The sequence below is a fragment of the Dendrobates tinctorius genome, unplaced genomic scaffold, assembly GCF_039654945.1.
Source record: "Dendrobates tinctorius isolate UK_male_01 unplaced genomic scaffold, ASM3965494v1 ptg000028l, whole genome shotgun sequence".
In the NCBI taxonomy this organism is placed as follows: domain Eukaryota; kingdom Metazoa; phylum Chordata; class Amphibia; order Anura; family Dendrobatidae; genus Dendrobates; species Dendrobates tinctorius.
The window spans coordinates 64,896,962-64,969,050 of record NW_027361696.1 but is presented as its reverse complement, the minus strand read 5'-3'; the positions used below and the strand labels follow the sequence as shown (position 1 = coordinate 64,969,050).

The window sequence follows — 72,089 nt, the reverse complement described above, 5'->3', positions numbered from 1 at the left end:
TGTCATTTTGAGATATAGATCGCCAAATGGATATAAAAAACAATGTTCTGCTCACTTGTTGATTTGGTTTATTATCCTTACAGCAATACATGGACTTATGAGTTCAATAGATGTATTAAGGATTTAACATGTAAGGTTGTTGTTCCTTCATAGTTGTTTGGACAAATGCATGTGTATCACTTTGGCTCTATCCGTGTGTATACGTTATTTTACGGTTAATAAACAAAAAAAAAAAAAAAACCGGTAGTGCCGAGTGCTACCACCCTAAGCTTAGCTGGGTATATCATTGAGTACTGCAGGCCCAGTGTCCTCATTCTTTTTATGGCCAAAAACAGGGATCTTCTCCTCTGGACTTCTGCAGAAAAATCCAGGAAGAAAGAAATCCTCTCTCCCCCCCCAGCTTTATGTCCTGTTTCTCCCTCGCAATTCTCAGGATAATGCCCCAGTCTTTATAGTGTAATATTTTTATCAGAATGGGCCTAGGGGAACTGCCCACCAGTTTCGGTCTTGTGGGGACTCAGTTCTTTCAACAGCAAATAATGGTGTGAGGGTGTTCCTTCCAAAAGTCTCCAGCAACCATTTTTCAAAGAAGCTATCTGGCTCATTCCCCTCCGTTCTCCCAGGTTCCCCTATGAGCCTGATGTTATATTCCTTGCCTCTTCTAACAGATTCCTTGCAACTGGAGGGGGGGCAGGTGCAGGAGGAACTACCGGGGCAGGTGGAGGGGCCTGGATGCCAACCTGCACTAGAGCAAACTGGCAGGCTTGCATTACATACATCTGCTGGTCAGGAGAAAACGTGTCCATGCACTCAACTACTGCCTGGAAAAAGGAATGATTGGACAATTTACTTGCATCTGAATTAATCCTATCCAGATGCGTGCGCAGTTCAAGAATACTGTTGTGTATGAGGTTGAATCTAGCACTCACTTGCTCGGACAACAGTTTCATTGAGTTCTGCAAGGATGTATTTAGATGCAAGAACTCAGGCGCATAGATCTCTTCCGGACCCCTCTGGCGCCGCCGCCCAGAACCCAAAGGTGTTCTATAGGTGGCAGCGGTGTCAGAGGGGTGCGGTAAAGGAAAAGCTACCTCGTCACCAGCAGCTTCAAGTAACGGAGTCTGCCAAGATGCTCTACCGCTGGTGGATGGGACCGAGGGACCAGATGTGTGGGAAGGCAAGGAAGGTGCACATGGGTTGGGTCTGTCGAAGTGGTCCCCGATGGCGCACTCCTGTGGGATCACTGCAGAAGGGTTCAACTCTACAGGCTTCTGAGAGCTGCAGATGGTGCTGTGGTACAAAGAGAAAAAATATGTAGTTAATATATTGCTAGGCCCTGGCTGAAATAAAAAAAAAGCTACACATGTAAACCTTTTTACTTATGGGTGGGGAATATTTACCTTTTGCTCACCATAGTCGACTGGAGGAACGACAGGGCTCTAGCATACTTATACTTCGATCTGCGTCCTCCCGATCCACTCAGGGCCTGCTTCTCTTTGTTGAAATCCCTCTCGAAGCGATCCCTGAGTGACCGCCACCACTTGATAACTCTGCCCCCTGTACAGTGAAAGCACAAATTGGTTAGTATACAACACATTAAATCCTGCAACATAACTTACTGAACTGTGAATACTTACGCGCTTGATTCTGGGCCCGAGCACCAAGGTCCTCCCAATCTTCCACAACTTCGTGACACACTTCCCCCCACAGCCGACGGGTCACAACATCATCAGCGTGGCAGCGGTCCCCCGTGTTCCACAGCGACTCCCGCTCTCGGACTAGATCAATAAGAAGGTCAATGTCTAGACCTGCCTCCTCACCGTCAGAGTCGGAAGCACGCTGTTGAGCCTGTTAAAGACAAAAACATTACACTCAAATCATCCACATGAAATTGAAAAATACAAGGGAAAAAAAAAAAAAAAAAAAAAAAAAAGTACTTACTCTCTGCTGACCACCCCGACGCTCACGCCGACGACCCTGGGAAGCGCTTTGAGGACCTCTACGTTGAGCGCCAGAATCGGAAGACTATAAAAAGAAACGAAAAAAAAAAAAGGAAACATTATGTGCTGGGATGTAGGCTTATGTGTTGTGATGTCTGATCTTTTTAATGTGTTGGGTGGACCGAGATGTCTGTTTCTGTGATGTATGTAAGAATCTTACACTCTGCAAGCCCGCTCCGAGTCTTTCTGCACCCCGTCCGTCTCCTTCTGGAAGCACCTCTGATGCTGCGGCTTCCTGTTAAACAAGAATTAATGCATATAGGGTTAGTTGTACAAAAAAAATATTTACCTCAGTTCGCTGACGATGTGAGGGAGCGCTCCCAGAAGAAGACATGTTTACTGAGACTGGCTGGGTCGCTGGACACTTCAACTCCTGCTGGCTGGACTGCCAGGTAGGGCTTCACTCATCAATGTCCCAGCAAGCAAGCAGACAACCAGCAGGATTGTAGCCAGCCTGAGTTGCAGTGTCCAGGCAAGCAATTTTTTTTTCTCATTACTGTTCTTGTATTTTAATAAAGAGCTGTGTAGCTCCTACTTTGTTGAAAGAAAATTTAAAAAAAGCAAGTTAAAAATTTTTTTTTTATTAAAATTGTTCCAAAACCTTGCCATCCCTAGTATCATTTCACCAAGGTAACTTTAAATTTTTGTGTTATGTCTTACAGGAAAGCACCTGTGGTGGTTATTTTGGTTTATGTGCAATACTGAGGTGTTTGAGGTTGTATTTTAAAAAACCATGGTGTATACAAATGGGGAATGTAGAAATTGGGTCTTTAAAATTTTACCAAGGTTTTTAAAACATTACATCTGTGGTGAATATTCAAGTGGGGGTTTAAGAATTTAAAGTGGGAAGGAGGGTATTTACTGTGCAATGGTGTTTGCAAGGTACTACTTGGGTGGGTTGTTTTGTTTTTTTGGTAAATGCTGGAGGGGGAGGGTTATGTTTGCTTGCGCATCACGCATACCTAAAACTTTTTAATTATAGAGGGGGGTGGTTTAGCATCTTACTACAAAAGTAGCATTTTTTTTGTTTTTTTTAGGGGGGGGGGGGGGGGGGGGGAGGTTGAAATCCTAATAGCTATGGAGCAACCTTTTTTAAATTCTAAATCGGCGTACAACACACAAAAAGAAAAAATCTTAGTATAATAGCCGACCAGCGACACAGCCAGGCCAGCCAGTCTCCAATATGTCTTCTTCAGGGAGACCTCCCTCACATCATTTTTTTTTTTTATTTTAACATTTTTTGTACATATATGCATTAATTCTTCAACGGATCCTAGCGATTCTGAGATTGTTTTTTCGTGACATATTGGGCTTCACATTAGTGGTAAATTTAGGTCAATTTTTGCGTTTATTTGTGGGGGAAAAAAAAAAACCATTCGGAAATTTGGCAAAAATTTCGCAGTTTTCAAATTTTTAGTCTGTTAAACCAGAGAGCTATGTGACACAAAATAGTTAATAAATAACATTTTCCACATGTTTACTTTACATCAGCACAATTTTGGAAACATTTTTTTTGTTAGGAAGTTATAAGGGTTAAAAGTTGGCCAGCAATTTCTCATTTTTACAAAAAAAAATTACAAAACCCATTTTTTTTTTTTTTTTTTTAGGGGCCACCTCACATTTGAAGTCAGTTTGACAGGTCTATATGGCTGAAAACATCCAAAAGTGACAGCATTCTAGAAACTGCACCCCTCAAGCTGATCAAAACCACATTCAAGAAGTTTATTAACCCATCAGGTGTTCCACAGCAGCAGAAGCAACATGGAAGGAAAAAAAAATGAACATTTAACTTTTTAGTCACAAAAATGAAATTTTCGCAACAATTTTTTATTTTCCCAAGGGTAAAAGGAGAAAGTGGACCCCAAAAGTCGCTGTCCAATTTGTCCTCAGCACGCTGAAACCCGATATGTGGAGGGGAACCACTGTTTTGGCGCACAGCAGGACTTGGAAGGGAAGGAGCGCCATTTGACTTTTTGAATGGAAAATTAGCTCCAATCGTTAGCAGACACCATGTTGTGTTTGGAGATCCCTTGTGTGCCTAAACATTGGAGCTCCCCCACAAATGACCCCAATTTGGAAACTAGACCCCCCAAGGAACTTATCTAGATGTGTGGTGTGCACTTTAAATCCCCAAGTGCATCACAGTTTATAACGCAGAGCTATAAAAATCATTTTTTTTTTCACACATTTTTTTTAGCCCCAATTTATTATTTTCCCAACTGTAACAGGAGAAATTGGACTCCAAAAGTCGTTGTCCAGTTTGTCCTGAGTACACTCGTACCCCATATGTGGGGGGAACCACTGTTTGGGCACACGTCGGGGCTCGGAAGGGAAGTAGAGACGTTTTGAAATGCTGACTTGATGGAATGGTCTTTGAGCGTCATGTTACGTTTGCAGAGCCCCTGATGTGGCCGAACAGTAGAAACCCCCCCACAAGTGACCTCATTTTGGATACTAGACCCCCCCCCCCCCCCCCCAAGGAACTCATCTAGATGTGCGGTGAGCACTTTGAATCCCCAAGTGCTTCACAGAGTTTATAACGCAGAGCCGTGAAAATAAATCTTTTTTTTTCCACAAAAATAATTTTTTAACCCCAATTTTTTATTTTCCCAAGGGTAACAGGAGAAATTGGACCCCCAAAGTTGTTGTGCAATTCCCCCCCCCCCACCCCCCCCCCCCCCCCCCGAGTACACTGATACCCTATATGTTGGGGTAAACCACTGTTTGGGCACACGTCGAGGCTCGGAAGGGAGGGAGCAGTGTTTGATTTTTTTTTTTACGCAAAATTGGCTGGAATCAATGGTGGTGCCATGTCGTGTTTGGAGACCCCCTGATGTGCCAAAATAGTGGAAACCCCTCAATTCTAACTCAACCCTAACCCCAACACACCCCTAATTCCAACCCTAACGGAAAATAAATATATTTTCTTTATTTTATTATTTCTCCCTACCTATGGGGGTGATTAAGGAGGGGTTTTTACTATTTTTTTTTATTTTGATCACTGTGATAGCGTTTCACATTAAACAACGTATACCTGGAATGAATGAATGAATGAATGAATGAATGAATCTGCCGGCCAATTCGGCAGGCGCACTGCACATGCGCCCGTCATTTTGGAAGATGGCAACGCCCATGGACGCTTCAGGAGGGACACCGGGACTCAGGAGGTACCAGGTGGGAGAAAAAAAAAAAAAAAAAAAAAAGTCGCAAGGCGGGGGGGGAAGCGGAGGTAAATACTGACGACGGCGGCATATCGCCACATTGGCGTCACAGGTCGGATTGGCACTGACTTTCATGACGCCTATGTTGAGTCAAAGGTCGGGAAGGTGTTAACAGGAAGCTGCAACATCAGAGGTGCTTTCAGAAGGAGACGGACAGCGTAGAGAAAGACCCGGAGCGGGCTTGCAGAGTGTAAGATTCTTACATGCATCTCAGAAAGAGATCATCACAGTACACCCGACACATAAGCCTACATCTAAGCACATAAGGTTTCTTCTTTTTTTAAATAGTCTTCAGATTCTAGTGCTGAATGCAGAGGTCCTCAAAGCGCCTCCCAGGATCGTCGGCGTGAGCGTCGGAGCGATCAGCAGGGTATAAGGTTTTTTTTTCACCTTCATGTTGATGACTTGAGGTTAATTTTTTTTTTTTTTTTTTTTTTTTAAACAGGCTTCACAGCATGCTCCCGACTGACGGTGAGGAGGCAGATCTAGACATCGACCTAGTCCGAGAGCAGGAGCCGCTGTGGAACATAGGTGACCGCCCACACGCTGATGTTGTTGTGACCTGTCGGCTCTGGGAGGAAGTGTGTCAAGAAGTTGAAGACTGGAAGGACCTTGATGCTCGGGTCCAGAATCAAGCGTGTAAGTATTCACAGTTCAGTAAGTTTTGTTGCAGGATTTAATGTGTTGTATACTAACCAATTTGTGCTTTCACTGTACAGGGGACAGAGTTATCAAGCAGTGGCAGTAACTCAGGGATCGCTTCAAGAGGGAGTTCAACAAAAAGATGCAGGCCCTGAGTGGATCGGGAGGACGCAGATCGAAGTATAAGTATGCTAGAGCCCTGTCGTTCCTCCGGTCGACTATGGTGAGCAGAAGGTAAACAAACATTCCCCATCCATAAGTAAAAATATTTACATGTGTAATTTTTTTTTGGTTTCAGCCAGGGCCAAGCAATATATGACATTTTTTTTTTTTTACTTTGTAAAAGCACTGTCTGCAGCTCTCGGGAGCCTGCAGAGTTGAACCCTTCTGGAGCAATCCCACAGGAGTCCGCCACCGGGGACCACTTCAACAGACCCAACCCATCTGCACCTTCCCTCACATGTGGTCCCATCCACCAGCGCTGGAGCATTTCGGCAGACTGTTACATGAAGCTGCTGTTGACGAGGTAGCTTTTCCTTTACCCCACCCCTCTGACACCTTTGGGTTCTGGGCAGCAGCGCCAGAGAGGTCCGGAAAAGAACTATGCGCCCGAGGTCTTGCATGTAAATGCATCCTTCCAGAACTCGCTGAAACTGTTGTCCGAGCAAATGAGTGCTAGATTCAACCTCATACACAACAGTATTCTTGAACTGCGCACGAGTCTGGATAGGATTCATTCAGATGCAAGTAAATAGCCCAATCATTACTTTTTCCAGGCAGTAGTCAAGCGCATGGACAAGTTATCTCCTGACCAGCAGATGTATGTAATGCAAGCCTGCCAGTTTGCTCTAGTGCAGGTCGGCTCCCAAGCCCCTCCACCCGCCCTGGTAGTTCCTCCCGCACCTGCCCCCCTCCAGCCACTGTCCCTCCTCCCCCTCCTGTACAATAGCAGCTTCCTGCCCTGTTCCAGTTCCCGACCACAGCATCTGGGCCTCCATTCCCTGCCCACTACCATCAGTCTCCTTCCACACCCATCACGCCCCAAATACAACCCTCTTCTCCACCCACCACCTCTTCTGTCTCCCAATACCTCCACTTCACCCCTCAAAGCCTTACCAAATCCCATCCCTACTCACGGTTTTTCATCCACCCATCCTCTCTGTTTCTCCACCCTTTCACCTTCTGTTTTACCTTCCTATCCATCACCACCACAATCCGGTCTCCATACTCCCACTATTGAAGTGGTCCGATCTGTCAGCCCCTCCAGTACTATCTTAATTTTATAATTCTTTAATAAAAAATATTTTTACTTGATAAAAAGCTTTATTGTCTTTCATTTAATGATAAGGTACAACACTTTGGGTAACAAGTACAAAAAAATTGGTTAAAAAAGAAAATTAATGGTTTAAAAAACGGATCTGTCGAAAAACGGAAGAAACGGATGAAAACTGATGTGACAAAAAAAAAACAAAAAAAAAAAAAAACCAGATCCGTCACATCAGTTTTTCACAATCTGCGACGGATCTGTCGAACCAACGGATTGTGACTGACAACAAAAAACTGATGTGTGAAAGGGGCCTAAAACTAACAGGTGCATTTACATCACATGTCCTGTGGCCAAACTGCATGCATCCGTCAGTAGGATCAACCCTTAAAAAAAAAAAAACTAGGCAGAGTCTCAGGGAGATCTGTAAGCCACCCATAGATCTTACCTGCTCATTTACATAAAACTATGATTTCTCTGGAAGACGACATCAGATTGCAGATAATTTATTCACATTTCAATGCGTGCCCATATAGAGGGCCTGGAAGGTTGATCCTACAGAGATTTCTTTTAGTATCCCATTGCACACAAAACAATTAACAGATCATTCTTGGCATACAGGATACAATTGTTCTCAGCAGCACGTGTGCTACCAAGAAGAGCTTTTTAATGTGTGCAGTGTAAATGCACCGAAAGACTATAGATGATGAATATGCAACTTTTCACAATGGGCTTCAGGGAAGGAGACTGGCATGTGTGACCTAAGGTGAGAGAAATTGGACAAGAAATGCATCCCAACAAGTCAATAGCTGCCCCCATCTACTAAAACTTATAAAAGGTACTGCACCAAAAGCAAAGGGGGGTTAAGTGGAATCACTTTAAAGGGGCTGTCAGAGATGCGGATCATAGATGTTAATGTGCACGGGGTGTTTTAAACAAAACCCGTCACCAGGTGGGTCCCATATGAGGTAAGAACAGTACCGTGCAGCCCTTAGCTACAGTCTTCTATAATGTAGATATGCCCCCAATCTAGCCTGCAAGACAAGAGACTATTATACTCATCTGTGGGGTGGTCCAATGGGCATCGCTGGTCTTGGTCCATCACCTCTTATTGAGACGACGTCCACCTGTGTTGTGTGGATGACACATCCTACACCATCTCTTGTACAGGTGTACATCTCTGCTCTGATCAGGGTAAAGCACTGTAGTGCGCATGCGCCACGGCTCTTTTGGCCTTTTCCTGCGCACTTTGCTCTGCTCGACAGGGCACAGAAGTACGTCTGCTCAGGAGCTCAACGCCGGGGACACTGTAGATGACACTGGACGCATCTTCCACACTATGCATCCCTAGAAGAGAGGAGGCACCTGAGCAAGACAATGCCCATCAAACCAGACCACGCCATATTAGAAAGAGATATATCAGGGCTGAAAGGTACTGGCCTTACTCATATGGGGCAAACCCAGTGACAGGTTCCCTTAACTTTGCCAACGACACTGGATATCTGAGATGTTAAATCCTCACTGGAAATAAGCTGTCACAGGCTTCTACAATGCTTTATTCCCATCTTCCTTGCAAAATTGTACCCTCTTCTAGCAGAGTATGGACAGGCAATAGCTGGTGCCAGATGCACAGCACCCAGAACGCAACTATCCCATGTAGAGGGTAGGGACGAAGTTTATAGGTCAACAAAGAGTCAGTGGTGGAATAACCTGAAAACGGGGCTTTTAGGAGCTCACTGTACTTGACCATCTGCAGGGGTCCCATGGGTACTAAACAGGGGGTGGGCAACACTTTTCCTCCAGATTCAGATGAGGGTCCCATTCTCAGGGGGAGCCCAGCAGAAGCAAACCACTGTCCCCTCAATAGGAGAGACCACTGAAGGGGTTGGGGTAGCACCCTCTATACACAGGAGGGGTGATCACTTCTGGATTGGCGGGACCCTCATCTGTCACCAGAATGACGTATTTTAATACCAATTACAGAATGGAGGTTTAATCAGCCCACCACCATTCAGTAAGTCATCACCAAACCCTTTTACCTACTACAAACCCCATCAGTGTTAGGAAATATATACAACAGCCAAGAGAGGGGCTTCACAAAATAGGGATAATGTTATATATAATGTACATGTTTTAGGCATTTGTCCATTCCTACACACTACAGCTATAGTCAGAGGAGATCGCAACCTCACCCCATCTCTGTGACTAGGGCTGTAGCATGGGAGACCCCCCACTATGGGGACTAGACCCTCTGAGACTGTACCAAGTCTATAGAGGGGCCGAGCCAGACCCCCCGATCACATTCATTCCTATCCTATGGGGGCATAAGTATTTATGGAAAAAGATTTTTTTTTGAAGGGGAGAATCTTCCCAGAGTTTCCCAGTAGGTACAGAGATGACTGAAGTGACTGGTGAGGGTCCCTGATCCCATAGAAATCACTGCCCAGCGGCTGATAACAGCGAGGCCCTGCAGGGACTGAGGGAAACCCCGTCTGAGAGCGCAGCACACAGGCCGGAGCCGCACACAAGGCCGCCCTTTGTTACCGGCATGGGGGCGGGGAAAGCTGACGGAGCCGGAGGCTACAGCGACCCCCGGCCCAAATCACGATACTGGCCCCTTACTCGCGTCACGACTGCCCCGTGCCCCCATTACTACCGCGCCTATTACCGCCTATGGAGGCCTACTTTCTCGCTTCCCGCCATTGCGCTCCCGCCCTCAGCTCTTTACCTCCACACTGCAGGTGCTTGCCTCCGCCATGCTGTCCACCTCTTTCTTTCGCCTCCAAACCGTGCAAGTCTCCCGTGCGACTACTACAACGACCACCGGCGAGAGAACTGCGACACGGAGAGGGAAGCCCCACCCACCGCTGCAATCTTCTGGCGCTCGTGTCGATTTACATATCTAGGGATTGATTGGCTGAAATATGGGCGTGTAGCACAAGGAAGCACCGCCCCTTATGGTGAGACAGTGGATGGTTTCTTGGGATGCGGCCGGCGGTGGCGCCAGTAGTGCTGGGAAGGAGCAGTAATGTCAGCGGATGTGGCGCTGCAGACTCCATCAGGCTGCTGGAAATCAGCTGCGATGATCGAAGTGTCTGTGAATTCCATCCAATCTGATCTGCACTATCGATTTACTATAGGCCTTCAAATATCGCGACATTCCAGCACGTTTCATTCTATCGCCACTGTTAAGATAAACTGCTTTTATTTCTTTGCCGATAATCCAGGTGATTGGTCACAACCCAATACAATCAGTCCTTGACGTCTTTCAAGGACGAATTTGCACGATATTCATGGTTTATGTACCGCAGCGATTTCTAGACCATCTGATCCAAAATTAAAGGGAATCTGTCCCCCCCAGTTTTCGATTATCAGCTGCCGGCACCGCCATCAGGGGCTTATCTACACTATTCTGTAATGCTGTAGATAAGCCCCTGATGTATCCCGAAAGAGAAGAAAAACACGTTAGATTATACTCACCGGAGGGGGGCGGTCCGGTTTTGGTCCGATCGGTGTCGCTGTCCAGTCCGGCGCCTCCCATCTTCATATGATGCCGTCCTTTTCTTCCTGTCATGGCTGTTGAGGGCAGAGCAGAGTACTGCAATGCGCAGGCGCCTGGAGAGATCCGACACGTGCAGTATTCTGCTCTGTCCTCATCAGGGCAATGCAGTGTGCCTGCGCCATGACAGGAAGGAAAGACGTCACCGTTAGAAGATTGGAGGCGCCGAACCGCAACACCCATCGGACCAAGACCTGACCGCCCTCCCAGTGAGTATAATCTAACTCATTTTTTTTATCTTTCAGGGGCCTATCTACAGCATTGCAGAACACTAGATAAGCCCCTGATGGCGGTGCCGGCAGCTTATATTCAAAAAATGGGGTGACAGATTCCCTTTAACAGATCGTTGTAAAAAAAAATATAAAATATTGGCTTCTACGCAGAAACAGCGCCACACATGTCCACGGGTCGTGTCTGGTATCACACTCCATTCTGCAATACCAAATACGACCTGTGGGAAGGTGTGGCATTGTTTTTGGAAGGAGGTAGCTATGTTTTTTTGTTAAATCCTGGATAGCCACTCAGTGGGTATGTACACACTGAGGGCTTTGAGTAGTTTTTGGAGCAGAAATGCTCCAACAATCCTCCTCCAAGCTTGGAGTTTCTGCTTCAAAAATCCTGCAAAATTGACCAGTGTGAACGAGAGAGAGCAAGCGAGAGTGTGAGAGAGTGCGAGAGCATTTTTTTTGTCCGGCACCCAGAAAGAATTTTGGGCTAAATGAGTGTCTGGAGGATCCGCCAGAGAAAAAAACGTTGCAAGCTCCGTTTTGAAATCTTTGAGGATGGTGACGGACAGCAACTTTTGGCGGATCCGCAAAAAAAAACGGATGCAGTGGACGGCAATCCGTCACAATCCGCCATTAATGGAAGTCAATGGGGAAAAAAAAACGGATCCTCAAAAGAAAATTGAGGATCCGTTTTTTTCAAAACCTGGCGGATTGTGACTGATTGTAAAAAATTTGAAGTAATGTGCAAACAGACTTTTTCCTACGTTTTTAGAGCGAAAACGCCCAAGTTCAAAGAGAAACACTTGGCGTGAACACACAGAACTTTTTTTTTTTATTAGGAGTTTTTTGGGAGGAGAATAAAAAAACAAAACTGAAAAATGGCTTCAAAAACACTTGAAAGACTCACTATACATTTCTACGAGTAAATAATCTTTGCTCGTCATATCAAGTCTTTGGAGTGTTTTTATTTTGCTTTAGGTTTTCAAAAACTTTGGTGGGAGAAAAAGTCCATGACATTTCTAGAAAGAGGATTCTGAAGGAAAACGCTTCACTTTAGGCACTGTCCAACCAAAAATCTGCAACAACAACAAAAAAAAATTTGAAAAAAAACCCACTTAAAACACTGTCCAAAATTACTAAAGGAATCAAAAATCTTCCCCAGGGAATTATGTTTTTAAGGGGTTTCCAATTTTTGACGGCCTCAAGAAAAATAAACACCTTAGGCCTCTTTCACACTTCAGTTTTTTTACAATTAGTCACAATCCGCCAGGTTTTGAAAAAAACAGATCCTCAATTTTCTTTTGAGGATCCGTTTTTTTCCCCATTGACTTCCATTACTGGCGGATTGTGACGGATTGCCGTCCGTTGCATCCGTTTTTTTTTGCGGATCCGCCAAAAGTTTCTGTCCGTCACCATCCTCAAAGATTTCAAAACGGAGCTTGCAACGTTTTTTTTTCTGGCGGATCCTCCAGACACTCATTTAACCCGAAATTCTTTCTGGGTGCCGGACAAAAAAAATTCTCATTCTCTCTCTCTCTCTCTCCCCGGCCAGCGTTTCCTTTAAATTTCCTCATTTTCAGGATCCGTCTGAAAACGGATCCTGTGCCATCAGTTCAGAACGGATCCGCTTGTCTGCCTTTTTGGCGGATTTGAACTGATGCAAAAAACTGAAGTGTGAAAGAGGCCTTAGCTTAAAATGATTTGTTCCCCCCCTAGGAGACATAAGCAGGGCCAAGCAAGCAGCAGATTTTTTTTTTTCACATTCTTTAATAGGACTCGATTCATCATTTGTGGGGGTTTTGACTCACTATTCTTTTGTTTTTCACTGCGTTTTCTGTGATAAATTTATCAAAATTCATGAATTTTTGGTACAGTTTTGCTTAATCAAGCTCGATAAAGAACAACTGTGTTCAAAATGCATCGCTTGCTCCTGTTCCTGTCCACCATATGTTTTAATGGAATAAAGATTAGTCTGAAAATTTTACCGGAAGCTGGAGCATTTTCTCTTTTTTTTGGCAGTCGAGTTTTGCCACTTTTAAAGAAAAAAAAAAAACCAAGACATCTAGAAAAGCGACTATGACAAAAAAAAAAAAAAAATCAGAAAACTAAACCACAAAAATGGCACAATTCGCTTGATTAATTTGTCGCAAATCAAAAAGTCACTAATTTAAAGGTATTTGTGTAAAAAAAAAAAAACTAGCAGAAATACAATGATGGCTGCAAACACTTGGTTGAAGTGAGCATTGCCTGTTTATGGGGGGGTCGTTCTGTGGATTTCGTGGTTCTGTCTGACGGTTGCGTCATCTTACCACTGTCAGTTTTAGGCCGGTTTCACATTTGCGTTAAATGCCGCAGCGTCGGCCTGCGCACGGCCGCCGCTAAGCCCCACCCCCTGCCGCGTCTCCGCCGGTAGCTCCGCCTCTGGACGCATGACGCTTAATGCGTCATGCGTCCCCTATCTTTATCACTGAGGACGCAGGCCGTGCGCAGTATGCGTTTGGCGGCGCCTGCGTCCTTTTGACGGTGCGCTGAGCGCAACCAAATTGCAACAGGTTGCGTTTGGTGCACCGTCAAAAGGACACAGGCGCCGACAAAACGCATACTGCGCATGGCCTGCGTCCTCAGTGAAAAAGATAGGGGATGCATGACGCATGCAGCGTCATGCGTCCGGAGGTGGAGCTACCGGCGGCCGTGCGCAGCCCGACGCTGCGGCCGTAAACGCTAATATGAAACTAGCCTTATTTGTTTTTATGGGTAGAAAAAAGTCTGAAAAGCTTTCCTTTTTCCATGAGAAAATTGCATGGCACATTGATGCAAAAAATGTACACGGAACAAAAATGGCTGAAAATCAGATTTACTACTTTGTGGTTTTAAACTGAAGAAGTTTGATAACTTGGCAAGGCGCCTAATAAAACCGCAGTACTTCCATCTTTATGTGTCCTGAATTTTTCCTGTGGGATTCCACCAGCAGCACAGAAAAGCACCTAATATTCCTCTACTGAAAATCGGATTTGGCACACTGATGAAAAATGGTTAATTTCTCATATGCAAAAAAAAAAAAATGGTTGTCTGAAGGTCATCATTTTTTCTGACTTGGCCAGTGTATTCTTAGGCCTCCACCTAGCTTGGATGATGTCTCGACAAGTGGGCTAAAAAAGTGGACAAACCCTTTAAGGAAAGAAATTCTAAACTAGGTCATAATACAAAATACGGTAGTTATAATTGGGCGTAGGCCGAATCATTCGTAAAAAAAAAAAAGTTTTTTGGGCACGAGACAACATGGGGTATTGAGAAGATAAGGTGCGAAGCGCAGCTAGTACAAACTTTGTGGTCCGTACTTGTATAAAACCAGCCTTAGGTCTAATTTTTTTTTGCATACAAGAAAATTGGACTGATCATTCTGATTAGCCATGAGAGTTAAGCGATTTTCTTGTACGTGGAGAAAATAAAAAAGTCTCCACCTTCTTCATTCTGACAGTCCGTGAAAATCGGACCACACTCGGATGTCATCTGTGTGCAGTCCTTTTTTTCACAGACCAATTGACTTCTATTAATCCTCGGATCAAAATCAGACATCTTCTATATGTTCTGCGGACCACATGGTCTAATGGGGAAGAAAAAAAAAAAGTACATGTGAATGGCCCTATACACTATCACAGGTATGAAAAAGGGTTAGCACTTGTAGGCAAAAATCAAACGTGAATGAGATCTTAGGCATTTCAGGTCGCTTGCTCGGTCAGAACAGTAGCAGTCACTTGCGCCTTTGAGACATTTTCAGGTGCAGGAGTCTACTATCCCTCCACATTGAGACATTTTTCGACGTATGACTGGAGCATTTTTAACCCTCAAAAGGGAAGTAATGACGTTTTGGAATGCAGACTTTGATGGAATGGTCTGCGGGCATCATGTTCTGTTTGCAGAGCCCCTGATGTACCTAAACAGTGAAAACCCCCCACAAGTGACCCCATTTTGGAAACTAGACCCTATAAGGAACTCATCTAGATGTGTGGAGAGCACTTTGAACCCCCAAGTGTTGCACTAAAGCTTATAATGCCCGGGCATGAAAATATAAAATCCTATTTTGTTTCCACATAAATTACTTTTAGTCCCCAATTTTTAATTTTCCCAAGGGTAACAGGAGAAATTGGACCCCAAAAGACGTTGTCCAATTTGACCTGAGTACGCTGATACCCCACAAAAAAACTGGGAAAAAACTGTTTAGGCACATGGGGCTCGAAAGGGAAGTAGTGATGTTTTGGAATGCAGACTTTGATGGGTCTGCTGGCGTCATGTTCCGTTTGCAGAGCCCCTGATGTGCCTAAACAGGAAAAAAAAAAAACCATATGTGACATCATTTTGTATATTAGACCCCCAAAGAGCAAATCTAGATGTGCCCCCGACTAAACTAATGTAAATTAGTAGTGCATGGAGGTTTACCTTTTCTACCAGTTGGCGGGACCACCGCCGGAAAATGCTGACCTGGTACGATACGAGCACCTTCAGTTCCGGAAGTACTGGGACCCGCTCCTTCCTGAGCGCCAAACATCAGGGCCTTAACCACTACCTCCTGGAAATGAAGGTACGACGTAACGCTGGGGCATGCACATTGTGACAGCAGGAATGCGTTGAGCATTGCCATTTGTACGATGTGCACGGCCAGCTTTTTGTACCATGCCCTGGCCTTTGAGAGCATTGTACGGTTGGAGGTATTGATCGGAGAGATCAACGCCCCCCATGTTTTTGTTGTACCCCACTACACAGGTCGGTTTGCTGACCTGTGTGGAGGTACCCCGTACAGTGCAGAGGGTGCTGCCATCACCGTGTATGGTGGTCAAGAGATAGACATCCCTCTTGTGCTTGTACTTGACCACCAGTAGGTGGTCGCTACATTGGGCTCTGCTCTCACCTTTTCTGAGCATCTGCCCAAGTAACATCTTCGGAAGGCCTGATTTTTGCGGACAGTACCACAGCCTGCGGTACCTCGCGCAGAGAGGGATTTGTAGAGTGGGATGCTGGTATAAAAGTTATCAGTGTAGAGGTGATAACCTTTATCCAGCAGTGTGTGTGAACCAAATCCCACACAATTTTCCCACTCACTCCCAGGACAGGACGACACTCAGGGGGTTCAATCATGGTGTCCTTTCCTTCGTAGACTCTAAACCTGTGAGTGTACCCTGAGGTACTCTCACAAAGTTTGTAGAGTTTGATTCCGTACCTGGCCCTCTTACTGGGCAGGTATTGACGGAATCCGAGCCTTCCCTTGAAATGGACCAAGGACTCATCCATGCTGATCTCCCTTTGGGGCACGTACACTTCAGCAAACTTTTTGTTGAAGTGTTCGATGACTGGCCGAACTTTGAACAGATGGTCAAAGTTGAGGTCATCTCGTGCGGGACACTGCATTATCGGTATAATACAGAAACTTGTGGATGGCCTCAAAACGCGTCCGGACCATGACCATTCGGAACACTGGAGTGTTGTATAAAATATCAACACTCCAATATTGCCGAATTTCCGGCTTCTTCAGTATCCCCATGTGGAGGACCAGGCCCCAAAACTGCATCATTTCAACTGCGTCCACAGGAGACCAGATGGAATATGATGAACGCGGGTTTTCTGCCAAAAATTGACGAGCGTACAAATTAATTTGCTCCACCATGAGGTTAACAAAATCCTCAGAGAAAAAGACTTTTAAAAAGTCTATTTCTGTGAGGCCGGTGGTGTCAAACTTGATTCCTGATTCTGCCACAAAATCAGGAATCAGTGGCTCATAGTTTTCGGGGGGTGAAGTCCATACAGGGTCTACTGAATCAGCTTCGGGCATGGTGGGCGCTGCCTCATCTTCTGTCCTGGAGCGTCTGCGTGGCGGTTCCGCAGAACCCGAGGAGGAAGATGAGGAGGGGGAAGAGGAAGAGGATGAAGAATCAGAAAAATAAAAGTCAGATCCTCGTCCTCGCTATCAGTGTCGGAGGCAAGATAAGAATATGCCTCCTCCATTGAATAGCGCTGTTGGGACGAACGCGATGGGCGGGACATTTTTTGTGAAAGTGGTGCTTAGGTGTACTTTATTTATAACTATGTGTATGTGTGGGGGGCTAGTGATTGATGCACACTATTCTGTAAAGAAAAAGCTAAAAGAAAAAAAAGGAAATGGGGAGAAAAATACCTTTGAAAAGAAAAGTCTAAAACAGCAGGCCCTAGCTCTGATAAGTGAATGGCGTCACTTATCAAAGTTCAGTGGCGGCTGCTGGGTGTGCGTACAGGTGTGGTGCAAGGGGGGGTGAGAAAAAGGAAATCGGCAGGCACAAGCTCTGATAAGTGAACTATGTCACTTATCATAGTTTGGCAGCTGTGGGATGCGAATAAGGAGTTGGCGCAAAGGGGGCTGCTAAATGTGCGCAAAGAGGCGGCGCAAAGGGGGATGGAGGGGGTAAAAAGAGGGGGAAGGGGTGATTAAGAGAGATCGGACAGGAATAAGAGATAAGCACTTACACTTGTAGTTAGGTGGCGCAAAGGGGGGTGAAAAAAAAGGAAATCAGCAGGCACAAGCTATGATAAGTGAACTACGTCACTTATCACAGATTGGCGGCTGTGGGATGCGAATACGGAGTTAGCGCAAAGGGGGCTGCTAAATGTGCGCAGAAAGGCGGCGCAAAGGGGGATTTAGGGGGGTAAAAAGAGGGAAGGGTGGGGATGAAGAGAGATCGGACAGGGATTAGCACTTACGCTTGTAGTCAGGTGGCGCAAAGGGGGGGTGAAAAAAAGGAAATCAGCAGGCACAAGCTATGATAAGTGAACTATCTCACTTATCAAAGTTTGGCAGCTGTGGGGTGCGAATACGGAGCCGGCGCAAAGGGGGCTTAGGGGAAAAAAAGCAAGCACGAGTGTTGATTGGTGAACTGTGTCACCAATCAATGCTCGGCGGCTGCTAAATTTGCGCACGGAGGTGGCGCAAAGGGGGGGTGGAGAGGGGTAAAAAGAGGGGGTAGGGGGGATTTGGGGGGGTGAAGCTAGATTGGGGGGTGAAGCTAGATTGGGCAGGGATCGGGGATCAGGCAATACTTACAGTTGTAGGGTTTTTCTTTCTTTTCTTTAGCAGGTATTGTGATGCTACAAGCTGCTGTGGCACCACAATACCCAGCACGCCAGGAGATCCAGACGTATGACCGCTCTCTAGGGAATCCTCAGTTAGTGTGAGGACCCCCTGCAGAGCTGTCATACAGGTCACAGGCAGGTCAGGGACAGGTCAGAGAGCGGTCACATTGCTGCTGTGACCTGTCATTGGTGGGATCGAATGATAACATCGATCCACTAATCCCTGCACTGCCTGGTGACTATGGCAACCGCCTAGGATCGGAGTTCACAGCTCCGATTCAAAGTGACAGCAGCTGTGCCCTGTGGCTGGCGCAATCGCCGATCTAATCGATCGCGCCAACCAGCTCCTGCAGGCCCTGCATCAGGTCCCTGCCTAGGATCGGTACTGGCAGGGCAGAGCGGCGCAATAGCGCCGCTGTGCCCTGCAATTGGAGCGATCGACGATCGCGCCAATCCAGGGGGGTTTTGCCGGTGCCTGGCGTTGCCAGGCACCGGGTCCAGGATCGAGTACATCGGTACTCGATCCTAGCCTAGGACATCATTGTTTCAACCGCGCCGATTGGCTGAAACAATGAGAAGCGCTGTGATTGGCTGTTTCGATTTCAACAGCCAATCACAGCGCTCGGGAGGAAGGGAGGGCGGCGACAGACCCCAGGATGCCGAGGCCATCTACCATAAGGTAATATGGCGTCGGAATCTTAATGTGATCATCGCGACTTAAGTTGCGATGTCGCATTAAATGCCATGATGTACTATCCCGTCCCTGGAAATTAAGTCCCAGGGCACATGGACGGGATAGTACGTCATATGGCAGAAAGGGGTTAAATTACCTCAGTGCTGTCGAGACTTAATTTTTTGGGTGGAACATAGACATCACTTTGACAGCCCTGAGGCAATAAATGAATTTATTTTTTTTAACCTTTTTTCAAAATGTGTAACTGAGATATGAAGGTCGTGATTTATCACCCATAGCAACCAATCACACAGCAGCTTTCAATGAACCAAGCTGTTTAAAAAAAATGAAAGCTGGTCTCTGACTGGTCGCTATGGGCAACAAAGACTTGTTTTAAGCAGTTTAGGCCCGAAATTTTGACAAAAATGTGAATTATACCTTACAGCCCAGAGACTTCACACCACATGGAATATATGAAGGCTCATTTTACATATCTATGACAGAGATCATTCATTTACCAGTCTTGAGTCTGCATATTTCCCTACATCTAGATTTTATAATTGGAAAAGTGTAAAAAAAAATTGAATTTGAAATTGAAGTCAATTAAAATTCAAAATGTATATCTATTACAGAAATTTCATAAATTTATTCTCAATTCAATGGATTTGTGGTATTATTTGCACTCCTTCCCTACAGTCCGTGAGAACCACAGTATATAGCTAAGGCCAGGATCACACATGCGAGGAATACAACCAAGTCTCGCATGTTAATACCCGGCACTGCCGCTGGCACTCGGGAGCAGAGCGTGTGGCTCCATGTATTGCTATGCGGCCGCACGCTCCGATTCGAGTACCGGCGGCAGCGTCGGGTTTTAACATGCCTCGCTTGTGTGATCCCAGGCTATAGGTAGTCGTCAGGGGACATCATTTCATGGAAGGCACCCATCTATGGTGTGAACAAGCACTTGCAGATACTTCATTTGAGGCTGTGACTGATTGATTTTTAATATGGCGTTTAACTAAACCAGTGCCTAAAAGTGTCATAAAGCCTTGGAAGCAACTGTGTCCTTAAAGGAAAACTCTCTTAATAGGAGGGAGGTGATCAGTCTCTTAGACATAACTTAATGGGGCCCATAAAAATAATATAAAAAGACTTAACATTCACTTTAATGCCAGGCAAACATTACAACCAACATGGTGCAATTTACACCTTATGGGTAAATAAATATCTGCTGACAGGAAACAATAGTTTTCAATTACAAAAGTAAAAAAAAAAAAAAAAAAAAAAAAAAAAAAAAAACAAACGTCTTCCTCTTCAGATATTAGAAAACAAATTAAAAAGTGCAAGTCGGCATCTATACAGTGTTTTTCCTTAGTCCTGCCCAACATGACAGCAGAGGTGGTTAATACATGGCAGCAGGGTCACACGTCATTCAGGCGTCTCAATAATTAAATAGCTACACAACACAACTTTCAATGTTCAGAACGTATTGATTACAGTAATATTGGTACTGGCACCGACAGGCTTTTGGACCCACACATATTATAGTAGTGGGTGTGCGTCCCAATCTCAAAACATCTCAGAGAAATTTGGTATAAAAATTCCAAATGTGATTAAAACATTTTTTTATTTTTTTTTTCACCCTACGTTTTAACGCCGGCTATGAATTTGGTTACACGATAAAATAAGTCAATGGCACATGCCCGCAGATGCCAAAGTTTTAGAAAAGTCTTAATTCGAAAAAGATTTGGAAAAATAGTCACAGGAGGTATTTTGGCAGATTTCTTTCCCTGATCTATTGTAAGACGTCCGTACGTCGGGCCATAGAAGTAGTCCAGGTCGGCCACGTTGACAGTATCATGCCCAGCAATCCTTTAGAAGTGTGGAAAAGGTTTAGGCAACAGTGTAGGTCTGCCCGGGTCTGGATACAATGGAGGTGTTCTGTTGTTTTGACAAATTAGTCAATTTGCAAGTCGGAAATATCTCCATCGGAAACTAATTTTTCCTGTACGAGAAAAATGAAAAATGAAATTACTGCACGTTTACAAAATTGAAAAGTTGACATGTAATTTGCTTAAGAGAACGACTTAGCGAGGATCTACAGTTTGGGATTGGGGAGCGTCAAGCATCAATTATTGTACAGGTATAAAATAAACATTTGCTAGTCATATTGTTAAATTTGGAACCGCTTTACTGATAACACGTTTCCATTTTTTTTTTCTTATAAATGTTCATTATATTCACAAGCCACATTACTTTAGGGCTTGAGCTACATAGTGAATTTTGAGGGGATGCAGGTCGTGCAGCCAAAGATAACTAGTCTGCGGCTACATCACAGCCTAATGCAAATTATTGGGTTCTCATTGCAAAGGTACAAACGGTTGCAAGACCTTGTAGGTAGCAATGCAACCCCATTCACATGCATCACCTCTGTATATCCGTGACTATCGCCATTCTGATTGCCTCATCTATAGTTCTCAAAATGGCAAGATTAATGTGACCATGTGATCGGCTTTTTTTACTGCATCCTCTTCATGCACTGACAACGATCAGAGAATGCACAGATACAAGATGTTCTGCAGCTTATATGGCCACATGTGCTGAACAAGATGAAGAGTAGTCCGGTAGGTAAATAATTAATTATACCATTCAGATCCAATTTCCCTGCAGCACCTCCATAGAAAAAATGAAGCATTATACAGTTCCTATTAAAGTGAATGAGCTATCGGTGTAATGCATAGAAGTGTTGGGTCCTCCATGCGCTTTTTCAATCAGCTTCGGCAACTAAGTAAGGGTCCTCAATTTAAACGATACACTGATGGTCTATCCCTACGGATAGTTGACCAATATCAGATCGGTGGGGCTGCGAGGATAGGCCATTAGTATAAAAGTTCTGGACAATTCCTTAATATGGAATTCTGTGTAGTAATTAAAACAAAAAAAAAAAAAACACAGGATAGATTACCCAGCCTCCTTGCTTCTGTAGCCAGGGAACAAACATGTCCATGTATTGAAGACTGTATCCCATTAGTGTGTGAACGGCATGGCTATTAATCCCGGCTACCTTCCTGGTCAGCTCCATGGTCAGAGCAATTTTCGTAAGTTCGGGGCTCACACTTGAGCCTGCTTCATCCTTTTCAACCTCTGCATCTCTCGTGAAAACTTCTGCAAGACGGAAGAAGCTGCCGTAGGACATCCTGCTGAGGGTATTCCTGAGGAAGGGATCTTTACTGATCTAAAAGGATTAAAAAAAAATATCCATAGATCACTTTCCAGCTAATCCAGTGCTCCATTCAGTCACCTAGAAGTGACAATTAGCATTTCCTCAAGCAAATATATGTTTTGGAGAATGGACAAAGCAACAGGATGTGTTACCCTAATTTCCATTACAACAAAACAGGAGTTGCGAACCACCGCGATCAACACTTTATTTTCAGGATGAGTGGAGGTCCTAGAGTCAGTTCCCCACTGATGATAAAGTGATAGTATATCTTAGCAATATGCCATTATTGTATAAAAAATAATCATATTTGGATGCCATACAAGTAGGAGATTAGCGAATCAATTCACAGGACCTTGGTCATTGTCCTGGTCAGTACGCCATAGCTCCTGTAAAGAAGGCCCTACCATCTTCCTCCTACCTGATAGCTGCTCTATTGATTAACCGGTCTGGTGCAACATCATTGTTGGGGTGTGACGTGCACACAACATCTCTCCAGACCGGCTAGTCAGAAAAGGAGCTGGAGATGCCGGCAGGTAGATTACTGATCTGGCTGATGGACAAGGGTCTTGCGAATCGATTCACCCATCTCTATAAATACAATAAAGTTAAAAATTAACGACAATTCATAATTACATAGTACTAAGTCATATGCTCATTAAAGATGCAAACCTTGGCTGTATCCAGCATCACGTCCACAGCAAATACAGTAATTAAAATAAAAATCCGTTATTATTCTATGTTAAAAATTCAAGATCAAGAACATCCTCGGAAAAGATAAAAATATTCAGGATGAGCCTTACGTGTTTCGAACAGTTCATTTCTTATCCAAATATGTATAGAGTCCATTTTATATCCAAAGAAAGGGGAAGGGAAATTAGTATATTAAAAAATATGAAAACATATAATGAACATAGTAAATTAGTGCATTATGGAGTAAGGTACTTCCATAAATATACATAAGACCTGATCCAATATGATTCGGATTGAACTTGATCCGTTATAATATTTTCAATTTATTAGTGCTGCGGAATATGTTGGCGCTATATAAATAAAAATTATTATTATTATCATAATTATTATAATTACAGCACTATTATAATAATAGTTACTATTATTACCATAAGTCAGACACTTATCAAGTTAGCAATCAAAAATAAATCAAAATGACTTTACAGTCATAATTACATCAGTCAACATTGTGAATGTAGCTACTCAGCATTTCAACCTTTTTTTTCCAACCATGATGGATGTGAATACATTCATAAGACATCTAACAATTAAACATTTTTTGAATGATGAACCAACCTCTAATCACTGAATTCACACCTGAAAATTAATTTACCAACCTCAATTTCATGGAACAGTTTGCCTTAATTAATTTAAGAACACCATCAGATTCCATTACAGAGTCTTTCAATTTAGATGACTATAATTTTTCCAACAGGGTACCTAATCCAGAGTTTAACCCCCTACAATTATGCAGTACAGTTATGGACAGTTTTCGATACCTGGTAGAGGACGAACTGAAAAAACTACATCAAAATCCAAAAACATTCAAAAATAAAATCTTACCAGAGATGAACAAACAACAATAAAACAGTTAAAAACTAAGGCCGGGATCACACATGCCAGAAACATGGATGAGTCTCACATGTTAATACCCGGCACTGCCGCCGGCACATGGGAGTGGAGCCTGCGGCTGCATGTGTTGATATGCGGCCGCATGCTCCAATCCGAGTGCCAGGTATTAACATGCGAGACTCGGCCGTGTTTCTCGCATGTGTGATCCCGGCCTAATGGTAATGTTAGCATAAAAGCACGGACAAAGGGGTTCCATTGTCCTTATGGACAAAGGTCTATACGAGAAAGGAATCTTAAATATGTTAAAAGATTCCAAGGTTTGTCAGCCATTGGTTTCTGATCCTACTAACCAAAATCAAAAAAATCTTTAACAAAACTTCTGCATGAAAGAGTACACCTTGGGTCTTATTACAACTAAACAAGCTGAATATTTAAATCCTCCCTGTCCGAGGACTCTTATTCCATGTTCTCCCAAAAATGCACAAGGAGAAATTTCCACCACCATTTAGACCAACTCCAGGCATTGAATCCATGTTGGAAAATCTTTTGCGAGTGGTTATATGATAGACTTCAACCTTTGGTACAATTGTCCCCTAGTTACAATTGTGATTCAAAACAGATTTTAAATGCCCTGAAAGGACATTCCATGGTTGGAAAATTACACCTGGATAACGTGTGATATAAATGCACTGTACAGCTCGATACCGCATAATCTAGCACTCGTTGCTTTGACTGATCAAATGTGCAAATACACCGGTTATACTGAGGAATTTCAGCAATTTATACTGAATGTCACTCACGTTTTATTGACGAAACAATTATTTCTCTTTTCTGGATACATTTTCTTTACAATGCCAAGGATGTTCTATGTGCGCCAAATTTTCATCCTTGGTAGCCAATATCTTTATTAACTGGTGAAAGGATAAATATGTATATACACCTCATTTAACCCTTATGTGTCTGATTTTTTTTTTATACATGTACGTTTCAGTGACGACGTTCTCATCACATGGTGTGGCTGTGGGACGTCCATAGCGAATTTCATCACATACATAAGTAATAACGTTGACAATGTTTCTTTTACATTCAACAGATATCCTACTCATGTTCCTTTTTTGGGTATTTTTTATCTTGAGATTTGAAAAAAAAAATTAAAAGATTCAAACAGAAATTTATAGTAAACCAATAGCCGGTAATTCTATTCTTTATGCTACTAGTTGTCACCCAAGACATGTTATACAAAATCTACCAGTTGGAGAATACGTGAGGCTACAGAGATAATGTACTTTAAAAATAAAAAAAACAGGATTTTTGGGTTGCTTACCGTAAAATCTGTTTCTCGGAGCCTTCATTGGGGGACACAGAAACCATGGGGTGTATGCTGCTGCCACTAGGAGGCTGACACTATGCAAAAAAAGGTTAGCTCCTCCTCCGCAGTGTACACCCCACCGACCGGCAGGGATTTCCTCAGTTAGTGAGAAAGCAGTAGGAGAAGTAACAGAATAGATTGAAAACAGAACAAACAACTCAACTGTAACCATTCAACCAAAGTAAGAACAGGAGCTGTAGAACATGGGAGGGGGTGCTGTGTCCCCCAATGAAGGCTCCGAGAAACAGATTTTACGGTAAGCAACCCAAAAATCCTGTTTTCTCGTTCGCCTTATTGGGGGACACAGAAACCATGGGACGTCCAAAAGCAGTCCCTGGGGTGGGAAACAAACTTCCATCAGGCCAGCGGACTCACCACCGCGGCCTGCAGAATCCTTCTACCTAGGCTGGCGTCCGCCGAAGCGTAGGTGTGAACCGATGACCATGTTGCAGCTTTGCAAAGCTGCAGCGTGGAAGCTCTGTGGCGTACCGTCCAGGAGGCACCCACTGCCCGAGTAGAGTGGGCCCTGATCCCCGGAGGGGCTCCGCGACGCTTAACTCGGTAGGCTTCCAAAATTGCCGATCTGATCCAGCGAGCAATAGTGGCCTTTGACGCCGGGAGACCTTTCCGCACCCCATCTGGAATAATGAAAAGAGACCGTCTTTCGCAAGGAAGCCGTCCTAGACAGATAGACTCTTATTGTCCTAACCAGGTCCAGCTTGTTCAAAGACCGCTCTCGGGGATGAGTTGGACTCGGACAGAAGGACGGTAGCACGATATCCTCATTGAGGTCAAACGAGGACACCACCTTCGGAAGGAAGGAGGGCGGAGGCCACAGAACTACCTTATCCTGGTGAAGCACCAGAAAGGGAGAGCGGCAAGAAAAAGCTGCCAATTCCGACACGCGCCGGACGGAGGTGATGGCCACCAGAAAGGCCACCTTCCAAGAAAGAAGAGAAAGGGAAACTTCCCTGAGAGGTTCAAAGGGAGAACCTTGCAGAACCTCAAGAACCAGATTAAGATCCCATGGATCCACGGGCGCCCTGTACGGCGGAACCGTGTGAGCCACGCCCTGAAGAAAGGTCTTGACTTGAGGACGGGAAGCCAACGTTCTCTGAAAGAAAATGGACAGCGCCAAAACTTGCCCCTTCAAGGAACTGAGGGCAAGCCCCGCTTCCAATCCTGCCTGGAGAAAGGCTAGGACTGAAGGGAGCGAAAAGTACATGGGCGCGATGTCATTGGTCTCACACCAAGTGAAATAGGCCTTCCAAGTACGGTAGTAGATCTTGGAAGATGATGGCGTTCTGGCTCGGATCATGGTCTGAATTACTTGGTCGGCAAATCCAGCTCGTTTCAAAACCTCGGTCTCAACAGCCACTTAAAGCCGTTAAATTGAGCGGCCGAGAATTGGGGTGGCAAATCGGACCTTGGGACAGCAGATCTGCTCTGTCCGGAAGCTTCCAGGGAGCGTCCGCGAGAAGATTGACAATGTCCGCAAACCAAGACATTCTGGGCCAATTCGGGGCGATGAGAATGACTGGAATTCCTTCTGCCTTGATCTTCCTCAACAGCTTGGGAAGAAGAGGCAGAGGAGGGAACAGGTAGGGAAGATCGAACTGGGACCAAGGAACGGCCAGGGCGTCGGCGCCCACTGCCAGAGGGTCCCGAGACCTGGACACGAATTGTGGGACTTTCCTGTTGAGGCGAGACGCCATGAGATCTACATCCGGGGTTCCCCACCGAAGGCCGAGCCGATGAAACACCTCCGGATGTAGGGACCACTCTCCCGCCGCGAGACCCTCGCGGCTGAGAAAATCAGCGGCCCAGTTGTCTACGCCGGGGATGTGGACCGCGTAAATTGCCGGAACGGAAATCTCCGCCCAAAGAAGAATTTTGGACACCTCCGCCAGGGCTGAGACACTCCGTGTTCCCCCTTGGCGGTTGACATATGCCACCGCTGTGGCATTGTCTGTCTGAACCCGAACAGGCAGTCCCTTGAGAAGCCTCTCCCAGTGAACGAGAGCCAGATGGATCGCTCAAATCTCTAGAACGTTGATCGGTAGTGCTGATTCCCGATCCGACCATCGACCCTGAACAGTGTGGTTGCGGAACACTGCACCCCAGCCGAGGAGACTGGCATCTGTGGTTACTATCTGCCAGTGAATGGGAAGGAAGGATCGACCCGATAGGATGAGAGGTGACGTCAACCACCAGTTGAGAGACCGCTTGATCCGGCATGAAAGATGGACAGGGCGATCCAGGTACAGAGGCGACCTGTTCCATCTCGACAGAATGGCCTGCTGGAGAGGTCTGGCGTGAAATTAGGCAAAGGGAACCGCCTCTATCGCCGCCACCATCTTTCCCAGGACCCTCATGGCTGTATGGAGGGACGGGGATCGTGTGATCTGCAGCGATCGTACCTCCTGCTGCAGGAAAAGGATCTTCTCTTGAGGGAGAAAGACCCTTGACCGACGAGTGTCGAACAGTAGGCCTAGAAAGACCAAACGTTGGGTAGGAACCAGACAGGACTTTCTCCTGTTGACGATCCACCCGAAATTGGAAAGAGTGTCCAGGACGATTAACAAACTTTGGTGAGCCTGTTGAAATGAGGGAGCTTTGATCAGAATATCGTCGAGGTACGGAAAAAGAGCGAGACCTCTGACTCTCAACAAAGCCATCAACGCAGCCATGATCTTCGTGAAGACTCTGGGAGCGGTGGCGAGACCGAAGGGCAGTGCGACGAATTGGTAATGGTGCTGCCGAATCGCAAAACGCAGAAACTTCTGATGTCCGGAGAAGATTGGAACATGTAAATAGGCATCTTGGATGTCTATTGAGCACATGAATTCCTGCTCCTCCATGGAAGCGATGACCGAGCGAAGCGACTCCATTCGGAAGTGGCGAAGGCGGACTCTCCTGTTGAGCAGCTTGAGATCCAAGATGGGACGAACTGCGCCGTCTTTTTTCGGCACTACAAACAGGTTCGAATAAAACCCTGTGAAGCGCTCCGATTCGGGAACGGGCACAATCACTCCAGAACTGAGAAGAGAGGCGATAGCCGTAGAGAACCCCGGGATCAAGGCTGGATCTTTTGGAGGCCGGGATTCGAAGAAAAGATCCCGTGGAAGAGAGACGAACTCTATCTTGTATCCTGAGGATACGACCTCCCTGACCCAAGCGTCCTCTACGGAGGCCAGCCAAACTTCTCTGAAGAAAAGAAGTCAACCTCCCAATTGGAAGGGCCCCTCGGGTGCCCGACGATAGTCATGCTGATGTAGATCTGGACGGTCTGCCTTCGGGAAGAGTGGGATCGCCAGGAAGGAGTGGGTCTGAAAGAAACTTTCTTCCTATCCTGGCGTGCCTGCGGTCTCTGTTGATTGGAGGAGTTGTCCGCCGTATTGAAACGGCGGAAAGTCCGAAAGGGTCGAAACTGACGCCTTAGTGGAGGTCTGCGAGGCTTGGACTGAGGGAGGAGTGAACTCGTGCCTCCGGTGGCGTCCTTAATAATCTGGTCCAATTGGGACCCAAAAAGGCGCACCCCTTGAAAAGGCAGGTTAGTGAGAGACTTTTTAGAAGACAAGTCCGCTTGCCAGGCCTTTAGCCAAATAGTACGTCGAATTGCAACTACGTTGCTTGACGCCTGAACTGCGCAGGATGCTGCATCCAAGGAAGCGGAAAGAAGATAGTCCCCCGCATGGGAGATCTGATTGGCGAGATCGGTCAAACGCTCCGGTTGCGCCTTATCTAGGATGCCCTGACGGAGGTCGTCTGCCCACATCGCTATGGCTTTTGCTGCCCAGGATGAAGCAAAGATTGGACATACCGCCGCTGAAGCCGCTTCGAAAGCAGACTTTGCCAGGGATTCTATAATCCTGTCATTAGAATCTTTTAGGGACGCCACGCCTGAAAGCGGGAGAACCGTGTTATTGGAAAGCCTGGACACGGGCGGATCCACCGAGGGAGAAGCAGACCAGTTGTCCGTGAGCTCCTTCGCAAACGGATAGAGTACGCCGAGACGCTTCCCTCTTTGAAAGCGTCTGGTCGGATCTTCTCTTTCCCTGGTAAAAATCTTTCCAAACTCGGAATGGAAAGGAAATACCCTGGAGGGAGTTTCTGCCCGTCTGAATGAAACCTCCTGATCTGAGGATTTCACAGGGGATTCAGCAATATCGAAGGTATGATGGATCGCTGCAATGAGGTTCTGCACTGTGACCTTCATGTTCGCATCCTGGTCTGAATCCAGCTCTAAAATCCCCTCAGATGACCTGTCCGAAAACGCTTCACCTGACTCGGGAGAGGAGGCCCGAGAGGGAGGTTGCTGAAACGGGCTATGCGGTGAGATGGGGCTAGGAGAGGATTCCGGCTGGGGATGTCGCCTAGGTCGTTTGCGACTAACGCTGGCTGACTCAGATGGAATCTCTTGGGACCTGCTGGGCCCTGCCGAAGTGTCCAGGGGCAACTTATCCAGAACGGCAACTAGGGATTGAGACACCTTGGTGAGGTCTACCACTGATTGAGATAGAGAGGAGGCCCAGCCAGGCATGGGGGGTTCACTCTCACCTGGGGCCGTAGATGGCTCCTGGGCGGCGTCCGACTGAATTGGATTGCTACAATCCAGACAGAGGGGAGAGGACTGACCTGAGGTAAGTTTGCGATTGCACGAAGAACATGCAAAGAACTTGACTAGGGTGCAGGGGAGGGCCATAGAGTGGGTACGATCAGATTTCGAGTTAGACATAATGAAAACCTGAGGTAGTGCCGGAAGGTTGGGGGACAGAAGGCGGAGAAGGGTCAGTCTGCAGTGCAGAGCTACTCACGGACCGGTGTCCCCAAAGCACAGGCTGCTGGATATCCGGAGATGTGCGTCCGGCTGACAGGCTGTGAAGATGGTGCCTGCCTGTAGAGAAGCGAGCGTCCAGGAGAAGGGGAAGGGCGGAGCTCGCCGCGGGGTTACCCAATCGCTGCCCTCTGGCCATAACAGGCTGAGCAGGAGAAGGAAAGGCGGGGGGAGGGCCTGGGGAGAGCGGGAGAAAAGCCCGCTTAGAAGAAAGGGGCGGGGGGCGTGGCCGCGACGCTGCGGTAGGCCCGAACAGAAGCCGGGGCCTAAATTAGTTGCGGCGGCCGCCTGTCAGCAGGGGGTCGGCGCGGAGGTCGGGACAAGGACGCCGCCGCTGGAAGCCGCTTCCCAGCATGGAAGAAGGGGAGGGAGAGGCCCTGTGCTCTCTGTCCCCAGAAAGGGGGGAGGGAAGGGGAAGAGCGGAGAGCAGCAATATAAGGATGATGTGCCCGTAGGGTGGCTGCGGAGAACCGCAGCGCCCTCATCCCTGTGCCAATGAAGAGGACCCCCTGTCCGTCGGGAATGGGCAGCCAGGTAAAATAAAAAAGGCCATACTCACCCATCCCCGATCCATTACCTGGATTGAAGAGCTCCTGTGTCTCCTCAAACCGACAGGCTCTGGTAGGCGAGTGGGTGGGAGACTGGCGACAAGGACCCCTGGAGTCGCTGGCACGTCTTGGTGTCGGCGTCCGTCTGGGCTGCTGGTCCTGTCGCGGAGAACTGCAAGGATACGGGGTGGCAATACACGCCGTACTCGCAGACTCCATGTGGGAGTACAGATGTGACTGTTCACTCTGTATCCCTCCGTAGAACCTGTAAAGGAACGACGCACGACGAGGTAGATAAGGGTCTAATGAAAGACCCGTGTCCACCTCCTAATGACACTAAGCTAAACTGAGGAAATCCCTGCCGGTCGGTGGGGTGTACACTGCGGAGGAGGAGCTAACCTTTTTTTGCATAGTGTCAGCCTCCTAGTGGCAGCAGCATACACCCCATGGTTTCTGTGTCCCGCAATAAGGCGAACGAGAAAAATATTCACATGAATGCTCTTATCGACAAGATTTTTTTTAAAGAAAAAGAGGACGTTCAAAACAAACTTTAACTCGGGCAAAAAAGACAGCCAAATCCAGAGCCTGAGATCAATATCTTACGAGAAAAAAAAAAAAAAAAGATTAAAAAAAAAGGTACAGAAAATAATGCTATAGTTTTTTCCATTCAGAATAGCAATTTGTTCTATCAAATTACTATTATTAAATTAATACCTATCTTGTACACTGATAATTCTCTGAGAAATATTCTACAGACAGGTTACAAATTTGTGTGTCTAAACTTGGAACTGCTATAGGTAATATTATATATCCAAGTGATCACAGTAATAAAAACTCCTGAAAATTGGTTATCAACAAATAGTGCTTACATGGCAAAAAAAACCTCTCAGTTTATGTCCCTATATGGTAAGTAAAATATAACTTTTAATCATTTGGAAATGTCACTTCCGGGTTTGGAGTCACCAACTCTCCTGTTCGCTGCGCCTCTGGATTTGGAAGGCGGATTTGATGGGCTGGTCCAGCCTCCTACACCATGCTAAGGGACGATACAAATTAGGCAAGTATCTGCATTTCCACCACATTCAAAGTTATATTTTAATTATCCCATCAATTCCTATTTTATTCTATAGAAAAAAGTATCCACACCCAAAGAAGGAGAAGATAAATTTGCATTTTTAAAATACAGAGAGGCTTCTTGGATCATCAAATTGGATACACGCACTCCAAAAAGAATGAATATCAGATCACATCATTATGTATATTTATTGAAGTAGCATACTCCATAATGTTAATTAGATTTTTTTCATTTTCTTAACAATTCCCCTTTCTTTGGATATAAAATGGACTTTATACACATTGGGATTGTACTATGAATAAGAACTGAACTGTTCGAAATGCCCAAGGTCCATCCCAAATATTTTATTGTACAATTTTCCAAGGATGTTTTTGAGTTTTTAACATGGAATAGTAAAGAATTTTGATGTGAATTGTTTCCTGTGGATGTGATGCTGGATACACCCAAGATTTGCATCTTTAATGAACATATGTATTAGTACTATGTAACTATGAATCGTCTTTAATGATTAACATTACTTAATGTATTTATAGAGCTGAGTGCATGATTTCACAGGACCCTTGCCCAGAAACCAGGTTAGTGATCCACCTTCGATTTGAATTATTTATTGTGGCCTTGATGCAGGATACACCCAACATTTGCATCTTTACCTGCTGCTGACAAAGCTTCTATCCCTGCACCGCCCTAGAAGAAGGTCTACGAACTGCATTTAAACTAGGCAAGTTGGATTTCAACTTTTTTCTACTTATGGTCCTTCCTCTGTGGGCATCTTTGAACTTAGAAAAAAAATTGCACAAAGTTTCAGTCTACACTCTTCAGCTCATTTCCCGAACCCCTGATATTCAATTTTTACCCTAATCCAAGTTTTATATTTCTCGTCTGGGATTGTCCTTCATCGTAATATAGGCTGGATGTGAGGTCAGTGTGTAGCAAGGGCGCTGTTGTCTTCATTAGCTCATTTTCAGCACAGCTTCTATCCTGTACATGTACTTTCCTCTTTTTCTATACTCTGCCTTCTCTGCAATCTCTGCAATCTCTGAAACTGTACATGTCTTCTCACCTCTCCGCTTGAGGGAGATTTGAGGTTGGAGCAGAGAGCTATCAAGAACAGGATGTCTGATGGATTTGTAACATTTTTGCAAATGCACAGCTAGATAAACGCTTACAGATGCTCCGCAGCAGCAAAACAGTAGAAGCTTTTTAATGAAGACTATTTAGAAAGTTGCATAACTTTGCCTTTAGGAAGCAAATGAACCATAAAAATTCTGTGTGACGGTGGATGTGCTCAAAGAGATGGGGCAAGGGTAAATTTTAAAAGTAGCTAAATGTAAGTCTGCCCGCACCTTTGCATTGATAACTACTGCCTGTTCCTGAAGTAAGGCCACCAGCTTCCGAATCACTTCATCCTTGTCCTCCGCAGCCGGCCTGTCGTCAGTAGTGACATTATTGTTGTCTGTAAGGTGTAGAGAAACACACACTAATTCATATTTTTCCTACAATAAAAGCACAAAGAGTGCAACATCTACTTAATAGAAGTGCAACCATTTCTCGCAAACACCCATTTGGAATGTGGTTTTTTATTCTAAATGTACTTAAGCTAAAAAATCGTTTGCTTGCAAAAATATTAATAAAAAATAAAGTATTTATGCTTTAACTACAAGTGAAAAAGCAAAGCAAAAGGTGTTTGACAAAAAAAAAAAAAAAAAAAACCAGGGCGGTCACATAAGAAATCTGCAAAGTCTAATGAATTACGGATGATTTTTCCACATACAAGAAGAAAAAAAAATGACTTTTTTGGGATCAGAGTTTGGTCTGAGAATTATCAATTTTTCTCATAAGTGGTATATAATTAAAAAAAAAAAAAAAAGTTTTTACACCTCCTCTATTCAGAAGTTTGTAAAAAAAAAAAAAAAAAAAAAAAAAAAGATCGGCCTATTTTATCACAGACTTGTTTAAACAATGTTCCTGTTTTCATATCATGCAGCTTCATTATAAGGGAGACAGACACTACATGGCGCCAATTTAAGTAATGATCACCAAAATGTTCCAAAAACAAAACAACCTGGATATACTGTATACTAAAACACTCAGACTGACCATGGAAAAGTAGAAAATATACAAAGAAGGTAAAAGAAAAAACCTCATCATACCTCCTTGAGGACCGAGGACGAATACTTGAGGAGCAGGACCCTTCTGCGGCTCCTGAGGGCTCTTTAGTTTTTTGTGTTTGAGCAATGTCTCCAACTTTTTTGCAGCTAAAGAGTAAATCTCAGAGTCTTCAAGTCTTCCTAATAATGCATAAAGAATAAAAACCATAAGTGCCAATATGATTATAGCCATATCAAACGTCTAAGATTTTTTTTCACATTTTAGTTGTTAAAAAACATTTTAGAACTTAGTTAACTCCTTACTACCATTGGACGATATAGTAAGTCCGATGGCAGTATCCCCCGCTTTGATGTGGGCTCCGGCAGTGAGCCCACCTCAAAGCCGGGACAAGTCAGCTGTTTTGAACAGCTGACTTGTGCCTGCAACAGGCACGGGTGGAATCGCGATCCTATTAACTAGTTAAATGCCGCTGTCAAACTCTGAAAGCAGCATTTAACGTGTGCTTCCGGCCATCGCACCGCTGACCCGTCACGTGATTGGGGAGTCATCAGTTCATCAGCAAAACAACCAGAGGTCTCCTTGGAGACCTCTATGGTTGTTGATACCGAATTGCTATAAGTGCCAGCCTGTGGTCGGCGCTCATAGCAATGCAGTAATACAGTAATTCTGCTACATAGAGGTGATCTGAGCATCGCCTCTATGTAGCGGAGCCGATTGAGCTATGGCACCTTCTAGCCTCCCATGGAGTCTAATGGAAGCATGCCAAGAGTTAAAGGAAAATGTTTTTAAAAATATTAAAAAGAATTAAAAATAAAACACACACATATTTGGTATCGCCACTTTCAGAATCACACGATCAATAAAAAAAGGATTAACCTGATCGCTAAACGGCGTAGAGAGAAAAAAAAAAAAATCACAACACTAGAATCACGTTTTTTTTGTCGCAGTGACACTGTATTTAAATGCAATAACGGGTAATCAAAAGAACGTATCTGCACAAAAGTGGTATCATTAAAAACGTCAGCTCAGTGCACAAAAATAAGCAATCACCCAACCCTAGATCACGAAAAATGGAGATGCTACGGGTCTGGAAAAATTGCGCAGTTTTTTTTAGCATACATTGAAATATTTTTTTCACCACTTAGATAAAAAAAGAACCTAGACATGTTTGTTGTCTATGAACTCATAGTGACTTGGAGAATCATAATGGCGGGTCAGTTTTAGCATTTAGTGAACCTAGAAAAAAAAAAAAAAAAAAAAAACAACAAGTGTGGGATTGCATTTTTTTGCAATTTAACCACACTTGAATTTTTTTTCCCTTCATTAGATAGAATGGGCTATAAAGAAGTACAAATATGGTGGCGTCAACTGGACCTTAACCACTCGTGATCGTGTCGAGAGACTGACAGCAGCATTTAAGTGACTAAACAGCCATTAGAGGAAGAAGATCCTCTTTATTAGTAATCGGTGGGGGTCCCAACGATTGGATTCCCAATCTTCAGAAACTTATCACCTATCCTATGAATGGGAATTAAGTGGCGATTATGGGGACACCATTGTGAACTCCAAGTTTCCTTGAGCAATCTGAGCCGACCTACTGACTAGATCTGTGTCAGCACAAGAATCTTCTAACCTGGTCTATATATGCGTGTTCTGCATTGAAACATAGCAAAAAAAAAATAAATAACAGAATACATAACATATCCATACCAGTTTCCTGAGTTGGAGAATAAGGCTCCTCGTTCCATGATTTCACAGGCAGAAAGTCAGGCCGGGCAGGTTTGGAGTCCACGTCCTGAATATTCTCTTTGTGCGTTTTTTTCTTAAGCAGCTTTTTAAAAGAGAAGGAACGGCTGGGCTTTTTTGGAGTTACACTTGGCAAGTGCTTCTCATAAGAGCCTGTGTCATATTGCTTCTCATCTTCTTCTGTTAAAGAAGTTGTACAGGCAAGTAAAGGGTTAGGAGACTTGGGCCGTTTGGTGGAATCCCCTTTGGCGGTGGCTTTCCCGTGGTCATCGAGTACAACATCAATGGAGTCTTTGGATTTACTCTGAATGCTTCCATTCCTCTCCTTTAGTGAACTGCCCTTTTCCTTTGCCTGGCCCGGTTTTTTCAGCAACTTCTTAATGTTGGTTTTGAAGCCGTGTTTGGTCTCTTCCACCCGATTGATCTCTTCGTGTAGGGAATTCCAGGTACCATGACGTCCCTGAGCTGGCGACTCACCAAACGCTGGGCTCCTGCTCCTTTCATCTCTTTCGGGCTCTTTGCTTCTTTTTCTATCTGACTTTTTAGATTTCTTTGGAAATAATTCTTTACTTTCTTCATGATTTAACCTTATGAGAGGAAGGCAAAAAAAAAGACACTCTGTGGCTATGTGCATTTCACCAAACACCAGCACTGCTGAGTACCCACTAAGTTGGGGACATCAGTCTTAACCTTTCCTTGCAGAAAATTAATGAATTATTTCCATCACAAGGAGAAACACATAAATGAGAGGTGGGAGTGGGGGGTTAATACAAAAAAAAAAAGAATAAAAGTCTCATGGGTGTTAGATGTATGTAAAAAGGAAGGGATTCCATTTAAGTTTAAAGGAAACCTGTTAGGGTTAAATTGCAGCTAAATAGTGTTACATTGCTACCAGGCCGTCTCACTGAAAGTGCGGCTACCAGGAGAAAATTAATTTATTTCCCCCTGGGAGCCGCCGGCTTTCAGTCAGTAGGGCGGTGCATGGTGCGGTTGGAGACATTGCTCTATATACTGTAAGCATGGTCCAACACTTCAACAGCTCACAGTGCAGAGCTGGCTGTCAATCAAGGTAAACAGTGTTACATTACTGCCTGGTTTTATTACTGAAAGTGCAGTTATAGGGAGAATATGAACTTATTTCCTGCTGGGAGCCGCCAGCTTTCAGTCATGGGGGTGTGCACGGTGTGATTACAGTCATTGCTCTCTATACTGTGAGCGAAGGCTGTAAACACAGCCCGGCGCTTTAACAGCCGGATTTGCATAGATGCCCTGCACCACAAGCTGCCAATCAAAATGCCGGACTGTGCTTACAGTCACCGCTCACAGTATAGAGAGCGATGACCCTAATCGCCGTCCCTATAACTGAAAGGAAAGAAGTAAATTTTCTCCCTGCAGCTGAAATTTCAGTAAGTTGGCCGGGCAGCAGATTTAACCCTATATCTGCAGATAATCTTCCCCCCCCCCCCCCCGAGGTGACAGGTTCCTTTTAAAGGTTAGGTTGACACATGACAGATGTGCTGAGGCTTTTCCTTTGGATTTTCTGAACAGAAAAATCAACAGTGTATAACTGAGGCTAAAGCGTCTCAGATTTTACAAAATCTCACCCAACGGCTGAGAATCCAAGCAAAAACTGACCAAGGGCGCAAAATTACCATAATTTGCAGTGTATCAATCCATGCCGATTTCTGCATTGTACAGGGTGAAACATGCAACAAATCCCAGATTCATCACAGATTTTATTAGCTCAACTTATGTACCGCATTAACGTACCCTAAATTTGTCTCAAAAACTAATTAAGCGTACCTGTGACTGTACTTCTTAGGGTCATGGTACGAGCGCCCCACGTGTCCTAGGTGCCTTCCCTCATCTTGACTCAAGGATCGTTTTAAGAAGGCTTCCAAGACGCACTTTGTTTCCGCTTTCACCTTTATCAGGCTGAGGTCGCCATTTGTGGGGTTATCGACTGTATCCATTCCACATCACTGCTCTAAAATACAGTGAAGAGCAGAAAAATATTAGTAAAGATAAAAGTTAAATGCTTCAATAATTCTGAAAAAAATAGGTTTAACGTCAAAAATCAGTTGGTCAATTTTTCCCCCCCATCACATATTTAATTTGAACCATGGCTTAACCCCCTTTCTGCCATGTGACGTACTATCCCGTCCACGTGCCCTGGGACTTAATTCCCAGGGACGGGACAGTACATCACAGCGATCAGCGGCACCCACTTGGTGAGCGCCGCTGATCGCGGCCGGGTGTCAGCTGATTATCACAGCTGACACCCGGCACTGTGTGTCAGGGGCAGTCACGGACCGAGCCCGACACGTTAACCCCTTGCACACCGCAATCAAACACGATCGCGGTGTACCGGGGGTTAAAGGGAAGCATCGGCAGGGAGGGGGCTTCCCTGAGCCCCCCACAGCAGCGCAATGTGCAGCGCTGCTGCGGGGGGCTCCTTCCCTAGAAGTCCCCGGATGTAAAGATGGCGACGGGGACCTTCGGGGGCCTGCAGGGAGCTGGCTTCCTCAGTGCCTGCAAAGCGCAGGCAAGAGAAAGTCTGCTTCAATGCCTGTGACAGATCGCTGATCTGTGACAGATCAGCGATCTGTCACAGGACAGTGATGTCCCCCCTGGGACAACCTAATAAAACAACAACCCCCCCTATAAAACTGTCCCATTAGTTAACCCCTTTAGCGAACCTCTAAAAAAAAAAAAAAAAAAAAAAAACGAAGAAAAAAATAATGCTTTATTATCATACCGCAGAACAAAAAGTACAATAACGCGCGATCAAAAAGACGCATATAAATATGCATGGTACCTCTGAAAACGTCATTTTGTCCCGCAAAAAACGAGCTGCCACACAGCATCATCAGAGAAAAAAATAAGAAAGTTATAGCTCGCAGAATAAAGCGATGCAAAAATAATTATTTTTTTATATAAAATTGTTTTTATTGCATAAAAGCGCCAAAACATAAAAAAGACATAAATGAGGTATCGCTGTAACCGTACTGACCCAAAGAATAAAACCTTATCAATTTTACCGCACGCGGAACGGTGCAAACGCACCACCCAAAAGAAATTCATGAAACGCTGGTTTTTGTTCATTCTGCTTCCCAAAAATCGGAATAAAAAGCGATCAAAAGATGTCACGCGCCCGAAAATGGCATCAATAAAAAGGTCAACTCGTCCCGCAAAAAATAAGACCTCACATGACTTGGTGGGTCAAAATATGGAAAAAAATTATAGCTCTCAATATGTGGTGATGCAAAAACTATTTTTACAATAAAAAGCGTCTTTTAGCGTATGACAGCTGCAAACATAAAAACCCGCCATAAATAGTAAATCAAACCCCCCGTTATCACCCCCTTAGTTAGAAAAATAATAACATTTAAAAAATGTATTTATTTCCATTTTCCCATTAGGGTTAGGGCTGAGATTAGGGTTAGGGGTGTGTTGGGGTTAGGGTTGGAGTTAGAATTGGGGGGGTTTCCACTGTTTGGGCACATCAGGTGCTCTCCAAACGCAACATGGCATATGATCTCAATTCCAGCCAATTCTGCATTGAAAAAGTCAAATGGTGCTCCTTCCCTTCTAAGCACCAAACAGTGTTTTACCCCCACATATGGGGTATCAGCCTACTCAGGACAAATTGCAAAAAAAACTTTTGGGGTCCTATTTCTCCTGTTGCCCTTAGGAAAATAAAAAAAATTGGGGGCAAAAATATTTTTGTGGAAAAAAAAATATGATTTTTTTATTTTCATGCCTGGGCATTATAAACTTGTGTGAAGCCCTTGGGGGTTCAAAGTGCTCACCACACATCTAGATAAGTTCCTTAGGGGGTCTAGTTTCCAAAATGGTGTCATTTGTGGGGGGTTTCCACTCTTTAGGTACATCAGGGGCTCTCCAAAGGCAACATGACACCCACAGACCATTCCATCAAAGTCTGCTTTCCAAAACGTCACTACTTCCCTTCCGAGCCCCGACGTGTGCTCATACAGTAGTTTTCTCCCACATATGGGGTATCAGTGTACTCAGGACAAATTGGACAACTTTTGGGGTCCATTTTCTCCTGGTACCCTTGGGAAAATAAAAAAAATTAGGGACTATATGATCATGTTTGTGGAAAAAATACGATTTTTTTATTTTCATGCCCGGGCGTTATAAACTTCTGTGAAGCACCACACATCTAGATAAATTCCTTTGGGGGGGGGGGGTCTAGTTTCCAAAATGGTGTCATTTTTGGGGGGTTTCCACTGTTTTGGTACATCAGGGGTTTTCCAAACGCGACATGGTGTCCGATCTCAATTCCAGCCAAAAAAGTCAAATGTCGCTGCTTCCCTTCCGAACTCTGCCATGCGCCCAAATAGTCGTTTACACCCACATATGGGGTATCAGCGTACTCAAGACAAATTGCACAATAACTTTGAGGCTGTGTGCACACGATGCAGATCTGCAGCGGTTCCGCAGCGGATTTTACCGCGCAGAAATGTTGCATATCCGCATTGTGATGTACAGTAGCCTTAAACTCAATGTAAAAAAAAACCGCTGTGCAGACGCTGCGGATTTTTCCGCACGGTTTTCCCGCGGTACAAAATCCGCAGCATGTTACTTTTGTGCGGTTTTCCATCTCCCCTGTCACCAAATCCGCAGGGGGAAAACCGCGATGGAAAACCGCATGAAAAATGGAAGAAATCCGCAGGAAAAAAGCAGGTCATTTGACCTGCGGATTTTTTCCATTCTGCGCGGAAAAATCCGCAGGGCCAAAAAGTACGTCTGCACTCAGCCTTAGGGTCCTATTACCCTTGGGAAAATAAAAATTGGGGGTGAAAAGATCATTTTTGTGGAAAAAATATGATTTTTTAATTGTACGTTATAAACTTCTGTGAAGCCCTTGTGGGTTCAAAGTTCTCACCACATATCTAGATAAGTTCCTTTGGGGGTCCAGTTTCCAAAATGCGGTCACTTGTGGGGGGGTTTCCACTGTTTAGGTACATCAGGGGCTCTCCAAACGTGACATGGCGTCCGATCTGAATTCCAGCCAATTTTGCATTGAAAAAGTCAAACGGGAATGATTATATCCTCACTAACCAAGATACCAGAGATTAAATCGCTCGGCAATTAAAAGAATTTTTTGCCATTAATGATAATCAAATGGTCTCGGATGAAACTCTTTGGGCGGCCCATAAGGCCTTTGCAAGAGGTGTCCTCATCAAAATTGCAGCAATAGAGAAAAGGGAAAGGTTAAAAACATTTAATGATATTTTGTCTAAACTCCAGCTCCTGGAAAGGGCAAACAAGGCCCACCCCTCTGACATTTTCCTTGACTCTATTAGAGGTCTGAGAGATCAGCTGAGATCAATTATGATGTATTCCTATGAAAAAAATCTAAAAAAGCTTAAATCCAAATTCTATAGCTTGGGTGATAAAGCCGGTAGGGTCCTAGCAAGTCGAGTGAAGAAAAGGGAGGCTCGGATGGCCATTCCCTTTTTGATTAAGCACGACGGGTCCAAAGTTTTAAACCCTACTCATATAGCTAGTGAGTTTAAAGAATACTATTCCCAACTATATAATCTCAAGTCAGATCCTAAAACACACACCAGCCCACGAAGGGTGAAATTTCTTCTTTCCTTGCTAAACTAAATTTGCCCAAACTTTCCCCCACGGCTCTGGCTGCTCTTAATGCCCCCCTTACTGAGGAGGAAGTAGTTCGGGTTATTAAATCCTCTAAGAGACTTTCTGCCCCCGGGCCAGATGGTTTTTCTAATTCTTACTACCGCCAGTTTGCGCACATGTTGGCTCCATTTTTGGCTAGAACGTTCTCACTATGGAGGGACTCATCTGATATCCAATCTGAAAGCTTGGCTGCGACAATCACTACTATTCTTAAACCGGGGAAGCCTCCAACCTCTCCTGGTAACTTCAGACCTCTCTTTTGAATTGTGATGTGAAGTTATATGCAAAAGTCTGGGCTAATAGACTCCTCTCAGTTTTGCCGGCCCTGGTCTCTCCTGACCAAGTGGGATTTGTCCCAGGGAGGCAGGCTAGAGATGGCACTAGAAAAGTGATTGATTTGATGGATTTTCTTGAGTCCAGTGGTACCCCCGGTGTATTCCTGTCTCTAGATGCGGAAAAAGCGTTTAACAGGGTACACTGGGGCTATGTGGACGCCGTTTTGGACACATTTGGTTTCTCTGGTAATATAAAGGGTGCTATTATGGCCTTATACAAAAAACCAAATGCTTCGGTCTGTGCAGCTGGCTTCTATTCTGATAGATTTGACCTGACTAATGGGACCCGCCAGGGTTTCCCCCTTTCCCTTATAATTTTTGCTTTAGTCATGGAGCCCCTGGCGGAGTCCATTAGGCTCAACCCGGAAATCTCTGGAGTTAAAATAGGCCCTGTAGAGCATAAGATCGGTCTATATTAAGACCATGTAATTCTCTCTTGCACCGATAGTGAAAGATCATTGATAGGGATCAAAAACGCTCTCCTTGAATTTTCTAAGATTTCATATTACAAGCTAAACGAAGGAAAATCGGTTCTCTTCTCGGTTAATGTTCCACCATCTGTTAGAAATAGAATCTCTTCACTTGTCCCATATACTTGGGCCCGGGACAGCTTCTCGTACCTAGGACTAAGGATTTGTAAACTTTCCAATATTGTCAAACAGAATTTTAATACTCTGCTTGATTCCATTTGAAAGGACATAGACAATCAAATACATTTACCCCTTTCCTGGATGGCGTGCATTCAGATAGTTAAGATGATGTTCCTACCAAAAATGTATTTATTCCGTTGTTTTCCCTTGAGGTTCCCCAAGAGGTTTCTCTCTCTTCTGCAGGCAGTTGTGAGCAGATTTACTTGGGCAGGAAAGAAACCTAGGGTTGGTATGTCTACCTTATTTTATAGTTATTCACATGGTGGTCTGGGGGTCCCGAATTTTATTTGTACCATAAAGCAGCAGTTCTAGAGGCGTTAAGGGAGTGGTATGATGATTCTGGTACTCACAAATGGGTGCTTGTGGAGAAATACTTGGCCCTGCGTGGGACTTTGAGATTTCTACTGGAGGCCCGAGTGCTTGGTTCCTTTGCCCCCTCTCTTCCCTTGCAGACAATGAAAGTGGCATTTTCTTACTGGTCTGATCTGGTCTCTTCTCGTCAGGTGATTAAATTTGAGTCTCTCTCTATTAGAGCCTCGGAGCTTCATGTGGATGGCCTCACGTTAGGCAATTGGGTGAGGAATGGTATTGTGGTCATGAAAGATATCCTCTTAATTCAGGAGTTGAAACCTTTCTCTGTCCTAATGGATGAATTTGGCCTTCACAGAAATAACTTCTACCAGTACCTGCAAATTCGGCATTTTTTAAATTCATGTGTATTTCCCTTATCCTGCCATAATGCTGTTTGCTCGCCAATACAGCGGTTTTTTAGTTCTTCCTCCTCTCAAAAACACGGCCTCTAGGTAGTATATAAAGTGTTTAATTCCCCCGGTAATGGTCCTAAACAAGCGTATATGAGGCGCTGGGAAGGGGCTCTTGCTTTCTCCTCAACCCCGGACCAATGGTGGTCCGCTTCTGGCGACTTGCAGAAATATTCCACCTGTATCAATCATCTTGAGCAGCTTAAGAAAGTTCACTTTGACTGGTATTACACTCCGCTGAAGATTTCCAAATTCCGTGGTTCCTATCCCCGATCCTGCTGGAAGGGCTGCTCGGGTGTTGGTTCCCTAGGGCACGTGTGGTGGGATTGCCCGCTCATCCGGCCTTTTTGGGAAGAAGTGTCTAACATTATTACCTCAGTTACAGGCCTGGCTGGAAGTTTGAGCGGTCCGCTAGTGGTTTTGGGGATCGGTTTACATATATTCCCTGGCGATTTGAGACCAATTGTATCACACATTCTAATAGCAGCACGTATGTGTCTGGCAGACCACTGGAGAGAAATAACTATCCCCTCTAAATTGAAAATTATCCAAAAAAAAAATCAATAAACATTACCAATATGAGCTCCTTCTGACCTCAGATATGTTTACCAAAAATAAAATAAGGAATCGCTGGTTCCCCTGGGTGGTGTCCAAATTCTCGTCCTTCCAGTCCTGATTTGTGGACCTGTGATCTTATTACCCATCATCCCTACCCTTGCTTCCTATGTTGCACATTGTATCCTCTAACCCTACTATGCAGAATTTTCAGCTGTTATCTGTTTTTACTTTGAATTTTATTGTCCTGCTGTTATAGGACAAATTTTTCAACTGTCCGCATGTTTGTTGCGGTGTATAATCCGTTTTATATAAAATCTTAATAAAAATTATTGATATAAAAGAAAAAGTCAAACGGCGCTCCTTCCCTTCTGAGCTCTGTCATGCGCCGAAACAGTGGTCCCCCCCACATATCAGGTATCAGCGTACTCAGGACAAATTGCACAATAACTTTTCCAGTCCAATTTCTCCTGTTACCCTTGGTAAGATAAAAAAAATTGAACCTGAACTATTTTTTTGTGAAAAAAAGTTAAATGTTCATTTTTTTTAAATATTCAAAACATTCCTGTGAAGTACCTGAAGGGTTAATAAACTTCTTGAATGTGGTTTTGAGCACCTTAAGGGGTGCAGTTTTTAGAATGTTGTCACTTTTGGGTATTTTCTATCATATAGACCCCTCAAAGTGGCTTCAAATGTGATGTGGTCCGTAAAAAGAAAAAAAAGAAAAAAAAAAAAAAAAAAATGGTGTTGCAAAAATGAGAAATCGCTGGTCAACTTTTAACCCTTATAACTTCCTAACAAAAAAAAAAATTTTGGTTCCAAAATTGTGCTGATGTTAAGTAAACATGTGGGAAATGTTACTTAAGTTTTTTGTGTGCCGTATCGCTGTGATTTAAGGGCATAAAAATTGAAAGTTGGAAAATTGCGAAATTTTCAAAATTTTTGCCAAATTTCCGGGTTTTTTTTTCACAAATAAACACAAGTTATATGAATGAAATTTTACCACTAAGGCTGTGTGCACACGCTGCGGATTTTGCTGCGGTTCCGCAGCGGATTTGGCCGCTGCGGACCCGCAGCAGTTTTTGCTGCGGTGTACAGTACCATGATTCCCTATGGGAATCAAAAACCGCAATGCAGACGGTGCGGAATTTTCCGCGCGGATTATCTGCGGTTTTCAATCCGCAGAAAGAATTGACATGTCAATTCTTTCTGCGGATTCTGCTGCGGTTTGCCATCTCCTCCATTGAGGAGATGAAAAACCGCAGAGCAATCCGCAGGTAAAACCGCAGGTATTTTGACCTGCGGATTTTACAAAATCCGCGCGGATGAATGCGCACCTAATCCGCAGCGTGTGCACACAGCCTAACACGAAGTACAATATGTCACGAGAAAACAATGTCAGAATCACCGGGATCCATGGAAACGTTTCAGAGTTATTACCTCATAAAGGGACAGGGGTCAGAATTGTAAAAATTGGCCCGGTCATGAACGTGCAAACCAGCCTTGGGGGTTAATGGGTTAAAAAAAAGTTAATGGAGTCTTTACAAAAGGGCCCGAGGCTCAGAGTATAATCAAAGGAACTGTCTGTTTTCGGGAAGAACAATCCTGGAAGATTTGTTCTTAGAAGTCTACATTGTACAGTTCCTCCTGTAAACGTGACCTTTCTAAAGAATGATTTTGAGGGATTGCACAATGCTGACAACTAAGAAAAACGCTCCTGAATTGTCATTTAGTGGGAAATACAAGTATATATGACACTTGTGCTGATCCTCGACCACAGTAACACATGGCAGTAACTTGCCCGTGATATTCAAGAGGCGCTAAAATAATCCTCTCCGTCATCAGGAGCATTTCTGATGCCTTGGAGGATTGCAATTTGGGATTTTCCCACTGTACAAGTGCAGATCATGTCGTTAATGTATCTTGACTCACTGGATACAGATCACGTCTTAGTGCCAAGGAAAGACCTTGCTTATGATCAAGGGTGTGACTTGATGACAGAAGAACTTTGCATAGTTGTCCAAGAAAACACTTCCTGATCATGATACTTTGTCCTCTCTGATTACAGTGTTAAACATTTTTAGACGGTAGCAAAAAAAAAAAAAAAAAAAAAAATCAGATTGCAAGCTAATGGAGACAAGAAAAAAAAAAAAAAAAAAAGGAAATTATGTGCTTTCCTTTCCCTTTTGCTCCAAAAAAAAAAAAGCCTAAAACTTTGCACAGTATTGTTCAAAAAGAAATAAAACAAAATCTAACTTTTTGCCTACAGCTCCTATGCAGTTGTGTGGGTCTACATGATTGGATACGGATCATGCCTTCATGTGTTACTTCATGTCCTGTCCAACTGGAATTTCTGGCTGGAAACGAATTGGTCTTGGGAAACGTTCACAAAACAGAGGCGGACATATTGCTGCAAACTATGCTTAACCATTTTCCATCTCCAAAGCAGGTGAAATTTTGAATTCTGATGAATTATTGGACTGTATATATTGTTCTTGCACGGGGGCCATGTCCACCAGTGTTCACAAGTGCATATTTTTCTGCAGCAAATCTTCATCCAAGTCCAGATTTGTTACAGCTTTTCTGCATCTTTCAAACCATGCATTGCAAAGGGTGAAATGTAAGGTTAGAGGGATTTCCCCTAAATCACAAATTATCGCCTACCCATAAGATAAAGAAAATTTGCTACTCTTTAGAGGTCCCACCAGTGGATCATCGACAATCCAGAAAAAAAAAAAAAACAAACGGGACTGTGCGGACTTGAATGGATCAGAGTTGTTCATACAGGACCTCTGCTTCACTCTTTATCAAAGGGGACTGACGGAAATATCCGATTGCTGTGCTTGGCTTTCTCTGGCGGTTCCATTGAAAATTAATGTAGCAAAGACCAAGAATGCACAAATCTGCTCTTTTCATAATCAGAACACCAGTTAAAACTTGAAATTTAAGGAATCTGCAGCGTAAATTGGCTTGCTGTGGATTTCCAATTTGCACTTCAGCATTTTGGTGCATCGTTTAGATGAGACTTAGGCCGGGGTCACACTAACCGACGCAAAATACGGTCCGCAGTTTACATGCGTAATACGGAGAAATGTCCCCTAAATAGTGCACTGTATGTCATCTGTAAGCAGGGTGTGGTCGCGTATTTTGCGCATGTAAGCATCCGTATGTAATCCGTAGGGCATGATTTTCTCTCACGCTTGCAAAATGAACATTTAACGGTTTTGAGGCCTGCAAACTATTTAAATCATTAGCTTACTCCCTATTTATTGGCTCTGTAACAGGTGGCTGCCTCCATTCTGTCCATTTTTGACCTTACCTTGACTAGGTGTGTTGGTGTTGTATGGCCAACATGACAGTGAGTTTCAACACAACTGAGCAGGTTCTCTTCCACTCGCTTTTGTCACACCGCTTTCGCCAGCCATACACAGTGATTGTGGATCCGCGGACGAGGAGACAAATGTGGGTCCATCCACTTTTGAGGCAACGACTCACAAGAGGTCATTTCCACCGGCTCTATTCTTCTCTGCGGGATCATCCGGAAAAAATTTTTCAATACTGTCCCATGAGCCTTGCAATATTTGATCTACTCTTGGAGACAGTGCGCCCTGGGATAACCTTTCAGGACACAAGGATGTGCAAAGCTATATCTGCAGAGGAGCGACTTCTACTCACATTACGGTGTGTACTACAAAACCACATTCTCTATGTTCATGATGTGTTGCCAAAAGTATGTGTATTTTCTTATTTGGGCTCATTTTTTTGGCCTCATCTTGGTCCAGATACATTTAAACTTACAGACCAGAATGTTATGTGTAATATGTACTGAATATCACATAGTCATTATGCTTGAAAAAAATGTGTGTCAGTAGATCTGGAAAAAAAGAACATGTTTGGTATGTATGTAGCTGGTTCTCTCATTTTTGGATTCTAAATGTTCCATTTCTGTTGTTCTCCAGCTTCCTGTCCACTGGCCTGTCTTATGCCGCCCTCCACCATGAGTTTCTCTTTGGAAGATCGACCATTTCTGGCATAGTCAGGTCGACGTGTAGTGAAATCTGGTCAAGACTACATCAACTCGTCATGCCCGAGCCCAGGATGGAAGACTGGTTGAGGATCTCAAGGGACTTTGAGGAGCAATGCCAGTTTCCAAATTGTATTGGGGCCCTTGATGGGAAACATATCCGTGTGCGTAAGCCGCCGAACTCTGGCTCCCAATTCTTCAATTATAAGCAATACTTTTCTGTTGTATTGTTGGCTCTGGCCGACCCTCAATACAAGTTTATAATTGTCGACATTGGGGCCTATGGCAGGACGGGAGACTTCAATTCTTACATTATGGGTTGGCAGCTATGCACCAACCATTTTGATCTACCACCACCATGCCAGCTACCAGGCTCAACTCAAGAATCAGTCCCTTATGTCCTTGTGGCAGATGAGGCGCTTCCATTAACACGCCATGTAATGAAGCCATATCCCCGGCGCAATCTGGACCACCGGAGCAGAATTTTTAACTTGCGCCTATCACGTGTTCGGCGACTGGAGTGTTCCTTTGGCATTCTTTGTGCCAAATGGCGGGTACTCCAGTCTGCCATTCAGCTGAGTGAGCAAAATGTGAATGAAGTTATAAAAGCATGTGTCGTTCTTCATAACTTCACCAGGATACATGATTGTTCTTCTTCTGCTGGTGTTGTGTGTGGGTCGGACAATGTGCGTAGGGCGAGACCACATATGAGCCCTCAACGTAGACCGCTCTCTGGTCTCAAAGAGCGTGATATTTTCACAAACTATTTTATGTCACCTGAGGGGGAAAATTCTTGGCAAGAGCATGCTGTGTCTGTTATAAATTTTTGCTTTTTGTCTGTGTAAATATATATTTTTCATCCCCTTATGGTTTCTCTCACTTTGTAATTGCCTTGGTAAGCGTATGTTGTGAACTTTTTGCATAACTGAGACAGAGACATAAATTGTGTTGAGAAATTTTTACTGTTGCCAATTTTTTGGGGGGTTTTTCACACCATATTATTGCCATATGGTAAATGTGGCAATGGCACAAAGTGGCCTTTTTGCAGATTTTTAAAAGTTAGAAACACATTTGCGGAACAAAAAAAATAAAACAAAAAAATAGCAAAAACAATATTCCAACATTACAAATGGTGGTAGGTCAGGGGAGGAGAAGGCAGAAGACCAGCCTGTGTTTGCTGCTGGCTATTTTACCCAACTTGGCCATCGCCCTGTGTGGGGGCATACTGTTGCCCATGATGTGGGTAGTGTACTGGCTCCTGTGATTGTGGTGAGTACTGGGCAGACTGATACTGGAGAGGGGCCTCCTGTTGGGGCTGGTAGGCCCGTGGCTCATACCCACCAAAATAGCCATGTCATCCCCAACCAGGTTGGGACCAGCCTCCAACACTGGGTGGGAACAAGTGGCCATGTTGGTGAGGTTAGCTAGAGGCAGACATATGTGGCTGCTGTGGGCAAGGTTGGGTAGGGGGAGGAAGGGGGTGAGGTGTAGGCCCACGTGTTGGAGGATCCTCAGAGCCTGACTGAGCAAGCATGTGTGTGTGTGGTCTAAGGAGCATCGGATTCCTTGGGCAAAGCTGCCACCTCTCCAGATATTCAAATAACTCATATGGGGTATTGGGGTGTGTGCTTGCGTCAAGCAGGATCTGAAAACATTCTCGAATACGTAGCCTCACCTCACAGGGAAGACAACAGGCCAGGCTGCGTGAGTACGCCTCCTACCCATCATCATTACTAGCAAGACAGTTGAGTGCACCCCTGTGTCAACATTTGTACGGGTATCTTGGGCAGGAATCTGGCACCTTCTTCTTCCTCGCCGGGATGGTCCAGCAGGCTGTGGGGAGCCCTGTAGCTGGGCAGTTGGGCTGCTGCTGGTGTTGCCCTGATCATCCTGTATGGCGGACGGTCCTGCTTGTGGATGTGGTCCTGGTGGTGGGTTTGTGGTGCAGATCCACATGCAAGGGCAGGCGCAGGGTGATCAGGAGAAGAAACTTGACCCATGCTTCCTGGATGGGGAGAAGATGGACCAGCCACCTCTTCCCCTCCAGCCACAGGATCGATGATGGGCTCTGTATCTGACCCAGTTTCCCTTTCCATAAGGTTAGACTGAGTTCTGTTATGAAATATAAAATAGACGAAACAAAAAACATTAGTTTTGTCCCTGTAAAGTATCTGTGTAATGTGGTGTGAGATATCTACTTACGGTCTCAGATCCAGAATAGGAGCGAGGAAGGAGAGGCGATCATAATATATACAGTGGGGCAAAAAAGTATTTAGTCAGTCAGCAATAGTGCAAGTTCCACCACTTAAAAAGATGAGAGGCGTCTGTAATTTACATCATAGGTAGACCTCAACTATGGGAGACAAACTGAGAAAAAAAAAATCCAGAAAATCACATTGTCTGGTTTTTTTTTTTCATTTGATTTGCATATTATGGTGGAAAATAAGTTGGTCAGAAACAAGCAAACAAGATTTCTGGCTCTCACAGACCTGTAACTTCTTCTTTAAGAGTCTCCTCTTTCCTCCACTCATTACCTGTAGTAATGGCACCTGTTTAAACTTGTTATCAGTATAAAAAGACACCTGTGCACACCCTCAAACAGTTTGACTCCAAACTCCACTATGGTGAAGACCAAAGAGCTGTCAAAGGACACCAGAAACAAAATTGTAGCCCTACACCAGGCTGGGAAGACTGAATCTGCAATAGCCAACCAGCTTGGAGTGAAGAAATCAACTGTGGGAGCAATAATTAGAAAATGGAAGACATACAAGACCACTGATAATCTCCCTCGATCTGGTGCTCCACGCAAAATCCCACCCCGTGGGGTCAGAATGATCACAAGAACGGTGAGCAAAAATCCCAGAACCACGCGGGGGGACCTAGTGAATGAACTGCAGAGAGCTGGGACCAATGTAACAAGGCCTACCATAAGTAACACACTACGCCACCATGGACTCAGATCCTGCAGTGCCAGATGTGTCCTACTGCTTAAGCCTGTACATGTCAGGGCCCGTCTGAAGTTTGCTAGAGAGCATTTGGATGATCCAGAGGAGTTTTGGGAGAATGTCCTGTGGTCTGATGAAACCAAACTGGAACTGTTTGGTAGAAACACAACTTGTCTTGTTTGGAGGAAAAAGAATACTGAGTTGCATCCATCAAACACCATACCTACTGTAAAGCATGGTGGTGGAAACATCATGCTTTGGGGTTGTTTCTCTGCAAAGGGGCCAGGACGACTGATCCGGGTACATGAAAGAATGAATGGGGCCATGTATCGTGAGATTTTGAGTGCAAACCTCCTTCCATCAGCAAGGGCATTGCAGATGAAACGTGGCTGGGTCTTTCAACATGACAATGATCCAAAGCACACAGCCAGGGCAACGAAGGAGTGGCTTCGTAAGAAGCATTTCAAGGTCCTGGAGTGGCCTAGCCAGTCTCCAGATCTCAACCCTATAGAAAACCTTTGGAGGGAGTTGAAAGTCCGTGTTGCCAAGCGAAAAGCCAAAAACATCACTGCTCTAGAGGAGATCTGCATGGAGGAATGGGCCAACATACCAACAACAGTGTGTGGCAACCTTGTGAAGACTTACAGAAAACGTTTGACCTCTGTCATTGCCAACAAAGGATATATCACAAAGTATTGAGATGAAATTTTGTTTCTGACCAAATACTTATTTTCCACCATAATATGCAAATCAAATGAAAAAAAAACAATGTGATTTTCTGGATTTTTTTTTCTCAGTTAGTCTCCCATAGTTGAGGTCTACCTATGATGTAAATTACAGACGCCTCTCATCTTTTTAAGTGGTGGAACTTGCACTATTGCTGACTGACTAAATACTTTTTTGCCCCACTGTATATTTTTGCTTTTTGTGGCCCGCATCCCCACTCCTGGCCCGTTGCTGACGTTCCCGCCTGTAATGGTCTCGGATGCTGCGCCAGCATCTCATCACATCTTCAACTGCAATGTGACAGGAAATATTCTAAATTTCACATATTTGCTAAATAAAATTTTCAATAAGTAGCCTAGTCATGTGGCCTTCTAGGGTGTGCTTTCTACCCAGGGTGGCATATATAATTGGGGCATCCAGGCCAGATACACAGGGTCACAATAGCTCAGGGGTCAAGTAACTACTCTTACATTTTTTGCCTAGGAGGAGGAGGAGCTTGTGGACAGGGACCAATTATGTCCGGGTAAAACAATGGTTCAAATAAAAATCTACAGGCCTCAAGAGGCAAAAAGGCCAAGCACAGGAAGGAAGGGGGGGGGCCTTATTCCAAAAGCCATTTTTGATGGGAGGTAATCTTCAATTTTTGGGTTGTACTTACTCATTTGCCGCTGCTTCTCACGTGGCCGATTACCAAAATCGTTGAACATCTGGCAACATATGCGCCTCCATGACGCCTCCTTTCTTGCCCGGTTGGCATAATGGGCACCACGTTGGTCCCAGATTTCCAGCCACTCCTGCACTAATACAATAAGCATCGCCACATTGAGGTAGTAGGGTGCCATGATGCTGTACTCCGTGGAGGCGTACTTCCTGGATGTCTGGAGCGCTTTTTGAGCTCATTTGCATGTCTAGGCTTCCTGATGATGGATTGGCCAATTTCCTGTCACCTGCCAAAATCCTGCATATTTCTCGCAAGTCACACGTGTGGTCCGTGTGTAATGCGTTGTTTTTGCGCACCCTTAGACTTGCATTGGCGTATTACGGGCGTAGTACGCTGCCAATCACAGCATGCTGCGACTGGCACGGACCGTAAAATACGCGTGAGAAATATACGGCTGATGGGAGCTACCCCATAGAGAATCATTGGTCCGTGTGCAATGCGTGGTTTTTACGCCTCACTCGTCCGTATTCCTCGCTAGTGTGACCCTGGCCTTAGGCAAGATCTCATCAGAGTGATGGTACAGTCATATGTAAAAGTTTGGGCACCCCTATTAATGTTAACCTTTTTTCTTTATAACAATTTTGGTTTTTGCAACAGCTATTTCAGTTTCATATATCTAATTACTGATGGACTCAGTTATATTTCTGGATTCAAATGAGGTTTATTGTACTAACAGAAAATGTGCAATCTGCATTTAAACAAAATTTGTCCGGTGCAAAAGTATGGGCACCTCAACATAAAAGTGACATTAATATTTTGTAGATCCTCCTTTTGCAAAAATAACAGCCTCTAGTTGCTTCCTGTAGCTATTAATGAGTTCCTGGATCCTGGATGAAGGTATTTGTGACCATTCCTGTTTACAAAACAATTCCAGTTCAGTTAAGTTTGATGGTCGCCGAGCATGGACAGCCCGCTTCAAATCATCCACAGATGATCAATGATATTCAAGTCTGGGGACTGGGATGGCCATTCCAGAACATTGTAATTGTTCCTCTGCATGAATGCCTGAGTAGATTTGGAGCGGTGTTTTGGATCATTGTCTTGCTGAAATATCCATCCCCTGCGTAACTTCAACTTCGTCACTGATTCTTGCACATTATTGTCAAGAATCTGCTGATACTGAGTTGAATCCATGCGACCCTCAGCTTTAACAAGATTCCCGGTGCCGGCATTGGCCACACAGCCCCAAAGCATGATGGAACCTCCACCAAATTTTACTGTGGGTAGCAAGTGTTTTTCTTGGAATGCTGTGTTTTTTAGCCTCCATGCATAACGCCTTTTTGTATGACCAAACAACTCAATCTTTGTTTCATCAGTCCACAGGACCTTCTTCCAAAATGTAACTGGCTTGTCCAAATGTGCTTTTGCATACCTCAGGCGACTCTGTTTGTGGCGTGCTTGCAGAAACGGCTTCTTTCGCATCACTCTCCCATACAGCTTCTCCTTGTGCAAAGTGCGCTGTATTGTTGACCGATGCACAGTGACACCATCTGCAGCAAGATGATGCTGCAGGTCTTTGGAGGTGGTCTGTGGATTGTCCTTGACTGTTCTCACCATTCTTCTTCTCTGCCTTTCTGATATTTTTCTTGGCCTGCCACTTCTGGGCTTAACAAAAACTGTACCTGTGTTCTTCCATTTCCTTACTATGTTCCTCACAGTGGAAACTGACAGGTTAAATCTCTGAGACAACTTTTTGTATCCTTCCCCTGAAAAGCTATGTTGAATAATCTTGGTTTTCAGATCATTTGAGAGTTGTTTTGAGGAGCCCATGATGCCACTCTTCATAGGAGAATCAAATAGGAGAACTACTTGCAAGTGGCCACCTTAAATACCTTTTCTCATGATTTGATACACCTGGCTATGAAGTTCAAAGCTCAATGAGGTTACAAAACCAATTTAGTGCTTCAGGAAGTCAGAAAAAAAGTAGTTAGGAGTGTTCAAATCAAGAAAATGATAAGTGTGCCCATACTTTTGCACCGGTCAAATTTTGTTTAAATGCAGATTGCACATTTTCTGTTAGTACAATAAACCTCATTTGAATCCAGAAATATAACTGAGTCCATCAGTAATTAGATATATGAAACTGAAATAGCTGTTGCAAAAACCGAAATTGTTATAAAGAAAAAAGGTTAACATTAATAGGGGTGCTCAAACTTTTACATATGACTGTATCATAGAAAATTAATGCAGACCAATTTCTGCTGCATATACACCCTGCATGCAAACAATTTACCTTAAAAGTACAATTACATATACTGGAATTGCTGCAGATTTTCTATCCCAATTTTTGCCAAGATATGGTAGAAGCCAAGCAGATGAGCTTTGAACATATCCACGGCATGTCAATTTCTGCCATGGATTGGTCACAGATCTATGGAGTTGGACAGGTAAATCAAAATCTAGAAGAAACCCCAATTGTTGAGGATTATTAATTTGTAATTGTGACACATAGGAGTTGTATACAAAGAATTGTTTGCAAAGGGCCTACAATTTTTTTCAAAGAGGACAAATATTCATGGCCATTATCTCTATGCAGGTACAACACGTAGAGGACCTTTTCTACCGCAGAACCCTCTCTGCTCAGGAATGTCATTGGTCCGGATTTTGTGCACATAGTTAATTCCAAGAAATGGTCTAAAAAAATATATAATGGCACAGTTTGCAAAACATCATTGTTTGAACATGGCTTCGAGCATTATAGATCTAAGTAAACAGACCAGTGACCTATCCAAAAAGGTCTACACATTGTGCTTTGCATGATGGTCTGGAATGCATAAAAAGGTTGACTTTGAGAAATAGCGCCCCCTTTGTCCACTGGCCGAGCATGGTTTCGCAGTTCAGCTCCATTCAAAACAATTCAACACATAGCCAATGAACACGAGAGGCACACTTTTTTCCTAACCTCATACTCCCTCTAAAGGTATGTGCACACGGTGCGGATTCTTCTGCAGCTCTGTAGCAGATTTGGCCCTGCAGAACTGCAAGTGATGTACAGTGCCATTTAAGGCCAAGTAAAACAAAAAACGCTGTGCACAAGCTGCAGATTTTTCCGCACAGATTTGGTGCGGATTTAAAACTGCAGCATGTCACTTTTGTGTAGTTCTACATCTGCTCCATTATAGAAATCCGCAGGTGTAAAACTGCAGGGGAAATCCGCACAAAAACTGCACTTAGGCTATGTGCACACGCTGCGGTTTTTGCCCTGTGGAACCGCAGCAGTTCCGCAGACATGGTACAGTACCATGTAACCCTATGGGTTTTCAAAACCGCTGTGCTCATGCTGCGTTTTTTTCCACGCTTTTTTTTTCCGCAGCATGTCAATTGTTTCTGCGGATTCCGCTGCGGTTTCACACCTTTAACATAGTAGAAATGTGAAACCGCAGGGAAGAACTGCAGGCCAAACCGCAGGTCACTTTACCTGCGGTTCCGCGGGGAAAAAAAACGCAGGCGAGTTGGATTGCGGATTGGTCTGCGGATTTTTCCGCCTGGATTTTGCAGGTTTTGCCCTGCGGTTTATCACCTCTACAATGGAGGATATGGTAAACCGCAGCGGAATCCACAGAAAAGAATGACATGTCAATTCTTTCTGCGGTTTAGAAACTGCAGCAAAAACTGTGCGGAAAATTCCGCACCATCTGCACTGCGATTTCCATTTTCCATAGGAGATAATGGTACTGTACAAAGCAGCAAATTCTGCTGCGGACCCGCAGCAGAATCTGCACCGTGTGCACATACCATAAATCTGCAGGTAAAACGCTGGTCATTTTACCTGCGGATTTAGCAAAATCTGGCTGGAAAATTCCACAGCAGAATCTGCAACGTGTGCACACACCCTTAAGGGTGTGTGTACACGTTGTGGAATGCTGTGCGGATTTTTCAGCGCGGAATCTGCATCTCTTGGCAGAATCCGCAGGTCAAAATCAGCGTGTTTTAGGGTGTGTGCACACGCTGTGGATTCTGCTGCAGAGTACAGTACCATTACAATCAATGGAAATGAAAAACTGCAGTGCAGGCGGTGCAGATTTTTCCGTGCTGATTTGGTGTGGTTTGGCACCCGCTCCATGGCAAGTGTCAAACCGCAGGGGCAAACCACAGGCGGACAAATCCGCAGGACAATCCGCAGCGTGTGCACACAACCTCATGCGGATTTCCTGCGGATTTATTGTGGTCTTTGTGTGGATTGGGCCTGCGTTTTTACACCTGCGGATTCCTATAATGGAATGGGTGTGAAAACGCTGTGGAATCCGCACAAAGAATTGACATGCTGCGGAAAGTGAACCGCTGCGGATTCCGTGCGGAATTTTCCGCAGCAAGTGCACAGCGAATTTTTTCTTCCCATAGGTTATCATTGTACTGTAAATCCCTTGCGGATCTGCAGCGGATCCGCAACGTGTGCACATACCCTAAAGCCTGTTCCAACACTACAGCCCAGAGACAAGACTAAGGGCGGGTGCAGACATTCCAACACTACAGCCCAGAGACAAGACTAAGGGTGGGTGCAGACAATCATATTTTCTCATCCAAGAGAACCGGGTCGATTAAGGGGAAAAAAAAAAAAAAAAAAATCACACTGATCACAGTGTGCTCTGATTCTCTCGGATGAGGAGAAGATGGAGGAAAAAAAGAATTTTCCATTGTGTCAGTCCGTTGAAATCAGACTGCACTCTGGTGTCATCCAAGTGCAGTCCGATGCAATATCAGATCAAACTTGGGCATGCAGAGATTTTTTTCCTTGGACTGGCTCTTTGAGTGGAAAAATTCTGACATGTACTGTACTGTACGCGGCCCCATAGAATAAAATTGGTCTGAGTGCAATCCGATGTTTTGCAAGGTAATAAACATGTTCTTCATTTTCTTGTCCTTGAATTCCATTGTTTCAAAGCGCAGGAAGAACTCGTTACTATAGGATGGCGTTTGGCGGAAATTTCCTTTCAGACGTTTTTTTTCTTCCAAACTTATGCAATAATACTAGGATCTGATATCACATTATGATCAGCGATTTCTGAGACTGACACTGATTCTGAGAATGAAGGACACGTGGCTTCTCCTGATTTTTAAAAGCTCGGCGTCCTGGGGCGCCGCTGTGCAGGAAACTGCAGCTCGTCCTTATACACTTACTGAATGCACCGCGTGGCGGTTTCTTGTGCGGTCAGGTGGTTGGGATGCTGAGATTAAAGGGAGAACCCGCGAAGAGTACGTAGCACTTCACCACTACGTTGTCAGAAGTCGGCTCATCACTTTCGGAGATCGGAAAAAATCCCTATAAGTCGTCATTCAGACGTCCGCGTTCCATCACTGATTCATGAATAGAACATGATATAGTATAGTCTATGCCGCATTTCACATGTCCGTTTTTTTCCCCGACAGGACGATTGAATAAAGTTCCTAAAAGGGTCCGTGGAAAACACGAACAGCACGCGGATGGCGTCAGTGTACAGTCCATGTTTAACACTGCAAAGGCTAGGAGACACCTTGTTACTTCTGTATCTGTGCATGAAAACCACCGATGACACGGTACTAATACAGAGAGTGACCCTTCCTCAGAAGTCTAGCATGGAATCTTGTGACTGTAGCACTGACAATGTTGCAGCTCTGAGTGATACATGATGAACACCAGAAATAAAATACATTGTTTGTTTGTTCCTTTGTGACGCCAGTATATGACTAAATTCCTAAGTCCATCACACTGTGCAACCTGATACTTTACTACAGGGTCACACCCGTGTCTACACAGCAAGAGCACGCAGCGTGTAAGAAAACGAATGTTATGTTCTAGTACAGTGAGGAGTGACATCTAAGGGCTCATTCAGACATCCGGTTTTTACACGTACGATGAGTGTGGTCTGAGTGTCATCTCAGGAAAGAAAAACAATTCTGAAAGTCCATGAAAATCGGACCGCACTCAGATGTCATCCAAGTGTCTCTGATTTTTTTTCACGGACTCGACTTGCATTGCCGACCCTCGGATGAAACTTAGACACGTCTCCGAGGAAGTGTGAATGGCCCTATTGACTATCACAGGTACGAGTGCTACCCGTGAAGATCGCGGAAGCGAAAATCCAATGTGTGAGTGAGACTTAAACTATCAATATCTAGGAAACAGTAAATATTTACATTTAGAATCAGATTTATCAATATTAGTAAATATCAAAATGTAAAGGGCCTGTCACACTAAGCGATATCGCTAGCAGTATCACTATAAAGTCACTGGTTTTTGTGACGTTATAGTGATATCACTATGTGTGATACCTCGACCGCTCCCCCGCTGGTTATCGCTGATCGCGCGAGAACATCCTGGGCCGTTTCTCGTCGTCAGCTTCCTGCTGTGGAGACGAGCGACGCGTGGACGTGGGCGGGAGGACATCAGGATCGCCTCGTCTGACAGGTAAGTAGCGACCCCCGACCCCTGCTATGTCGCTGGTGAGATCGGCCTGTGTGGCAGCTCACTAGCGACCACTTAGCGATGCACCAGCGATCCATATCGTTGTCGGGATTGCTGGTGCATCGCTAAGTGTAACGGTACCTTTACAGTAATGGCATGAGGCAAGTGACAGGTCTACAAATAGGTAAAAGCCCCAAAGGCAAACTCTGAAGCAGCGAGTCACTTCTATCAAACTGATAATGTGGCACCTTTCCATACTGAAAAATAGGAGACGACAAAGAGTGTAGGTTATACGAGGGGGCTCGGAGCGTCGCCAGTGATCAAAATTAATGGCAACGCTGGTGTAGAAATACAGGCTGTGATAAAAGCTGCGGACCCCAGCCTACAAGTGCCGCCCACTCCCTTGTTTTATTTCTAGTACTCATTGACACGACAATATCATTTTTTTTTTTACAAGCCGGGTTCATACAGGGATGTCACAGCCTGTAAAAACTGTCAACCTGCTCATTGAATTAATTAGTCACATATTAAAGACTGCGCAGAAAAGTCATAAGTCGTGTCATTTCTCAAGAGAGAGTAACCCCTCCATGCTTGAGGCTATGTGCACACGCTGCGGATTCACCAGCGGATTTTTCTGTGCGGATCCGCAGGTAAAACCGTAGGTAAAGTGACCTGCGGATTGGCCAGCGGTTTTCCCCTGCGGTATGACACCTGGATAACGGAGTAGGTGGCAAACCGCAGCGGAATCCGCAGGAAGAATTGACATGTCAATTTTTTCCTGCGGATTTAAAACCGCAGCTTTTCCGCAATGAAAAAACTGCAGCATGTGCACTGTGGATTGTAAATCCCATAGACTTACATGGTTCTGTACACTGTCTGCAGAACTGCTGCAGATCCGCAGAGGCCAAATCCGCAGCAGAATCTGCAGCGTGTGCACATAGCCTGAGGGTATGTGCACATGTAGTGAAATCTGCTGCGTTGTACAGTACCTTTATTTTCAGTGGAAAAAAAAAACGCAGTGCACATGCTGCGGATTTTTCCGCGTGGTTTTGCTGCGGTTTACAATCCGCAGCATGTCAATTGTTTCGGTTTACAATCCGCAGCATGTCAATTGTTTGGTGCAGAAACGCTGCGGTTTTACACCTCATCAATTATGAGGTGTAAGGGTATGTGCACACATAGTTTTTTGTCTCTGCGGATTTTGTAGAGAAAACTGCAGGAAATCCGCAGGACAAAGTGCTGCGGTTTTTCTGCGGATTATCTGCGTTTTTTCTGCGGTTTTGCCCTGCGGTTTACATCTCATAATGGATGAGGTGTAAAACCGCAGCGTTTCTGCACCAAACAATTGACATGCTGCGTTTTGAAAACCGCAGCAAAACCGCGCGGAAAAAAACGCAGCATGTGCACAGCTTTTTTTTATTTCCATAGGAAATAAAGGTACTGTACAACGCAGCAGAATCTGCTGCGTTTCTGCAGAGCCAAAAACGCTGCGGAAACGCAGCAGAAACCGCAAAGTGTGCACATACCCTAAAACCGCAGGACTTTTGTCCTGCAGATTTACCTGCGGTTTTCTCTCCAAAATCCGCACACCCAAAAAACTACGTGTGCACATACCCTTACACTGCAGCTTCTCCCAAGTATATTGGCTGATGTGCATAAGTAAAAGCCTATCTGAATGACTGTAAACCACAAGAGGGGGAAAAAAGAAGACAGACACATTTTGTTGACTGACAGCTACAATTGCTTTGACCGCTGCAGACCATCTCATATTAAGGTACTGTCACACTTAGCGATGTACCAGCGATCCCGACCAGCGATATGACGCGGTCAGGATCGCTGGTACATCGCTAAGTGGTCGCTAGTGAGCTGCCACACAGGCAGATCTCACCAGCGACATCGCTGGGGACGGGGGTCGCTACTTACCTGTCACACTAGGCGATCCTGCGTCCTCCCGCCCGGCTCCACGCGTCGCTCGTCTCTCCACAGGAAGCCCAGCAGGAAGCTGATGATGAGAAACAGTCCAGGACGTTCTCGCGCGATCAGCGATAACCAGTGGGTTGTAGGTATCACACACGGCGATATCGCTAGCAATATCGCTTAGTGTGACAGGCCCTTTAGAGGAAAATTCACAGTGGGAAAGGTTTTGACATGGATTTTCAATGATGGAAGAGCTCAAAGCCCTCAGCATGACTCAGAGATCACTTTAGTAAAAATCTGATTAGATTAATGACAGGTTATGCAAAAAAAAACAGATTTATAAAGGGCCCCTATACACACCGGTGAAAAGTTGACCTGTAAAATGTAGCAGGATCGGCCGTCCAGCTGGAGCAGAAGGATCAGACAGGTGAACATACCCTAAAAAGGGGAAACTCGGTGATCGTCAAAGGTACTTAGTCTTATAGGGGGGTATTCAATTTTAGAAAACCAATGTTTAAAAAACAAACAGGTTTTGCTCACCCACCCTGGTCCAGTTCTGAGTTTCTGCTGCTTACAGTGTGTCATTGTTGACTGCGCTGCAGACAATCACTGAGCTCCAAGCAAGTAAACAGCAAGAGCCACTCAGTTCTTCTGACCTCACTGATGGCCATGGCACTGTCATCATGACATCAACACTACAGTCTCAGCCACTTGCAAAAATTGCACCTGATTGGAGTTAGCCGCGGACCCCAATACCTGTTGGGCCCCTATGCGACCGCACAGGTTGCACCAATAATAAATTTTATTTCTATAGCGCCGACATATTCCGCAGCACTTTACATTTCAGAGGGGACTTGTACAGACAATAGACATTACAGCATAACAATAATCACATAGATCATAACAAATACCAAGAGGAATGAGGGCCCTGCTCGCAAGCTTACAATCTATGAGGAAAGCAGTAGACACGAAAGGTGGTAACAACTGCCCTGGATATGTCTGCCGCTGGACCAGGGTAGGGTGAGTAAACTTGAAAACCCCTGACATACACATCAGAGAAAAGCTGATTTTGATACGGGTGATCAATTTTCAGCAGCCAGTAATCAGGGGGCATGTTGGATTTTTTTTTTTTTTTTTGGGGGGGGGGGGGGTGGAGATCATAAGTCCAACAAGGTGGATGCGATGCGGCGTTGAGAGTGTGTGCACACGCTGCGGATTTTGCTGCGGTTCCGCAGCAGTTTTTGCTGCGGTGTACAGTACAATGATTCCCTATGCGAGTCAAAAACCGCAGTGCAGATGGTGCGGAGTTTTCCGCGCGGATTATCTGTGGTTTTCAATCCGCAGAAAGAATTGACATGTCAATTCTTTCTGCGGATTCTGCTGCGGTTTGCCATCTCCTCCATTGAGATGAAAAACCGCAGGGCAAAACCGCAGAGCAATCCACAGGTAAAACCGCAGGTCTTTTGACCTGCGGTTTCACCTGCGGATTTCACAAAATCTGCACCACAATCCGCAGCGTGTGCAGTGCACACACCCTTATTCTTGCTGTCATTGAATGGAAATTCTCTCTTCATTCCTCAGACCTGACCCTGAATATTTCACTTGTATCCAGTCCAGGCAGATAAACTGTATGGAAGGAAAGACAACATTCGCCCCAGATAAGGGATGGAGCGAAGACCGCTCCCTGACAGTCTAATGTGGATCCCTAGGAGATAGGAGGCGCCACACACACTATAAGGGTGTGTGCACACGCTGCGGATTGTCCTGCGGATTTTTCCACGTGGATTTGTCAAAAGACCTGCGGTTTATCTGCAGATTTTCTGCGGTTTAGCCTGCGGGTTGACACACGTCATGGAGAAGGTGCCAAACCGCGGCGGAATCCGCACAAAGAATTGACATGCTGCGGATTTGAAACTGCAGCAAATCCACGCAGATAAATCTGCACCGTCTGCACAGCGATTTTCATTTTTCATTGATTTTAATGGTAATGTGCAACGCGGCAGAAACCGCTGCGGATCGGCAGGACCAAAACCGCTGCTTGTGCACATACCCTTATAGATATAGTGCTAGTTCTAGGGCTGTTTCAATGCCTATTGTGTGCATTAGCCTCAGTTATAATATCTTTTCTCATCGCTCTGCTCTCACATCATTATCATTTGCGCCATTTACAAAAACAAAGTAAAAGTCGCATAACTTTCAAATGTTGTAGACTGACCAAACAAGACCCGCCCCATCACCTCAGCCTGCACCCACCTGCCTCACACACAGCAGCTGCTCCGGGGAACCAAGGACTGAGGACACCGGACCGTCCTCCTCCCGAACCGAGACCATCAATGAGCCGCAAAACTTCTGCCAGAGTCAAGTGCACTGCGCCTGCGCGATCTGTCCCCGTGGGGTTGGGCTCTGACGTCACGAGGAGGTGGGGTTACTTGTTTTCTTTCTTTCTGAGGTGAGGTGACGAGGATTCCTTCTCTCTAGCTGTGCAGGATGTGGCGGGACTACAAGTCCCAGCGTGTCCTGAGGAGAGCAGAGAGCTCTTACTATAATGACATAGCATGAGCTCTCATAAACTGTTAGCCACTAAGTATCCCTTAAAGGGGTAATTCTCAACCCCTTTAAATTTGCAAAATATGTGCTGTTTTCCTCATTAAGAATCCTGAAAAATCCTCCTAAAACTCATAAACTTGGCGTTTCCGCCAAGACTTTGTGGCCACAATATTTTTAGAGGAGTTTTTGGAGTAAAAAAAACCCCTAAAAAATAAAGAAAAAAACACAAAAAACTGCTCAGTAACCTCTAAAAAATACTCAGTAAAAACACTCCGACTTCATCATTTTTGCATCTGTTTTTTGGGTGTTTTCAGCCTTTTTTTTTTTTGCTTGCGCCCAAGTCATTATTCTATTTGTGACTTATTTTGTTGTGTTTTTTACACTTAGTGATTCCAGGTATTTTTCCACCTGATTATGAATCAAGTGCGATTCAAAAACAAAAACACTAAATTTAGCCTCACCGTGAGTGATTTTATGTATGTTTCTCAAAAAGTACATTTTCTTTTTTTTTGCAAAAATTTTGAAAAAAAAGTTGTAAAATGGATAACGACAATGAAGGAGCGAATTTTTTAACTTTTAACCATATGCTCCATTTTGGTCATCAGTGAATACCAAAAGATTTTAAAAAAAGAAAAATGGCAAAAATTAGAACCCAACAAATGAAGAATTGGGCGTCCATGTACATTTAGCCAGTCTCTGCTCCAAAAATATAGCAAAAATACTCTGTGAAAACACTTTCACCAGCACTATGTTCACACTGAGCTTTTACAGGAGCTTATTTTTGGATCCCCTCCAAAATCCTCAAAAACAAAAGCACTTTTGAAGTTTTTGAAGAGTTTTCATAGCAGAATTTGAGCACAGCTTCCAAGTTTTTCAGTAATTTTTAATTTTTGAGGAGGATTTGGAAAGTTTCTGCTCAGGTTCTGCTCCAAAATATCCTAAAAAAAAAACTCTTTATGCACATAGCCTCAAAATGTACAGAAAACTCTTTCTTTTCCCTTTTCGTTTCTATGGGAAATCCACTTTGCTGTTTATATGAGAAGTTTTTTGTGGGGTGCGTGTGCATGGAGTCTTTTTTTTGCAGAGATTCTGCAATGGAAACTGAGCAGAAATTCCCAATTTTTTGAGAGGTTTTGCATATTTTTTTTAAAGAAATATATGCTCTAAAAACTCCTAAAAAAAAACCTCTTTGACACATAACTTTAGGACATTTTTTTTCTTGAGGTTTTATAAACGGACCGTTAGATAAAAAAAAATAGTGCATGTTACTTTTTTTTTTTTGAAGGAATCCCCACTAAATCAAAAGGCTGCCCAAAAAACTTCCAGGAAAAAAAAAAGCTTCAAAACCTTTGAGGAAACTAAAAAGTCCACTAAACAGAAGCATTTTCTACTGTGGTTTCCGCTTGAAAAAACATGTAGTTTTTTGAATGCTTTAACAAAAAAAAAAGCTCTGCGAACATTCCAAATGAAGTGACATGCACTTTTTTGGGAGGAGTCTTTTGAAGCAGATCTTTAAAACGCTGGGAAAATTCTTGCGACTTAATTTCTTTTGGACAATGGCTTTGCTGTTCATGTATTCAGTTTTTTGACCATTTTTAATTACATTTTTAAAAAAACGCCAAACGTCTGAAAGCAAAGTGACCCAACCGTTCTACCGGCGTTTTCCTTTTGTGAACGTGCTCCGTAATTTACGATTAAAGTCAATGGGAACGCTACAAAACACCTCTGTCTTTTTTAGTGTTTTTTTTGTAATCATTTAACTCTCATAAAATATTTGTGTTTTATTCATTAATAAATAGATTTCAAACAACGTGAGAAAATTACCCCTCCCCAAAAAAAATAAATCTTGAAGAGCGTTTGCAAAACTTTTACAGAATAAAAGCTTCAGGAAAAACCTTAATGCAACGCAAAAAAGGCTAGAAAATGCCACATAGAAGGAGCACTTTTTGAAGTAGTGTCCGCTTGAAAAACTTGTATGTTTTAAACCACCATATATATAAAAACTCTGTGAACATTGTCTTTGTTTCCTGCAAGCAAGACATATTCAAGAGAAAAAAAAACCTCGCAGAAACAGCAAAGTAGATTTTTCACAGAAATTAATTGAAAATTTTTCAAGTATTTTTGGGGCAGGTTTTGGAACGGATCTGCTCCAAACTTTTCAAAGAAAATCTGGTGAACATACAGTACGCTTATAGACTCTTAAAGTAGTACTAATAACAGATTCCCCATAAACATTGCCAAAACTACAATTACTAGTTCCCCTTATAAACTGAGTTTGGTACAGTTTATATTCCAGTGCTCCCATTAACAGTATCCCCATAAACTGTGCCAAAGGTTTCATTAACAGTACCCACATAATCTGTGCCAGTGCACTCATTAACAGTACCCCATAATCTGTGCGAATGTAGATAATCACAGGAACGTTGGATGTCGTCACGGACAGGAGGCAGAGCAAGAGTTAACAGGGATTTATTAACAACAGGTATACTCAGCGCATAGAGTGGCAGTACACAGGGGGGGTATGTTAGGAAGAAGGGGAGGACTGGGAGTTTGGACGGGGAAGGACAGGAATGGACGAGAGTTCGATAGGAGGAAAAAGGACAAACTTATCAGTCTGTTGTCTTCTTGATTGCAGCGTCACGGTTCTCCCACGGTGGCACCGACAACAGCAGCACGTGACGTCTCAGCAGTGTCTGTAGAGGGCGGGGTTCCAGTCCACAGAGAGGGTGAAGAATCCTTGAAGGTTGTGGGAGGTTCCCACACTTACGAATGCCACACGCTGCGATCAGTCCAGTACGAGGGACCACCGGAACAAGACTTCGCTCTGCGGTGTATGCAGGTACCTGGTTAAAGGATCTGGCCTAGTCACCTGCTTCTCTCTGCGCCGCGCTCACGTTACAGTCTTTGGTTGCAAATGTGAGTCAGTTCCAGACACGGAGGTAAGCAGGAAGCTGGCAGTCTGTCATCCACCCACACTAGACCGGTACACAGGGGAACTGTCAAGTTGGCCTGCGCTCAATGGATGCTCTGCTCTCACAGCTGACACTTCCCTCAACTGTCCGCTTAGCTTTCCCGCCTGGACGCTGACCCTTTTCCTGTGCACAGCGCTTTTTAGCATGGCTCCGCCTACCGCAGTCACATGGAAAGGTCGGTCCTTGTCTGAAAGTCTTTCCCCTTGCAACATTGGTGACAGTCTCAGTAGTTCGGGAACCAGTGCGAGAGAGGTATACCCTATCTTCAGGGCTGCCACTAGGAATTTCGGGGCCCCCTTTAGACTCTGCCCAGGCTCCACTCCAGCCCCGCCTCCACCCCTCAAACTGTCCACAGTCCCACCGCCCTCTCTTGGACAAACTCCACTTCTCACCAATCACACATTAACAGTTCCCATCACCAGATCACAGATATAGCCGGCAGCTTTTGTTTTGGCCAAAAGATTTTTTAAGCCGCCATCACAACACTGTAGATACTTTTGGCAGAGCTCTACTCTATGCTAACCTATTAAATGTTTGTTAAAATATGCAATACAATTTAGGTATATTTTTATTTATTTTTCAATTTTTAAAATGACCAATAATATCACATACAAGGGACAAATACCACTGCACCATGACCAGACACAATATTACCACCACATAGTGACCTATAATACCACATGCAAAGGACAAATACTGCCACACCATGTCCAGACCACATATTACCACCACAGTGACCGAATAATATCACATACAAGGAACAAATACCACCGAACCATGACTAGACCACATATTACCACCAGAAAGTGACCAAATTATAGCACATACAAGGGACAAATACCGCAACACCGTGTCCAGACCACATATTACCACCACATAGTGACTGAATACTACAATACTGATCAGTAATGAAAAAACATAATATTATCACCATAAATGCCATTATACACAGGAGATCTGTTCTTACTATGCAGTGTCTGTGTACAGGTAATACAGTGATCACTGGTGACATTATACACAGGAGCTCTGTATATAATGTATAGGTAATACAGTCATCACTGGTGACATTATACACAGGACTTCTGTATATAGTCTACAGTATATAGTGTCAGTGTATAGGTAACACACTAACTCACCAGTGATGTCTCTAGGTGAAGTCCTTCATCCTTGCTTTTCATCTTTCATCCAGCACAGATCGCCATCACTTCTTCCAGCCAGGGCTCGTTGTCTGCAGGAAATAACACAGTTATCTAGAGCTCCGCTTGCAGAACACATTACTTATTTTTTTCCCAACTTCTGCATTACATCACATGAAGAAAAAAAGTCAACATAGTATCACTCTACACAGTAACAGGACCGCCCCCCCATTTAAAACAGTATACTCAAAAAATAAATACATCAATGCACTAATAATATCCCTTAATTAGCCCCTATGGTAATAATATTCCCCATCCTGGCCCCCGTGTGTCTCATTCCTGGCTTCAGCTATATGTTCTGCCATCCCGCCCTCATGAGTATCCATTGTGCCCCATATGATCTCCCCATCTGTCTCCATCATATCCATCCTGCACCATGTGTCTCCCATCCTGCCCCCTCCTGTCTCACATTCTGCCCCCTCCTGTGCCTCACTGTCACATTCTGCCCCTCCTGTGTCTTACTGTCACATTCTGCCCCCGTGCCCCACATTCTGCCCCCTCCTGTGTCTCACTGTCACAATCTGGCCCGTGTCCATTCTGCCCCATTTCTCGCATTCTGCTCCCATCATGTCTTGCATTTTGCCCCATCATGTCTTGTATTCTGCCCCATCATGTCCAGCATTCTGCCTCCATCATGTCTATATTCTGCCCCATCATGTCTGCATTCTGCCCCCATGTCTGCAGTCTGCCCCCATATCCAGCATTCTGCCCCATCATGTCTTGTATTCTGCCCCATCATGTCCAGCATTCTGCCCCCATCATGCCCAGCATTCTGCCCCATCATGTCTTGTATTCTGCCCCATCATGTCCAGCATTCTGCCCCCATCATGTCCAGCATTCTGCCCCATCATGTTTTGAATTCTGCCCCATCATGTCATGCATTCTGCCCACATCCTGTCTTGTATTCTGCACCATCATGTCAAGCATTCTGCCCCATCATGTCTGCCTTCTGCCCCATCATGTCTGCATTCTGGCCCCATGTCTGTAATCTGCCCCCATATCCAGCATTCTGCTCCCATCATGTCTTTCATTCTGCCCCATCATGTCCAGCATTCTGCCCCCATCATGTCCAGCATTCTGCCCCCGTGACTGCATTGTGCCCCGGGCCCCCCGGATCACCACTTTCAATTCTAAAATAAAAAAGTTATTCTTACCTGGCTGTGCTCCAGCGGCGAAGTTCCGTCCACGCTGCTGAAGCGCGCACTCGCCGGTGACTGCCAGTGAAGTCAAACGCCGGCGAAATGCGCGCTGCGGCGGACATCAGCTGCCAGCCTCCGATTGGCTGGCGGCTGTTAACTATTGGTGGGCCCGCATGTCAATAGCGTTCAGCTGCTGCAGCGCTGCTAAGGGCCCAGTTTAGCCTGCCGATAGGGGCCCGATGAGCAGATGAGACGGGGCCCGATGCGGGCCCCCTCTGCCCACCGGGCCCCATATACCAGTCAGGGCAGTAATGCCCTGATGGCGGCCCTGCCTATCTTGTTCTTCCTCTTACACGAGTTTACCCATTAACAGTGCCCCATTATCTGTGCCAGGGTGCTCATTAATTGTACCCCATAATATGTGCCAGGTTTCCCATTAACAATAACCCCATAATCTTATAATAATAATCTGTGCCAGTTTTCCTGTTAACAGTCCCCCATAATCTGTGGCACTGCTCTCATTAACAGTACACTCATCAACTGTGCCAGTGGTTCCATTAATAGTACTCCCATCATTTTTGCCAGTTTTCCCATTAACAGTACACCCATAAATTGTGCCTATTGTCCCATTAACAGTACCCCTCATAAACTGTGTGGCACAGTATCAGTTCTCCCATAAACAGTACCCCCATAATCTGTGCCAGGTTTCCCATTAACAGGACCCCCATTAACTATGCCAGTCGTCCCATTAACAGTATCCCAGAATCTGTGCAACGGCTCTCAATAACAGTACCCCATAATATGTGCCAAGTTTCCCATTAACAGTAACCCCATTGTTTGTGCCAGTTTTACTATTAACAGTACCCTATAATCTGTGTCAGTGCTCTCATTAACAGTGTAGGATCGCAGGTACGCAGGATGCATCTGCAGTGACGAGTCGGAGACTGAGGAAGAGCAAACTCAATCTTTATATGTAGACTAGCTGAAGAGCCCGGTGTTGTCTGGGCATAGTAACCAACTGTGGTTAGTTATAACAAATTATAATGATAATATTGCACATAAAAAACGTGCATCTAATACTATCCTGTGTGATACTGACTGCTGAGCCGTGTATCTAATCCTATTCTGTGTGATACTGTCTGCTGAGCTGCGTATCTAATCCTATCCTGTGTGATACTGACTGCTGAGCTGTGTATCTAATCCTATCCTGTGTGATACTGTCTGCTGAGCTGCGTATCTAATCCTCTCCTGTGTGATACTGACTGCTGAGCTGTGTATCTAATCCTATCCTGTGTGATACTGACTGCTGAGCTGTGTATCTAATCCTATCATGTGTGATACTGTCTGCTGAGCCGTGTATCTAATCCTATCCTGTGTGATACTGACTGCTGAGCTGTGTATCTATTCCTATCCTGTGTGATACTGTCTGCTGAGCCGTGTATCTAATCCTATCCTGTGTGATACTGACTGCTGAGCTGTGTATCTATTCCTATCCTGTGTGATACTGACTGCTGAGCCATGTGTTTAATCCTCTCCAGTGTGATACTGACTGCTGAGCCTTGTATCTAATCCTATCCTGTGTGATACTGACTGCTGAGCCGTGTATCTAATCCTCTCCTGTGTGATACAGTCTCCTGAGCTGGGTATCAAATTCTATCCTGTGTGATACTGCCTGCTGAGCCATGTGTCTAATCCTCTCCAGTGTGATACTGACTCTGCTGAGCTGTGTATCTAATCCTATCCTGTGTGATACTGACTGCTGAGCCGTGTATCTAATCCTATCCTGTGTGATACTGGGCTCCCCCTGCAGTCTGTGTCAGAGGGTGGTCTGTGTTAGCACGGTAATAAATTGTGTAATTTCCAGCTTTACAGAAGGACGATAACACCATAGGAATGATAAGAATAATAGGCCTCAGTTACCACAACTGTCTACAAAGAAAACTGTTGCTGATAGTGTAGGGTTGGTGGGCCGGACTGGGGGGTGGTCCCTCTTTTACCGCGCAGAGACGTAACAGAGACAATTTGGAGGCAGGTTTCGGGTGCAACAGGTCCAAGTTTTATTCCCAGCCCGTCCACCTGACGGCCTCTCAGTACACCGCAATTCTCTTCAAGGCCCTCCGATTACAATACACATTACACACCGTACTCTTCACCAGGGACGTATATGTATGTACCGTCCCTTTCTGCTTATTGACGCTCCTGACAGGTCCGTCACTGTGGCCGCCTTAGGCCCGTAAACCAACAGTAATGTTACTGGTCAGACGTCTTCCTCAATACAGTATGTTTTATCTCTGTGCCTCGTCTATATTGCGGTCTTTGTGTCAGGACCACCCCCCCTGACTTTATCTCTCTTCAGTCCCCCTGGTTGGGTTTTCCTCACAGTGCCACAACTGTCACAGTGTCCTCATCACTTGAGCTCCCCCTGGGGACTGGAACTCTCTGGAACCCTCCTGTCAAATTTATATCTTTCCCGGTTGCCTCTAACTCCGCCCCCATGACCAACGGTTTCTTAAGCCCTAAGCTGATGTCAGGTCCTATGCTCACACTCCTCCCTGCCCTCTAATGGTCAACCCAAGGTACTGCACGTCCACTACACTTTCCTAGCTGTTTCCCCACTTTCTAAACTGTGCAAACCTTCCTTTCTCTATTCTGACAAGTCCGTCCGTCCGGTCACTTTCCCTACACTCCCCCTTCCTTTGTCTATTGTCGTCCTCGACAATCGTAATCCCTGCTTTCGTCGTTCTGAAGCTTACCCTACCTTCTGTTGTCGGACCAGCTGTTGGGCCAAACCCACTACCCGCGGGGGCCGAACCAAACCGGGAGCACCATGCTCCGAGCAGCCTACTGCTACTCACCAGCACGCACGCCACATGACAACGTCTTTCAAATTGGGCTAGGTACACCTGGATTCTCTTTCCGGCGTGTACCTTCCCCTACTCTCCCCTTCTGTCACCTTCCAGGAGCACGGCTGCACGGAAGCGATTCAGACATGTTTCAGGTACATTTGCAATAGATATGGTCTTGCTTTTAAAATATTCAGGAGGCCGTAATGGCACAGTGAATAATAAAAATGTAGAGTAGGACCCCCCACATGAGATTGCCTTGGCGCGGCGGGGTGGCTCAATTTATTGATCAATATTTTGCCAAATGTCTCATATTGAATACAGTTAGATGTTAATATGTGCATTGCACTTCATGTTATGCGTTCTGACCACCAGCAGCGCTGGCTTCTCTCTTTTTATAACGCAGGTGTGCCACAGCGCTCCCATTTTGTAATCCACAGGTTGGTAATTTGTAATCCACAGGTGTTTATAATCCAAACAGTGCAGTCCAAGTCAGTGTCCATTCCTCAGAGGCAGGCCTGCCGCAGAAGATATTGTATTAGCGGCGTTGATCCTGCCGACTACGCCAAGTGTAGGGTTGGTGGGCCGGACTGGGGGGTGGTCCCTCTTTTACCGCGCAGAGACATAACAGAGACAATTTGGAGGCAGGTTTCGGGTACAACAGGTCCAAGTTTTATTCTCTCGCCGTCCACCTGACGGCCTCTCAGCACACCGCAATTCTCTTCAAGGCCCTCTGATTACAATACACATTACACACTGTACTCTTCTCCAGGGACGTATATGTACGTACCGTCCCTTTCTGCTTATTGACGCTCCTAACAGGTCCGTCACTGTGGCCGCCTAAGGCCCGTAAACCAACAGTAATGTTACTGGTCAGACGTCTTCCTCAATACGGTATGTTTTATCTCTGTGCCTCGTCTATATTGCGGTCTTCGTGTCAGGGCCACCCCCTGACTTTCTCTCTCCTCAGTCCCCCTGGTTGGGTTTTCCTCACAGTACCACAACTGTCACAGTGTCCTCATCACTTTAGCTCCCCCTGGGGACGGGAACTTTCTGGAACTCTCCTGTCAAATTTATATCTTTCCCGGTTCCCTCTAATTCAGCCCCCCATGACCAACGGTTTCTTAAGCCCTAATGTCAGGTCCTATGCTCACACTCCTCCCTGCCCTCTAATGGTCAACCCAAGGTACTGCACGTCCACTACACTTTCCTAGATGTTTCCCCTCTGTAATAACTGACACCTGTCTAAACTGTGCAAACCTTCCTTTCTCTATTCTGACAAGTCCGTCCGTCCGTCAGGTCACTTTCCCTACAATAGCAACCAATCACAGCTCATTTTTCATCTTTTAAACAGCTCTGGGACAGCGTGGCGAGTTGTGAGTGGCGACTTTTGTGTTTCGACTTTTATGTGGCGAGGTTGGTGTATGTGTGGTGAAATGTGTGCTGAGGGTGGTATATGTGTTGAAACACGTGGTAGTATGTGGCGCATTTTTTGTGTGTGTTCATATCCCCGTGTATGCTGAGTATCCCATGT

General features: G+C 44.7%; 2 protein-coding genes across 3 annotated transcripts; both read right to left on the bottom strand.

The window, feature by feature from the left end:
* Nucleotides 1-51: 51 nt before the first annotated feature.
* Nucleotides 52-10,017, bottom strand: LOC141085473 (uncharacterized). The gene is made up of 6 exons (XM_073570860.1): nt 9,856-10,017; nt 2,161-2,235; nt 1,942-2,025; nt 1,638-1,848; nt 1,401-1,557; nt 52-1,290 (listed from the first exon to the last, which is right to left on the bottom strand). Exons 1-6 carry the CDS (start codon nt 9,883-9,885, stop codon nt 630-632), a joined length of 1,218 nt encoding a protein of 405 aa, XP_073426961.1. The 5' UTR covers nt 9,886-10,017; the 3' UTR covers nt 52-629.
* Nucleotides 10,018-20,289: 10,272 nt separating this feature from the next.
* BCL2L12 (BCL2 like 12) lies at nt 20,290-62,268 on the bottom strand. Of its 2 annotated transcripts, none has more exons than XM_073570858.1 (7): nt 62,112-62,268; nt 36,973-37,156; nt 35,134-35,756; nt 33,465-33,602; nt 32,658-32,767; nt 21,647-21,916; nt 20,290-20,686 (listed from the first exon to the last, which is right to left on the bottom strand). In XM_073570858.1, the coding sequence occupies exons 2-7, from the start codon at nt 37,140-37,142 to the stop codon at nt 20,639-20,641; spliced, it is 1,359 nt and encodes a 452-aa protein (XP_073426959.1). In that variant the 5' UTR covers nt 37,143-37,156; nt 62,112-62,268; the 3' UTR covers nt 20,290-20,638. The 2 variants fall into 2 exon arrangements, with proteins under 2 accessions (XP_073426959.1, XP_073426960.1); XM_073570859.1 differs by having other exon boundaries at nt 62,116-62,266.
* Nucleotides 62,269-72,089: the final 9,821 nt, after the last annotated feature.

Coding starts and splice junctions, on each gene's coding strand:
- LOC141085473 (XM_073570860.1), bottom strand. CDS start 9,885: ATGGCGGAGGCAAGCACCTGCAGTGTGGAG. Junction 2,236..9,855: donor CAAGCACCTGCAGTGTGGAG/GTAAAGAGCTGA, acceptor CTTGTTTAACAG/GAAGCCGCAGCATCAGAGGT. Junction 1,558..1,637: donor TCGGGCCCAGAATCAAGCGC/GTAAGTATTCAC, acceptor TTCACTGTACAG/GGGGCAGAGTTATCAAGTGG.
- BCL2L12 (XM_073570858.1), bottom strand. CDS start 37,142: ATGGATACAGTCGATAACCCCACAAATGGCGACCTCAGCCTGATAAAG. Junction 35,757..36,972: donor CCTAAGAAGTACAGTCACAG/GTACGCTTAATT, acceptor TCCTCTCATAAG/GTTAAATCATGAAGAAAGTA. Junction 21,917..32,657: donor CAGTAGTTATCAATGCAAAG/GTGCGGGCAGAC, acceptor TAATCCTTTTAG/ATCAGTAAAGATCCCTTCCT.